The sequence below is a fragment of the Magnolia sinica genome, chromosome 9 (genome assembly GCF_029962835.1).
Source record: "Magnolia sinica isolate HGM2019 chromosome 9, MsV1, whole genome shotgun sequence".
In the NCBI taxonomy this organism is placed as follows: Eukaryota; Viridiplantae; Streptophyta; class Magnoliopsida; order Magnoliales; family Magnoliaceae; genus Magnolia; species Magnolia sinica.
In genome coordinates this window covers 28,291,368-28,361,833 of record NC_080581.1, presented here as the reverse complement: position 1 = coordinate 28,361,833, position 70,466 = coordinate 28,291,368, and the positions used below count along the sequence as shown (strand labels likewise).

General features: G+C 39.5%; 1 protein-coding gene and 1 long non-coding RNA gene across 4 annotated transcripts; one reads left to right on the top strand and one right to left on the bottom strand.

Moving 5' to 3' along the window:
* Positions 1–19,878: 19,878 nt before the first annotated feature.
* On the bottom strand, positions 19,879–46,619 carry LOC131254782 (uncharacterized). Of its 3 annotated transcripts, none has more exons than XR_009175869.1 (8): positions 46,507–46,619; positions 42,833–43,599; positions 42,274–42,374; positions 41,889–42,055; positions 40,469–40,534; positions 40,295–40,388; positions 40,034–40,064; positions 19,879–20,250 (listed from the first exon to the last, which is right to left on the bottom strand). It is a non-coding gene; the product is annotated as an uncharacterized LOC131254782 (long non-coding RNA). The 3 variants fall into 3 exon arrangements; XR_009175871.1 differs by lacking the exon at positions 19,879–20,250 and adding an exon at positions 36,511–36,810 and having other exon boundaries at positions 43,439–43,599; XR_009175870.1 differs by lacking the exon at positions 19,879–20,250 and adding an exon at positions 36,511–36,810 and having other exon boundaries at positions 43,485–43,599.
* Positions 46,620–57,282: 10,663 nt separating this feature from the next.
* LOC131254781 (uncharacterized) lies at positions 57,283–59,955 on the top strand. The gene is made up of 3 exons (XM_058255502.1): positions 57,283–57,725; positions 59,485–59,597; positions 59,679–59,955. Exons 1-3 carry the CDS (start codon positions 57,473–57,475, stop codon positions 59,775–59,777), a joined length of 465 nt encoding a protein of 154 aa, XP_058111485.1. The 5' UTR covers positions 57,283–57,472; the 3' UTR covers positions 59,778–59,955.
* Positions 59,956–70,466: the final 10,511 nt, after the last annotated feature.

Below are 70,466 nucleotides of genomic sequence, written 5' to 3'. Positions count from 1 at the left end.
AATGGCAAACTTAATAAAGAGGAGAGTAGCAATAGCTAACTCAACAAAAGGAGAGTGGCAAGGACTAACTCAATAAAGAGAAGAGTGGCAAGGACCAACTCAATAAATTTAATAAAGGCAAGGACAAGGCTTCTACCCATCGCCCACATAAATTTATAAGGGTCACTTGCAATTAACATCATAACATCTAAATGGGCCAATAATTGTTGATGATAAATTAAACATTTGCGGAGAACATCATAGTGTCATGAAAGCCTGTAAATGGCAGGATAATAATATCTTAAAGCAAGTAAACTTAAAGGATAAAACCATCACCTTAGAATTTAGATCGTTTCCTGAATGAGTTGAGTTATTTACTCCATCCATTCCAACCTTATCCAAGATCATGTAATTGTCAAGGTTAAAATCTGATCTAGAGGTGTATCTATAATATGGGTTTAGGATCGTTATATTATAGTTTTAAATATATAAACCCCGTTTCCAGGAAGCTTTGGTCATCTACTTACCCCTAGAACTGCTGGACTCAGTCCGATCCCAAACCCGAGTCGACGACTCTATGAGTCATGGTTGTAGTGCCAGAAATCGGGCAAAAGTATGCCCTGTTTCCTCTGTCTCTTCCTAACTCCTTTCCTTCTCTTTTATTCTCTCTCGTTTCTTTCTTTCCTTCCTTTTTTCTTTCTTTCTTTCTTTCTCTTCTTTTCTTTTTCTTTTCTTTTGTTTATTGAGTACGTTCTTAAACGTCAGGGAGTGAAGGAATTTATAGGATTTACAAGGCTTCTAGGATGTTCCTGCATAGATCATACACTGAACGGGTTGTGCATCGATCCTACATGCACACGGTGTAATGATTTCGTTGGACTTTCATCCTCCGCAACTCTATTTATGCACAGAGACTATGTCGCTGGTCTGTGCAGGGACTTTGAGCCACGGCCTGGTCATGGCAATCGATCTCATCCAATTGCTGGGGAAGTCCCTCTTGATGAAGGGCTATCCAATGGACATCTTTGATCTGTTTTCTTAGACGTCTGTCCCTGATTTTATGCGATCGGCCTTTGATTAAGCAGACAACTACCGTTTTAATGGCAGGTTGATTTACAGCCTCTCTTGGTTTGAATATGCCCTTTCGGACGGTCTGTAGAGGTCTTCCAAGGATCCCTGGCCCACAGGCTTTTTGGCCTAATTGCATTAATATCTTGTGAACGTGACTTTCGAAAATCTTGGGTCGAAGTTTACGGAGTTGAGGTTTGCGCGAGGGGAAAACGGCAGAATAGCAAAACCTATTCTTCCTTTGTCTTTTCAGACAGCTTGGGTAGAATCGGAACTTCTCTTCTCAGGGTTTAGATGGTCTAGATCGTAGAGACTGCCGGTGTAAAAGGGATGGAAGGGATTATGTTTAGGTTGTTTATTTTGTGCAGCATTTGTTTGGACGGGTTGGCGTACACAACACAACTCCTCTGCGTCAGAAGTCATTGGGTTCTCTGGTCCTGGGAGAGCGTCGAGTTCGATGGACGGCTTGGATCATTCAAATGGATCGAAGTGGTGGGCTACAGACATCGCAAACAGACGATATCCTCGGCGGAGAAGTTGGGAGCAGACCGATCATGGCTAGATTCGTATGCGTGGGAGTTTTTCTGTGTGCAAAACAACCTAAGGTAAGATTGTCCTTACCCTAGCTTCGAGATAGACGGTTTGGATTGACCATCCGATCAAAGGGGTGGGCCACAACACATCTTAGCGGACACCGTCTGTTCAAATAGTCGAGTAGTTGGAAAACAAGGAGAAATCCTTTTTTTCAAGGATTCACGAGTCAAACCTAGTTTGACCCATTTCTGATGTGGTGCATGGTGGGTATGCATGCATTATGTGCACCCTCATCCTCAAAGTGGGGTCCACAGTGGCGTGTGATCAAATCCACGCCATCTATTAGACCCTACTTGTCTCATTAGGACGTCTGACTAAAGATAAGGCGAATCTCAAGCTTAGGTGGGCCATATTAAGTGAAAGTTTGTTTTAACTGTGGATCTTGTTGGTATTAGGGTTGAATTTTGACATGTACAGTTAGTTTATGATACATAGGCATGGTGTAAAATTTCACATTAACCGGATCATGGGAACCATGTGATCTAAAATTCAGGAGTCTAAGTTAATGGCATTTTCATAATTATTGTTGATCTAAGAGTTTTGTGAAATCTAATGATTCTACATAGTTATAGGCATGTTTTTAAGTAATTCTTATGAAATAACTTATGTCTAAATCATTATGAATGAAGAGTTATTTTTTAATTTCATTTAAGGGATAGTTCATGTGTCAAATCACATGATGGAGGGTCTTACCCTAAAATTGACGGTCAGATGAGTTGATCTATTGAATGGAGATCATCCCCAATGGTTGGATTCATGTAAGGAATTAGATGTAATGTTAAGATAGTTAGATTGGTATCATACACACGCAAGTTTTACGTTAAATTTCATGGTAATACTCGAGAACTTTCAATACTCGGGTATTGAAAAGTTCGGGGTGTTACAATCTACCCCCCTTAAACATAATTTCACCCCCAAAATTTAGCACTTCTATTATGTAGGCCATTTTTCATGCCTCTAAGGATTCCCTACTTCCTGTGTTCGAAGTAATATGAATAGATGGTTGTATTGGGTTTGCACCCGATACATAGATCCTTTTCCTGCGCAGTGCAGAGGATTTACTGGTATCAATTCATAATCTTGTTAAATCTTGATCCTTTGCTTAATCAGGACATTGGGATCATTCGAGACTCTCTAGTACTTAGAATTTGAGTCAAACCGCATAAATTTCGTAACATGGTTCCATCAGTCCATAGTCTCGATTGTTCTAAACTTGTGGGGAATATCACGAAATCTTATATTCTCGTGAGGGATAATTCTACGTGGCCCATAAAGTTTTCACTACATACTCTAATTAAATTACTTCTATCATCCTCACTGATTCATTATGCTTAAGTTTTCAATGTATTACTCGCAAGGTAGATATATATATGTCTAGGTGTGTATATAACCGGATATGTGAATCGAGACGCTACACTCAGATCTTTGTCATCCTTGGTCATCCATTCATAGCTACATCAAATGCCATAATTAATTGTAGAAATGGAGTTATGAGTTATCTTTTGGAAATATGGCATTGGAGCTCAATATCTTTTTTTCAAAATGAGTAAAAAGTCAAAAGATGTTGAAGATATCCAGGATATTAACATAATCAACTCTTTTGTGGAAAATACAGCAAACTTGAATCGATACTCTATTCCTCTAGAAACACAGTGTGAGGAAAATGATCTCAACTTACTTGTGAACTATACTGAATTAGACAATGATGAGGAGTGGGATGACGACCATGAGTTTACAGCCCAAAATCCCCTGAAATCGATTTCAACTATGGTCTAGGTAAATGATCACAAGGTACAAGAAGTTGCCGACCATAATAATCTACTCCACCTATCTGACACGTTTGATTTACATGTGGAGAATGACTTCCTTCCAATTGAACCACATGATATTTTGAGGCATGCTCGACCCACCCCCCTGATTTAAATGATGATTTGAGTATGGAGATGGACGACTCACTTAATATAACTCTAGTATTTGAAACTAACCAGCGGAGGCCACCATTTGAATAGTCATCCCTCGATAATACAAATCCTCTACTGATTCGTATAAAGGAACTGAGTCCTCACATTACATGTAAGCCTACTGATCCTCAATTTGTCTATGCAGGGTAAGGCAAGATATATTTGGTGATGATTTACTCTCACCGGGATGAAGAGCAAGAGAGTATCCTTCCTTGTATTTTCAAAAGCGATGAAAGAGTCCTTGGGCATATCATCACAGGCCTCATTGTGGAAAATGATTCCCTCTCAACTGAATCTCTCAACTCTTTGGAAAAATGCTTGGCGCACTTTGCAGATTCAAACGATCCCATGATACAAGACATAGTGAATGCCTTGCGAGACAATACCTCGGTAGTTGATACTGACTGAGAGAATCATTATTCTAAAGGCCCTCCTTCCATGGATCCTGATTATTTACCATCAAAGGAGGATGAGCTGACAATTGAACTAAAGTTTGAAACTTTGGAATGTGTTGAGACTACACCGCACTAATAATTTCTCTTAATTTCACCAACTTGTAGTCCCTGATTCACCATATTATACTAACTTTGAAATTTTGTCTGTCACAGGTGAATCATATATACTTTGGATGCCTCAGGTGATTCCATGATAATTTTTTGCCGAGGTCCATAAATTTCTCTACAAATTCATGCTCCAGGGCATTCAAGCCTATTGCAAAAAGGGCTTTTGGATGATCTTATTGAGAAACCTAATGAGAAATTTATCAAGATACTGGCTAGATGAGGAACCTTGGTACATGATTGTGTAGCTTTCCTTTGCTTTCTCAGTTTATTGCTTTTATACTATTTAGGACTAGGAGAGTTTGCTTTTAGTTGTTTAGTCGTTGTGCTAACCCATCTTCATATTAAGATCCTTGGAAAAACTTCAATTCTGCTTCTTCAGGTACTACATCTCCATCACTTCTTTCCTTTCGTTATCTCATATGCATTGAATGCTTACATCTTTTACATTGAGGACAATGTAGATTTTAAGTTGGGGGTGTGGATTAGGTAAACTAATCAGTATTTTCTTAGTTTCTGAGCAAAAATTTTAAGAATTTTCAATTTTTCAAACTCAAAACCTATTTGGAAAGCGATAGTTTGTGTAATTAAGAATGCCTTGAGTAGGATAATAAGATGAAGATTGAATCTTGAATTGTTGGAGTTTGATCAACTGAGTAAACTATCACTGAAGTTCTTGCACTTAATTGACTAGGAGAAGTTTGAATATCATGTTGATCTAAATCACAAGACACATTCAATGAATTATGCTAGAATTTCTAATGATTAGTATGTGAATCATTGATAGATGTTGAGAATTAAGTCTGGAGAATTTTATCCACCTTAAAAGATGAAAAGAACCATTTAAAAAAAAAAACAGTGAGAGTATGTGAATCATTAATAGATGTTAAGAATTAAATCTGGAGAATTTTATCCACCTTAAAAGATAAAAAGAACCATTTAAAAAAACAGTGAGATCGACAAAACAGTCATGTATGGTGAAAAGACTGAAAATGAATGAAAAGAATATAAAGTCTAAAAAGAATGAATAAAAAGTGACCGTCGATATAAAATCAAAACTGGAAAAAGAAGGAAAAGGGGATATGTTCGGAATCAGCACTTGATTATTCAAGTAATCCTGAGGTGATAAGCATGGCTAACTTTATGAAATAATAGTACTTTTATGGAAAGTAAGTTGAAATTCACTAAGCACATTTGGAAAACTTGATATGTGAACTTATGCTCTTAATTAATTGATGAATAACCTATTTGATCGGCCACTCATTTGATTCGGCACTAGGTTTTCAAATTTTCACTATGACTTCTTTGAATTATACTCATTCATACTTATTTACACAAAATATTGTTTTTGGGAAGAGGCTTGAACATTAAGAATTTAAGATTTCTTCACGCATGTTTTACTCGAGACTTGCAAAATGCTGGTTGGGGAGTGTGTTGAGTGTCAAATATTGTATATTCTCCCCTATTTATATCTTCGTTTTAAGAACATGATAGTGCTTAATGGTATATTTTATACATGTTTGTGTTGTAAGGTGAATCTAAGAGCTTGGATTGAAAAGAATGCTAAAAGCATGAATTTAATGCTCAAGAATCACCAAGGCAAAGGATGGATCGTAGGATTCCAAGAACGAAGAACTCACATGCCAAAGATCCAAGGAAACCAAGTGAGAAATGAAGAAAATTGAAGATTTGAAGTGAAGAAAAATAATCCTAAAAATTCACATGAAATTCGACTAGCCCGAGAAAATTCGGGTGAAAGTCTAGCAATAATGTATTTTGAAACTTTCAAGAAATTCGACTAGTCAAAGGACAAGTTTGACTAGTCGAAGTGCCCTTCAATTAGCCCGAGCTCTGGTTCGACTAGTTGGAGGTTACACAGATTTTGCACAAACTGCGTAAATTTGAGGCGATTTCTGAATTTTTCCAACTCGGTGCAAAAGTTAGTGTTCCCCAACTATAAATAGGAGTTCATAGGATGCTCCAAAGCATCTTCTAGGGTTTAAGGAGTAGAGCAAAAGGGTGGAGAGCCGCCGCCAAGAGTTTTCTTCTTCTTCTTTAGTTTGTTTTTATGCTTTTCTTAAGAGATTTTTGTTTAATCATGTCTATGGTTAACTAAACCTCTTAACTATGGCTAACAGGTGAAGTTTGTAGCATGATTGTGATGTTTACTTTGCTTTATTCATGTTTATATTGAACTTCATTGATTTCTAGTTGATTTTAAGGAATATTTTGAGTTTTCTATGGTTTGTTGTTACTCAAATTACAATAGACGTTGCAATAGCTTTGAATATCTTCTTTTCTTATTTGAGATTGTGGGATTAGTAAATCCTGTTGTATGTCATAGTCTCCTGGGCATGGTTGGGTGATGAAATCCCTTTCGAATCTTCACAATTCTCTTCCATTGAGGTTGGATCAATGAGAAGTTTAGACATTTGATCATCTCTCCTTCCAATTGAATAAGATAGGACTCTGATTCCAGTTGGATCTCTTAAATCAAATAAGGTAGCATCTCGATAACTACAAGTGCATCCTTGGCACCCTAGTTCTCACCTTTAAATTCACAAGTTTCAATCTACAATATTCACAATTACTTTCAGAAACATACAAGATTAGTCCTTGTGGAATCGACCTCGATCTCACCGAGCTTATTACCGCATCGTGACCCTACACTTGGGGTTTTGAACACTTGCACTCAACTAGTTTAGATGAAACGAATGCTAGCTGATTATGGAATCAAGGAAGATACAATGACTTTTTATTGCAATAATTCAAGCACAATTAGTATCTCCAAAAATTCAATCCAACATTCTCGTACCAAACACATCGATATTCGTTACCATTATATTCGAGAATTGGTTGAAGGCAAGTCTATCATGCTTGAATACATTCATACTGAAAAGTAGCTTGCAGATAGACTGACCAAGCCACTTGATAGAACTAGATCTTCCAACTTAAAGCATGATATTAGTTTGTGCATTGTTAAATAATTATCTTGTTTCTTTTTATGCATTTTTTGTTTATGTTTATTTTGATTAAATACATAAAATGATAATAAAATAAAATATTAAAAAAATTAGTATAAAAAAATCAAAATTTTGTGATTTTTTAACTAGTCGAAGTACATACTTGGCAAGTCGAATTCTTCGACTAGTCAAGTAGATACTTAGGCCAATCGACGAACGCGCGATTTCACCTTAAAAGGGGGGGAAATCACTTTTTCTTTTCATTTCTCTTCTTCCTTGATTAGCAGGTGCCCCATTCGACTAACCCATCTTTCATTCTTGCTAGTACATGTTTTCCTTTCAATTTTCTTCTAGTATTTGGTAATCTATTGCTAGAAAATCTCTTTTGGGTATTATATTCATCAATTGAAACCCTATTTGGGGTGGGTTTTCTTCAAAATTTGATATACTCTTTCCTTTAGCATTTTCTTTGATTTTTATCTTGTGTAAACTGATATGGAGTTTTGATCCAAGAAAATGACACCTAAAAATCATGTAGCTCTTCGTTTAGATCTACTAATATTGGTGTGAGAACGCTATGGGCCCTGGAAGAGGATTCGGAGCACGTTCCGGATTTCCGCACTAAAGATATTATCATAGAAAGATCAGTCAATATAGACCACATTTCTCCTTTTGGTCTAGTTCCCATTCTTTCTGAAGTCGGTTGGGAACGTATGTTGGGATGGGGTGGAACGACTTACCGCTCCATTGTGCAAGGAATTTATGCATCAATCTCTAATGTATCCCTTGATAACTTGACATGCACAATTAAATTCGTTAAAGCGACATTCTTAATGACACCGCATGTTATTTCGCCGTTGATGGAAATTGATGTTGCAAAAAATGGCATACATATAGCCACATTAACTGAAAAAATGTCACATACTGAAAAACAAACGAGAACCCATAAGTTATGTCGCTTCAATGCAGAATGGCAGTCGGGTAATGCCCTCCCCGCAAACCAAATGTTCCACAAGTATAGAGTTTTGCATAGAATTTTCACTTTCAATATCTATCCTCGATCTGGGAATAAGACTGATCTTACTCCCTTCATAATTAGAGTCTTTCATTTTGTTGTGTCGGGTATTGTCAAGCCTGTGTCCTAGTACCCTGTCATTCCTTAAGAACTCGTGGTCCTTTCGGTCAAATTTCGGCGACCCGCGACCTGTAGATAGTATTTGCGAGTGACCTTAAGTCGCACCCTATCAACTTCGGCTTAAATCGAGACCTATGCCATTGCCACCGCGCCATCGCTACAGTTCTGATGCCGCGTCTCATGTGCCAATCTGACGCTTAGATTGTGAGATGTGGCCCGCGCTCTATCCTAGCCCTTGATCGCTAATTGCAAGACCCACCTATCCCAGTTGTTGCAATTCCCTAGAAAACCATCATTAGGATGATGTCACCCCAGGGTGACATCACCCTACCCTAGCCCCATGCCTCTTACAAAATAATAATTGCTAGCCCCCATGCCTTCTTACACCCCTCTTACAACTAATGATTGCCTAGCTAAGAGAGCTAGCAATCATTGCCTCTCTCTCTCTCTCTCTTATCTCTCTCCCTTTCCCTTTCATTTCTCATTCTTCCATTACAATGGCCATGGTCGTCCCACTCATCTCCAAATTTTCAGCCACTTCCACTCTCTAGTTCCCTGAATCCAACCCTCCAAACCCCATCTCAACTGTATGGCTGGACAGACCATGCAGGCCTGGTTGAGGGAAAAACCCAAATACCAGCTTGATCCTTTTGAAGTGGGGTGGCCCACTGACGTGTGGACCCCACCTTAATGAACATCCATATCGTCCAAGGCCAACAGGCCCATCGTGATGTATGTGTTGCACCCACATCGGGCCCACCTTGTTGCCTGTCCGTTTGGATGGGCCAACATGAAGGAAAACACAAATATCAACTTAAATCCAAAGCTGGTGGTCCCCACATGTGTGGACCCACCTTAATGTATGGTTTCATCCTCACCGTCTAGCCTACTGGACGGTGGGACCCACTTCAATGTGATGTATGTGTTTTACATCCACATTGTCTGTCATTTGCTAGACGTGGACCCACCCCACACGTGTTGCTCGTGTGAGGGTGGGGCCCACCTTAAAGTATGTGTTATACCCTCACCGTCCAGCAGAGCTGGGACAGTGGGACCACCTTGATATATATGCTTTATCCACCCCATTCGTCCATGGACCGGCATGATGTACGTGTTTTATCCAAGCCATCCATGTCGGATGTGGACCCCATTGTAATGTATACGTTGTATATCCAGCTGGTGGGGCTTACCTTAAATGTATGTATTGTATATCCAGCTATCCATCTGTCCAGACGGTGAGACCCACCTTGATGTAATGTTGTATCCACACTGTCCATTCTTAGACAGTGAGGCCCACTTGATGGATGTGTTGTACATCCACCGTCCACATGGGACGGTGGGACCCACATGATGTATGTGTTTCATATCCAGCAGGGCCCACCTGCTGGATGTGCAAGGCCCACCTATTGTATGTGTAGACCCACCATGATGTGTATATTATCCAGATCGTCCAGGGCCAGCAGGTCCACCATGATGTATTTATCTTCACCACCTAGCTGGCCCACCTATTGTGTATGTGCAGGGCCCACCTATTGTGTGCATGCCCACCTTGGTATATATACCATTTTCAGGGCCATGGGCCCCATTACTATGTAAGGCCCACCTTTCTCATGTATTTGCCAGGCCGTCCAGACCTATGAACCGTCCAAGCTGGTTGGGTGTTGCAGGACTTGCAGTCCAGCAGCAGGCCCACCTTGTTTTTTTATGAGTTCTATCCATGCTTCCATCTGGTGAGGCCCACTGCGATATTTATGGGTCACCATGAATTAATTGTTGTACCCAGAAAATGTATTTGCTGGACCCCAGTAGGCCCAGGAAGTTGGGTGGGCTGGATGTCCAACAAAGGCCCAGAAAATTCTACATTTAGTTGATTGTTTTAAAGTATTGTGGCCCATCAGATTGGGGGTGTTTTGAGTACTCTCTATGCCTGTGTTTCTATGTGATTGTGGGCCCTATTTATACCTTGCGTGGCCCACTAACCATTTCATTGTATGAAGACCTTGCTGTCCAGATTTTTAGACGTCCAGGTAGGCCCAGATGTGCTAGATGTCCAGCCTTAGTGTCTCTCCTCATGCTAGTGCTACCCATCCATTGTACTAGGCCTTATGGGCTGATTGTAAGCCCAATATAATTTATGTGATTGAATCTTTGCTGCCCATCCAACTTGCCTAGTTTTAGGCTGATTTATAAAGCCCACATTGGTCAATATTGATTACACCTTGGCTATTTAATTAGGGCATATGGGTTGCCCATGAGGCCGAACATAATGCATGAATGGATGTTCTCTTCAGCCATGATGTTTTTGGGCCATGGGCTGCGCCTCATGTAGCCCATCTTGATGTATTTAGGTTTTGGGTTGTTGTTTGACGCCCAATATGATGTGTGGAATATTGTGAATGCTATCCAATTATTTTCTAGCTATTGTGTGGCCCATGTGATGTATATGAAGCCCATGGGATGTGGCCCGATGTGATGTATATGAAGCTCATGGGATGTGGCCCAATGTGATGTATGTGAGGCCCATGGGATGTGACATAATGTGATGTATGTGAGGCCCATGGGATGTGGCCCAATGTGATGTATGCGGGGCCCTTATGATGAGGCCATTGTGATATATATGTAAGGCCTATGTGACGAGGCTCATTGTGATGTATATAAGGCCTATGTGGTGAGGCCCATTGCGATGTATTTGATTCCTATGTAGTGAGGCCCACTGTGATGTACATAAGGGCCTAGGATGATGCCCATTGTGATGTGATGAGGCCATGTGATGAGGCCCATTGAGATGTATTTGAGGCCCACTTTGATATATATATATATATATATATATATATATATATATATATATATATATATATGAGACCCTAATGTGAGGCCCAATTATGATGTTGATTCCACCATGATGCACATGATCATGTTTATGATGCCCATCCATTTTTCTAGCCAGTTTAAGGGCCATGGGTCCCATTGTGAGATAGTCTCTATAGCGGGCCGCATTCTAGGAGACAATGGTGGTTAAATGTCCACATTGCAAACTCCCTAGGGCCCATTGCTAAGCCCATTCCTCATCATAAGTTAGAATCTAAGGTGAGCCATACTTTAGGAGCAATAACGATTAAATGTCCACATTGCAAACTCCCTAGGGCCCATGGTTAAGCTCATTTCTATTTTCTCTTATTGGGCCTTCATTGAGAATAACGCTTTCTACCATACCCTATAGTACTACTCAAACCTTGGAACCCATCTTGTGGTCATGATGAGACCCATTGTGATATGTAGGGCTGTTATGATAAATAGGCCCATTGTGATATGTATGCCCATTGTGATGAGTAGGCTCATTGTGATATGTAGGCTCATTGAGATTGTGTGAGGCCCATTGTGATTGTGTGAGGCCTATCGTGATTATGTGAGGCCCGTGATTATGTGAGGCCCATCGTGATTGTATGAGGCCTATCGTGATTGTGTGAGGCCTATCATGATTGTATAAGACCCATCGTGATTATGTGAGGCCCATCGTGATTATATAAGGCCTATTATGATTATATGAGGCTCATTGCGATGTGTGAGGACTATTGTGTTGTGATGGTATGAGGCCCATTGTGATTGTATGAGGCCCGTGATTGTATGAAGCTCATTGTAATTGTATGAGGCCCATTGTACGAGGCACGTTATGATTGTATGATGCCCATTATGACTGGATGAGGCCATTGCGATGTGTGAGGCCCATTGTGATTGTGTGAGACCGATCATTATTATGTTTGATAATCATGCATGGCATACACCATGATTCATGCCCATACGCATCATTTGCATGCTTGTTATGAGGAGTGATTGACCATAACATATGCCACTAGCATGGTTGTTTTCGGGACTCCTTGAGAGACGGAGTTGCCCCACATGAGCGCGTGGTACATGCAGGATTTTCTGCATGACTGGATAGTGTGACTTATGCATCTTGTATTGTGTGACATGATTTTTATACACCCTAGTGACATTAGGGTCGTAGCATCCACAAGCATATTGTGGATGGCAGGATTGGACACCGGAAATATTGGTTCTAGCACGGGGCATCATAGATGCCCCAGGATGAAAGTTTTCAAACCCTTATGGTACCATGGAGGATACTACAACATCGAGACTGAGTGGATGTATGAGCACACGAGTGCCGAATACCCATTAGGTCGAGTCTCCCACTGTGTCATGGTCGGTTAGAAGGGGGTGTGGCCTTACCCGCCCGAGGGTAGGGGGCAATGCTAGGCTGAGTCTGAACAGCTCGTAAATGAGTCCACTACTGACGTGCCGAGTAGATATTGACGGGTAGTGAGGTCTCTTCCTCTTATATGGTTACACGTCCAGTTGGGGTGTCGATCTGGTGTAGAGTGTATTAGACCCCGGTGATTGTCTAGAGAGGAACTGTACTGATATGTGGATTCAGATGAGGACCGACATGACTTGTGATTGCATCTTGCTTATGACATTAGCTACGTAGGCCTTGCACCACATAACCTTAGTATGGCTGACAGCATTGTACTAGACCCCGGTGATGATCCCAGAGATGTTCGGTACTATTATTATGACACTCAGTCACTGTTGTACACGTGGGTGAGGGCTGATGTGGCGGGGCCTAAGGGCCTAGGCGAGCTACCAATGGTTGACAGGCTACTGTGCTGGCAGGCTACTGTGCAGGGTTTGTGTACTCACCATTCGACCCATTCATTCATTCATCCACTATCCACTCGGGCTGGTGGTGCGCAACCAAATCATTATGTGTACCTTTGCAATGGCCAGGATTTCGATTGGGGCACGCGACCAACCTGAGATCAAGAGTTTACCACATTGAGTCTAGCTATCCAAATTTAGGTATGGGACTGGTTTGGATAAAAGTCCCTTGTGATGAACCCCACAGCTTGCGATACCACGTACTATCATCCTGACTACACACCCAGCTTCATCATTCCTTTCCATTGCATATTACATTGCACCCTCGGTATATGACATTTGGGTTACTATGATTCTGCATGACATGGCCTAGATATGTTATTAGCCTATTATGTTTTTGCATTGCATAGCCTGAATAAGGCTGATGGTATTTATGGACTTGCCATTATGTTTCCGTATTATTCTGATATTGCATCCTAAACACACTTATATCACGCACACACTTACACCACCCTCTAAGCTTTCTTTAAAGCTTATGCAGGATGCGTGTGGGTGACGCTAGGACGAAGTCGAGTTGAGGCAGGAGCGTGCAACTGAGCTTCTGAAGTCTTTGATATCTTTATATTGTATTTCCCTTCATGCCTTGTACTCGAAGTTTTTTGTTATAGTAGATATGTGGTGATGTTTCTTGTTATTGTTGTGGGTTATGCTTATGGTTATGCTTATTACGAAACAAATTCATGTTGAAAATCCTCCTTGTATGACCCATGATCGGAACCTGGTATATGGGTGCCGGAATCCGAGAATGGGGTACTACAGAGGCTGTCGGCACCGGATTCGACGATTGAAATTTTTATAAGCCCGGTTTCCGAGTTTGGGGCGTAACAGGTATGTATGTTTGTCTACCATCTTTAATTTGCTACTCATTAATCAGTATTGCTTGTATCCCAAGCATAGTTCGATTCCAATTGCATATCTTATGACTTGCCTTACATTGCATTATAACGTTCAAATTCCATCGCTGAGGCACCGAAATCCGAACTCCCATTCAATAATGTCAATCTGAATAAGATGAACCTGAAACCTCTTCCTAGTCAAAATGAAGAAGAGGAGGAAGCACAACCACCTAAAGACACATCCATGGAAGACATTTTCAATGAGTTAGAAGAGTCAGATGATCTAGATGATTCCAACTACCAACCCTCCCAGGTTGATGAGCGATTTAAATCACTGGAGGACAAGGTTGAAGCATTGCATGTATCGCATGACTCTTTGGTTCAAACCCACAAGTCTTCAATGAAGTATATGAAGAAGTACTTCCATCATATCACCAGGAGTTTGAATCAACTTGACCCATCGATGCCTGCTCCTTCTTCATCTTGGTCGGATTGAGATTTACATTTAGTCATGTGATTAGCTAGATGTCCATTAGCTGGCCATTAATTTTGACTTATAGCCTACCCAATGAGTAGATTGGCCCAATTTCTTTAACAAGTTTCATGGTATGTGACTCACCCTTTGCATGTATTGAATATTTTGCAAATGCAACTCTGGTGGGAAAAAATGCAGAATGTAAAAGTTCATATACAGTTGCTGTATATGATGATTTTGCGAATGCAACTCTGCCCTCCAATCATGTGCAAGGTATGTGTTACCCTCCAAACATCTGGATGGTCTTGACTGACATACATGAATGCTAAATGCACCATTTAAGAAACAATGGATAGCATATGTACAACTATGTTATTTTGAAGGATTGCAAAAGTCACATCCTTCTTTTTTTTTAATGCAATAGTTGTGATTTTTTACATTCACTTGATTGAATCTGAAATGGTTTTTTATGTTTTAATTTTATTAGGATTTTTATTTGTTCTTGCATTAATGAATGGAATGTTGCTTTTCAGATTCTTTTCATTGAATCCGGACTGTTTTTTATATATATAAATTTGTTGAATTTATTTATTTTGGGTTAAATGAGAGAATAGCAACATTCTTCTTTTTCTTTTTCTTTTTCTTTTTGATGAGTGGACCAACCTATAAGGTAAGAGTCCAACATCATGGCCCCAACACCCATCCACCTCTTCCAACAGGTGCATCCAGCCCCATCAATTCTTTTAGATGTACAAAATATCAATTTCATTCAAATCATCAGGTGGGCCACACACAAATTCTTATTTTTTTGGGTGGCGTATAATTGGATCTTAATTTACAATGGATTGCCGACCTAATGATTCCATCAGCCTCAATTTTGAGCCATGAAATCTGCCAAGTGGGGTTTAACTGATGAGTAATTCTAATCTTAAATAAGTATTCTTAGCTTATGAGTGTAAGCTTAGGGCACTTTTAAATTATATTCCTGGGAGTCATTCTCATTCTATAGTTTGAAAAGAAGAAAGACAGTTGGGTCCGCATTAGCATTCCCCAATGCAACGGCAATCACTTTCTTTTTCTCTAATTTATTCCAATCTACTGTGATGTAAAACCCAGTCTACCTAGGTATGAAACATCATAGGGTTATAAAAATATCTTAAATATATATTTTTATGATGGATAACATGTGTTGGCTTGATTGATTTAAAGTAAACATATATAGGAAATAAATATATTTTTGCCTCTTTTTTATTTTATACATATATATATATATATATATATATATATATATATATATATAGATATGGGTGGAGGTAGCAAGAAACCAAGAACTGCGACAATTAGGAGTGGGTCAGTTCAAGTTGAAGGCTCTAAGGGAGAGGCCCCAAAGGATATGGGTGGAGGTAGTAAGAAAAGACTTGAGGAACTATGGTTTAACTGAGGATATGGTCCCTGATAGGTTGGAATGCGTCAGAGGATTTGTGTAGGTAGCCTCAGTTATTTAGGATAAGGCTTAGATGATGATGATCTAATCATAATAACATCAAAACTACAATTATAATACCAAAAACAATGAAAATGGTTGAAGTATTATCCAAGGTTCTATGTCAAATTGTAGCTACATGTCCATTGCAGTTGCTTAACTACCTGAAAAGGAATGAAACCAAACTGTGAGTTATTCTCATGGGTAATTTAAGTACCTCATTTATTGCATTTGTTTAACAAATCGTTATCTTATACACTACTATGTTTTATGTGTGATTATGCGTGTTAGATCCTGAAAATTTCCTTCCTAATTTAGCACTAGGTCTTCCCTGTCAATGACCTTTACCACTATGCTGTTTTTCATTCAAACACAGTTTTGACACCTTCGCAAGAAGTAGCTGAATTAGTAAAACATGACTTTGGGAGCATTGACATCCTTGTGCACTCTCTCGCCAATGGCCCAGAGGTACCGCAGTAACTATATTATTCATGCCCCTTCTCATGTTTATGTTTGTTGTTTTCGTCTATCTTGTAATTTCCTTTATAAGTCAGTAAACCTCTATTAGAGACATCCCGAAATGGATATCTTGCAGCGATTTCAGCATCAAGTTATTCCTATTTGTCATTGCTCAAGCATTTTGTTCCAATAATGAATCCAGGCAAGCTTCTCAGAAAATGAAAAAAAAAAAAGTCAAAAAAAGTGGGCAGCCTAATTTTTTGGCTAGCTAGGGTCATTTGCACTGTGGGACCACTTGATGAATGGCTGAGATTGGCACCATGTGCCTTGTTGGAACTTCTGGCTTGGTGTAGATGGGTTGCCTAGCCAACCTCTATATTTGTATGTATGTGCAGTCAACTTACCATATGAACATGTGGTCCATGTAATGTTGCAGGAGGTGCATCAATTTCTCTCACATACATTGCTGCCGAAAGGATCATTCCTGGGTAACTTGATTTACACACCCTGTGATTTTAGCAGCCCATGTAAACCAGAACTATTAAAGAAAGGATTCTTATTGTTGTGTTGTTTTTTTATATATTAATGCATATAGATATGGAGGGGGCATGAGTGATACCAAGGTGAGATTTTTGTAGCTGGCCGGTCTGCTACCTTCAATGCAAAATATATATTTTCCTGAAGCAAATGAGGCTATATTTATAACATTTTTTTGATCTGGCAGGTGCTTGCATTTGAAGCAGGAAGGCGCCACAAGATTCGAGTTAATACAAAATCTGCTGGAATGACTGTTATCTTCATACTTTTATTTTCTGAGACATGGTACTTGCTAGAGTATCTCTCTGTTGTGACATTTTTCACATTAACGAAAACTCTTAGGTCCATTGAGAAGCCGTGCAGCCAAGGCCATTGGATTCATCGACATGATGATTAACTACTCATCAGCCAATGCAGGATTATATCATGGTGATTTCCCGGCAACTGCTGAAACTCCATTAGCTTTTAACAGACAATTAAATTGCATTCCCCAACTAGTGAATTTTAAAAAAAAAAATTTATTACAGTGAGATGATAGGAGTTGGCCATGAATACATGGAAGAGTTCTTTGGTTGTTGCGACTCCGTTTTAGCTAAAGATGGTTTATTTGTCCTACAGGTTGCATATTGTCTATTATAATTTTTCTTAATTATGGTTTGATTTGAATTATCTGAAAAGAAAGGTGTACTTGTAGTAGTCCATTCAAATGGCCCCACTTAGCCATTTCCTCTTTATTGAATTGAGTTGTTACCAATTTTGTGAATGGGATTCTTATTAAACAATCATGTAAATTATTTTTTGAATGACTATCAAGTGTAAGATTCAAAAAAAATAAAATAAAATAAAATCCGGGGATATTTAATGAAAATTTACAGATATTTTAGCAACGGATCAAATCCGTCGCTAATTTCTCAACAAGTACCATAACAATGGATTTGTTAGGCACTCTCCTTCTATTCGCGACAGACTTTATCCGTCGCTAATATTTTTAATGACGAATAATTCAGGTGGATTTTTAGAATTTCAGGGACAGATTTTTTATTTTTTGTGACGGACCTTATCCGTCGACCCAGTAAACAGCAACGGACCAAGCAATGGACGAAGTCCGTCGTTTTTTTTACGACGGATTTGGTCCGTCGCAAATCTGCGATTTTGGCCAACCAACCGAACTGTTCACATTACATGTAAAATAAAGACGTATCAATTGATTGTTATCATAATAGTTTTGCCTGCTTTGGATGGTGAAATGGTCCAAATGAAAAATGAATAGTGTTGATGGTTAGAATACGTTTAGATTGCATATCTACACCACCGGATCTTCCCCAAACATTTCAAAATACGTAGGAAGAAATTCTAGATCCACCCGTTGCTTTGGGACGCAGCTTGTGTACCGAGTAACTCAGCACGCTAAGCGTACTGAGCAATATCTGTGGGGTCCACTATGATTTACCTAATTTTTCCACTCCGTCCATCCATTTTAACAGATAATTTGAGTGCTACATACCAAAAACGAAGTATATCCAAATCTCAAGTGGACCTCACAACGGGAAACAGTGTGAATTGAAATTCAACTGTTGAAAACTTCTCAGGGGCCATAGAAGTTTTGGATCAATCTGTTATTTGTGTTTTCCCTTCGTCCATGTCTGTGTGATATTATGAACAGGTTGGATGACAAATAAACATCACTGTGGGCCCTACCAAGGTTTCAACAGTGCAAGTCATTATTCTCAGTTTTTCCTATTCTGTGGTCCACTTGAGCTTTGGACATGCTTCGATTTTCAGCTCAACCACTAAAATGAGATGGAAAAACGGATGGACGGAGTGGATTATCCACACACATTCACAATAAACCCGAGTTTACTTAGTATGATAACTTACTGGGTAACTCAGTAGGCATCCGATTTCGTTGCTTTGGACCCAAGACTCTCTTTCTGTTTTTTTTTTTTTTTTTCTTCTTCTGTTAGCTTGTTAGTACACCCACCGTCAGTTCACACATTAGGGAATCGATACCAAGACCATTTTCCTTGTACAAGTTCAATACTTAATAAATGCCGATTTCCTGGTAACCTCACCAGCCAGGTGGCTAGTGGTCGATGCTGTGTGGAGCCCACCATGATGTATATGTTTTATTCACGCTGTCCAACCATTTTGAAAGATAATTTTAGGGTTTGATCTAAAAAATGAGGTAGATCTAAATCTCAAATAGACCACACCATGGGAAAATAGTAGTGATTGAATGTCCACCATTAAAACCTCCTAGGGCACTGTAATGTTTATTTGACATATAACCTGTTAATTAGGTCATACAGACTTGGATGAAGGGAAAATATATATATCAGCTTGATCCAAAACTTTTCTGGCCTCCAGAAATTGTTGAATGGTGGGCGTTCAATCAACACTGTGCAGTCTATTTGAGATTTGGATCAACCTAATTTTCGAGCTCATACCATACATCATGGTGGGGCCCACAGAGCAAAGACCACTAGCTAGTAGCCAATCCCTTTCCCACGTGAGATCCACTTTGATGCATGTGTTTTATATCAATGCCATCAATCAATTTTACCAGCTCATTTCACGGCATGAGTCGAAAGGTGGGCCCTGCCACAGGAAACAGTGGGAGTCATGGCAGCAACCATTGAAACCTTCCTATGCCCGCCGTGGACATGGACGAAGGGAAACACAAATATCAGCTCGATCTAAAACTGTTGTGGCTGCCAAAAAGTTTTTAATGGTGGGGTGTTCAATATCCTTCATTTCCTGTGGTGTGGTCCACTTGAGCTTTGGATCTGCTTCAATTTTGAGTTCATGTCCTAAAATGAGCTGGAAAAATGGATAAATGGCATTGATGCAGAATACATACATCACAGTAGACCCCACAGCTCCCCCTCTGGTGAATAGGCAAGGATCACACCAATTCAAACCATAAGCTAGGAACAAGCCCCAAAGATCACAAGCAGTATCCGGTGGACTAAACACCTACCATACATCATAAGCAACATTGCATCACCAAAACTAGCCTTCAGGTCACCCATCACCGCACGGAGTTTCAATCCAATTACTGGTCAAAATAGCTGATAATGGACGGCAATGAGCAAGCCTACTCAAAATATTGATTTTTCCTAGCCCAGGCTTAGTCCATTGCCAGCTTTAATCATTCCATACATTCAACGTCAATATCTACATCTTACTAATAAAAATATTCAATTACATTTTTCTTTTCATTAAAAAATTTCAATAAAATATTTGGCTACAGATTGTAGAATTGGATGGACATGCCAATATCTTTGCAGTGAGACTGATGCAACCACTTAATAATTAAAACCAAAACAAAGAAACCGATGTCCTGTTTAAATCAACCACACATCCAAGAAGACAAGCTTCCTTCATCTTAGATCAGACTGTAGAGATGGTGCCAGAATCATAGCCCGAATCCAGTTGCGCGTAGTGAGCATGCCCTCAATCTAGTTGCCCGGTCTTCATCCTATATGGAAAGAAGTCAAGTCTGCAAAAAAGAACAGAAAAAAAAAAAAAAGAAAAAAAAGAAAATACAATGCCTTATCTTCTCCTTACCCACTGAAAAGTAAGTCTATGGACAGAACCAATGCCCCATCTCCTTCCGTTTGAAAAGTATGCCCTCATTTCCACCCAATGAATGAAACAATTGATGCCATAAAAAAACGTTTTCTCCGCTTAGGAAGGTAAAATGGTCCAAATAAAAGTTTGATGGGATGGTCCCAACCATTTGATTAGCATGGGAAATTGAAGTTCGATGGGTGGAACTTTCTAATAAATATTGGCCGTTAAAACATGTTAAATCGAATATTTGCACCGTCATATTGTCGAATTAAAATGGTTAAAAAGTAAGATTTGAAAAATGTAGAAAAATAAAATAAAATCATTTTTTACCTTTGTTATTCCACTTTCCTTAATTATGTTTAGTTTTGTCATATGTTAGAAAGTTATTAAGAAAACTAAGCATTTATATAAAAACTTCTCACTAATCCTCTATATTTGAAAACAAGAGTATGCCATGTGAGCAACCTCATGCAACTGCGGGAGCCACGGTCGGGATCATAGCATGGTGCAGTGTGGTGTATCTTTAATCGGCACTTTTGTTTTCCTGCTTTGGATGGTGAAATGGTTCAAACCAAACTTTGATAGGACTGTGAAATGGTCCAAATCAAACATGTATAGCATTGATGGTTAGAATACGTTAGATTGAATATCTACACCACTAGATCAACCCCACATCTCAAAATACCCTTAGAGAGGTAGGAAGAACTTCTAGATCCACCTGTTGCTTTGGATCCCAAGAATCTTACAAGTTTAATACGTAATAAACACAGATTCCTTGGTAACGCGGACACCAAGAAGACTAGTGTGTTTTATATCAATGCCATCAATCAATTTTGCCAGCTTATTTCAGGGTATGACCCAAAAAAGAAGCAATCCAAAACTCAAGTGGACCACACCATGTGAAACAATGGGATTTATGACACCAATCATTGAAACCTTCCTATGACCCGTCGTGATGCTTATGCTTATATGCATCCAACCTGTTCACACCATCACATAGACCTAGACGAAGGGAAACACAAATATCAGCTTGAACTAAAACTTTCTTGGCTGCCAAGAAGTTTTTAATGGTGGAGTGTTAAATCTCCATCATTTCCTGTGGTGTGGTCGACTTGAGCTTTGGATCTGCTTCAATTTTGGGCTCATGCCCTAAAATGAGCTAGCAAAATGGATGAATGGCATTGATGCAACATCACAGGGGACTCCACAGCGCTGCCTCCCGCCAATAGGCTTCTGATGACAAAGATCACACCAATTCAAAGCATAAAAGCTAGGAATGAGCCCCAAACATCACAAGCAATATCTGGTGGATTGAACACCTAGTGGAGTTTCAATCAAACTAGTGGTCAAAATAGATGATAATGGACGGCAATGAGCAAACCTACTCAAAATGTTGATTTTTCCTAGTCCCCGCTTGGTCCATTGCCAGCTTTAATCATTCCATTGAGTCAATATCAATACCTACATCTTACTAATAAAAATATTCAATTACTTTTTTCTTTTCATTAAAAATTTTCAATAAATTGTTTGGAGATAGATTGTAGAATTGGATGGACATGTCAATATCTTTGCAGTTGTAGAATTGGATGGACATGTCAATATCTTTGCAGCGAGACTGATGCAACTACTTACTAAAAGCGGGAATAAGAAAAACCGATGGCCTATTTAAATTAACCACACATTCAAGAGGATAAGCTTCCTACATCCTAGATCTGATGACAGTAGAGATGGTACCAAACAATCATAGCCTGAATCGCATGGTGAGCATGCCCTAAATCTAGTTGCCCAACTTCATCCTATATGGAATGAAGTTGAGTCTAATAAAAAAAAAAAAAAAAAAAAACAATGCCCTGTCTTGATGTAAGATGTAGCATAGATACATTGGTTGACCAAAAGAATGTGAATTGTAACTTGGCCCATTGGAGAAGAATTTTCTAATTGGATCGATCACTGTCTTCGTCCCATGTGAAAAGACATTCGAGTCTACTGAGAAAACTGATGCACTGTCTCACCATACACTGGTCTTCATCTAACATACAAGGAAGTAAAGTCTAGCTACAGAAGTCATGGCTTATCTTCTCTCCTACCACTGAAAGAGTAAGTCTATGGACAAAAGCCATGCCGTTTCGACAACTTTGCAAAGCAAGTTTTGCTACGGAGAAACCATACCCTATCTCCACCCATGGTTTTAAACTTCTCAGTGCCAATCGCCTCGGCCCTGAGGATCCGATATAGCAATCTGTTCACATTACATGTAAAATAAAGATGTATCAATTGATTGTTATGAAAATAGTTTTCCCCGCTTCGGATGGTGAAATGGTTCAAACCAAACTTTATCAAACATGAATAGTGTTGATGGTTAGACTATGTTAGATTGAATATCTACACCACCGGATCTTCCCCAACCATTTCAAAATACCCTTAGGTAAGTAGGAAAAACTTCGGGATCCACCCGTTGCTTTGGACCCAAGACTCTTAGGGGGGCGGATTGCGTCCTACCTCCGCCTGTCTCAGCAGCTTTGAGTGGCCACCGTGGTGTATGGCTCTTATCCACACCGTCCATCCATTTTTTTTGTATAATTTTAGAATATAAAACAAAAAATAAGGCAGATCCAAGGTTCAAGTGGACTACACAATGGGGATTAAACTCTTACCGTTGAAAGCTTCTTGAGGGCCACGGAAGTTTTGGATGGAGTTGATATTTGTGTTTTCTCTTCATCCACATCTAGGTAACTTTATGAATAAGTTGGATGGCAAATAAACATCACGGTGGACCGTAGAAAAGTTTCAACGGTGAGAATCATTATCACCACTGCTTCCTCTAGAGTGGTCCACTTGAGCCTTGGATCTGCCTAATTGTTTGTCTTATCCCCTAAAATGATACGAAAAAATGGATGGACGATGTGGATAAGACCCGTACATCACGGTCGCCACTCAAATTTTATCCCCATTGCAGCTGGAGACAATCCGCGTCCGACCTCGTAGAAGTTCAATACATAATAAATGTAGATTTCCTAGTAACCCCACCATGTGAGAGTAGGGCTGTTTACGAGTCGAGCTAGCTCGAAAAACTCGCTCGACTCGGCTCGAGTCAGCTCAGATTGGCCCAACTTGAATGGCCGTTTCGGGCTGAGTCAAGCTAATTATTTGAAGCTCGAGTTGAGTTCAAGCCGAGTTCGACCAGAGAGCATTTCAACTCAACTCGACTCGAAGCTCGAACTCGAGCTCGACTCGGCTCAATTAATAAATATATTAAATAATATATATATATATATATATATATATATATATATATATATATATATGGGAAAAGGTACTATGCACTCGACCTCATGATAAGCTCCCGTGAGGTCGAGCTATGTGGGCCTCACCATGATGCGTGTCGACCATCAACACCGTGCATTTGATGGGTCCCCTCTAAATTATGGGATATCCCAAAAATCAGCTGTATACGGAACTCAAGTGGGCCATACCATCTAAAATCATGTGAAGACATGCCAAAAACATATAAAAGCACTTAGTGGGGCCCACCTGAGTTTTGAATGCTGCTGAAACTTGGTCTGAACCCTCATCCAAGTGGGACACACATAATGGATGGGCTGGATTTGCAAACCACATCTTGGTGGGCCTAAAAAATGATTATGAATGTTTTAATGGTGCACGGCCCCTCCCCACTTCTGTATGTGGTGTGGCCCACACAAGTCACCGATTGACTTGATTTTTGAGACCTAGGCCCATGATGGAATGGTGCATTTGACTGATGGGGTAGATGTTCGAAACGCATCACGGTGGGGCCCACACAACTCGACCTCATAGGACGGTGCGCTCGACCTCACGATTAGCTCCCATGAGGTCGAGCTGTGTGGGCCCCACCATGATGCATGTCGACCATCAACACCGTGCATTTGATGGGTACCCTCTAAATTATGGGATATCCCAAAAATCAGCCTTATACGGAACTCAGGTGGGCCATACCATCTAAAATCATGTGAAACACCGTTAAAACATATAAAAGCACTTGGTGGGGCCCACTTGAGTTTTGAATGCTGCTGAAACTTGGTCTGAACCCTCATGCAAGTGGGACACACATAATGGATGGTCTGGATTTTCAAACCACATCTCTGTGGGCCCAAAAAACATATTATGAATGTTTTAATGGTGCACGGCCCCTCCCCACTTCTGCATGTGGTGTGGCCCACAAAAGTCACGGATTGACTTGATTTTTGAGACCTAGGCCCACAATGGAATGGTGCATCTGACTGATGGGTTAGATGTTCGAAACACATCACGGTGGGGCCCACCACAAGGGACGGACTCGTGAGGTCGAGCGCATGGTACCTTTTCCCTAATATATATATATATATATATATATATATATATATATATATATATATATATATATATATATATATATATATATATATATATATAAGTTTTAAGTTTTAACTTTAAAAATTTTTTAAAAAAAAAAAAAAAAAAACCTTAGAGTCTGTACCGGACCGCACGCACCCCCTTTCCTTTTTCCTTTCTTCTCTTTCTCTACCCACTGCCAGTCACACACCCGCCCGGACCACCACCACCAGTTTTCATTTCAGCTCCACAATAGTATGATTTCAATCTCTTGAGATCTACTACTTGGGCGAGAAACTGTTTCTTTTGTAGTACTTGGATTTCTGTTGGTGGAAGAAGATCAAGAATAGATCGGTTCTTATAGGTTTCCTCATCCGATTCGAAGCTTTGTTTAATTTTTTCATTAGGTTTTGCTTTGATTCTCCTAAGATTTTTGAATTTTTCATCAATGGAGGAGGATCAAGAATAGAATCCATCACTCTCTCACCCAAAAAGCTCGACTCGAGGTAAACTCGACTCGACTTGAACCACTAGCTCAACTCAACAGCTTTGGCAAACAAGTCAAGCTTCAATGTTGAGCTCGAGGCCGAGCTCAAGCTCGAGCTCGAACTCAAGTATAGCATGGACAAGCCGAGCTGAGCTTGTCCTACCTCGGCTCGACTCGGCTCGATGCCCACCTCTATGTGAGAGCTGGACAAGTGTTTGGCTAGTGACACTGCCACCAGCCATGTGGAAGGTAGTGGGTGCTATGTGGAGCCCACCATGATGTATGTGTTTTATCCACGCCGTCCAACCATTTTGAAAGATAATTTTAGGGTTTGATCTCAAAAATAAGTTAGATCTAAATCTCAGGTAGACCACACCATGGGAAAACAGTAGTGATTGAATGTACACCATTAAAACCTCCTAGGGCTCACTGTAATGGTTGTTTGACATCTAACCTAGTAATTATGTAATAAAGACTTGTATGAAGGGAAAAAATTATATATCAGTTTGATCCAAAACTTTTGTGGCCCCCACAATATTTTTAACGGTAGGCGTTCAATCAACACTTTGCGGTCGATTTGAGATTTGGATCAACTTCATTTTTGGGCTCATACCATAAAATGATCTGAATGAATGAGTGGACGGCAAGGATGAAACACATACATCATGGTGGGGCCCATAGAGCACCGACTACTAGCCATTGGCTAGTGGCAGGGGGAGTAGCCCATCCCTTTCCAACGTGAGAGCCACCGTGGTGATGCATGTGTTTTATATCAATGCCATCAATCAATTTTTCCAGCTCATTTCAGGGCATGAGCCAAAAAAGAAGCAATCCAAGTGGACCATACCACAGGAAACATTGGGAATTATGACAGCCACCGTTGAAACCTTCCTATGACCTGCCGTGATGCTTGTGCTAATTTGCCATCCAACCTGTTCACACCGGCACATAGACCTGGACAAGCGAAACACAAATATCAGCTTGATCTAAAACTTTTGTGGCTACCAAGAAGTTTGTGTTCAATCTCCATCATCTCCTGTAGTGTGGTCCACTTGAGCATTGGATCTGCTTGAATTTTGGACTCATGCCTTAAAATGAACTGAAAAAATGGATGAATGGCATTAATGCAAAATACATACATCACGGTGGACCCCACTGCGCTGCCTATGCCTATGAAAACAAGGATCACACCAATTCAAAGCATAAGCCAGGAACGAGCCCCAAAGAAAACAAGTAGTCTCTGGTCGACTAAACACCTACAATGCAACATAAGCAATATTGCATCACCAAAACTAGCCTTCAGGTCACCCATCACCGCATGGAGTTTCAATCAAATTAGTGGTCAAAATAGCTGATAATGATGGCAATGAGCAAACCTAATCAAAATGTTGATTTTTCCTAAGCCAGGCTTGGTCCATTGCCAGCTTTAATCATTCCGTAGATTCAACATCAATATCTACATATTACTAATGAAAATGTTCAATTACATTTTTCTTTTCATTAAATTGTTTGGCTACAGATTGTAGAATTGGATGGAAATGTCCATATCTTTACAGTGAGACTGATGCAACCACCTAATAAAGGCCAAAACAAAGAAACCCATGTCCCGTTTAAATCAACCACACATTCAAGAAGACAAGCTTTTCATTCATCTTAATTAGATATGACGGTGGAGATGGTGCCAGACAATCATAGCCCGAATCCAGTTGCACATGGTGAGCATGCCCTCATGCTAGTCTTCATCATATATGGAAAGTAAGTCAAGTCTATAAAAAAGGAAAAAAAAAAAAAAAAAAAACTCAGGTGGACCACCCCACACACGAAACAGTGGGAATATGACACCAACCATTGAAACCTTCCTATGACCGTCCTGATGCTTATGCATATTTGCCATCCAACCTGTCCATACCGTCACATAGACCTGGACGAAGGGAAACACAAATATCAGCTTGATCTAAAACTTTTGTGGCTGCCAAGAAGTTTTTAATGGTGGAGTGTTCAATCTCCATCATTTCCTGTGGTGTGGTCCACTTGAGCTTTGGATCTGCTTAAATTTTGGGCTCCTGCCCTAAAATGAGCTGGCAAAATGGATGAATGACATTGATGCGAAATACATACATCACGGTGGACTCCACAGCACTGCATCGGGCAATAGGCTTCTGACAACAAAGATCACACCAATTCAAAGCATAAAAAGCTAGGAACGAGTCCCAAATATCACAAGCAATATCTGGTGGATTAAACACCTAGTGGAGTTTCAATCCAACTAGTGGTCAAAATAGATGATAACGGACGGCAATGAGCAAACCTACTCAAAATGTTGATTTTTCCTAGTCCCGGCTTGGTCCATTACCAGCTTTAATCATTCCATTGAGTCAACATCAATACCTATATCTTACTAATAAAAATATTCAATTACATGTTTCTTTTCATTAAAAATTTTCTATAAATTGTTTGGGGATAGATTGTAGAATTGGATGGACATGTCAATGTCTTTGCAGCGAGACTGATGCAACCACTTACTAAAAGCTGAAATAAGAAAACCGATGGCCTATGTAAATCAACCACACATTCGGGAGGATAAGCTTCCTTCATCCTAGATCTGACAGTAGAGATGGTGCCAAACAATCCTAGCCTGAATCCAGTTGCGCATGGTGAGCATGCCCTAAATCTAGTTGCCCAACTTCATCTGGAATTAAGTCAAGTCTAAAAAAAAAAAAAAAAAAACCATTCCCTATCTTCTCCTTACCCACTGAAAAGTAAGTCTATGGACAGAATCAATGCCCTATCTTGATTTACGATGTTGCATAGATATATTCCTAGCATGGTTGGACTAAAAGAAGGTGAACTGTTAATTATGCCCGCTCATTCATTCAGCATTCAGATTGCGCGATGGAAGAGCGCATACTCTGCTTCACAAAGGATATCAGATGCGGAGAGATTGGCCCCTTTCTTAATCTATTGGGTGGTGTGGAAAGCCCATAATGCTGCGAGGTTTGACAGCAAAACGGCCTCCTTTCTCACCCTGTTTGCTAAGGTGGATTGGTGGCTGAGGTATGTTTCTGATCGAAATGGAGTAAGGTCGGCCCAAAAGCCGACCTCGTCAGCCGTGTGCAGGAATTCGGGTTCGGTCTCTACATCTTAGATTCATGCTCAAACGAATGTTATGCGCTGGATCAAGCCTCGCTGCGAATGGGTCAAGATTAATGTCGAAGGTTCATGTAGGGGTAACCTAGGGCTCTCAGGCGGTGGGGGGATTTGCAGAAACGATAAAGGTGAGTTTATGTTTGCTTTCTCCGCTCCGTATGGGCAAGGTACAAACACGTGTTCGGAGATTCGGGCCATTCTAGACAGCCTATCCCTCTGGCTTCAACGGGGCTCTATAAGGTAGAGATTGAATCCGACTCGCAACTTATAGTGGACATTCTGAATGACAACTCATGTCCGGGATGGAAGTGGAGCTAATGGCTCAAGAGGATCCAAAATCTCAGGATGTTGGGCCAATCACGCATTGCTCACATCTTCAGGGAGGCCAATTTCTCAGCCGACGCTCTGGCCTGGATTGGGAGCAATACCCAACGAGCCTGTCTCTTCTCATCTGTTGCAAAGCTGCCGCAACATGTTAGGGGTCTGCTCTTCTTGGATAGGGTGGGTTTGGGGGCGATTAGAGGTCGTGATGGCAAGGCTTAACCATTTGTAATTAGAGTTTTGCGTTTTGTGTTTTCTATTTTTTGTGATCACGATAGGCTTGCTCGGTTCTTTTTTCTAGGCATGCCCAAATGTAACCCGGCTCATTTTGTGAATGAATAGAAACGTCTTTCTTAAAAAAAAAAGAAAAAAAAGTGAAATGTAAATTGGCCATAAATTTTGATCCATGTATCATTACGAGATGCACAACCAATCAATCATTATTGAATTGGGCCATTTGAGGTGAACTGACCCACAACGTGGGTCGCGTCTGTTCATTTCGCTAAAAACGCGCACTTTCAACTCAAAAATGAAATTTAAAGGAAAAAAAAATTGCTATTTTTAGTATTTTCGATTTTTTAATATTTTTTTAAAGAGTTTTATTTATTTATTATTATTTTAAGAAATAACTTGTAATCATGCTAGGACTTTTCTAGTAAAATTTTATTTGGAATTTTTATTTTTAGAAATTAGGATTTAGAAGAGTTTTACTAGAATTAGAATTTTTATTAAAGTTAGAATTTTGCTATTTTTGGTAATTACGAATTTCGGTTTTTTTTTTTCTTTATTAATGGTGTAAGAGGGACACATACATATCAGACAATAATCAATCAATTTATTTTCAGAATTATTTCTCCCCTTGTGGATTCGAGGCATCTCTGTGTGGAGTCCAAAGAAACTCATTGGATTCGGAGTAGTTATCCTTGAGAAAGATGGTGCTCGACCTCATCACATCTATACCTGCATCTGTTAGTATCATACTAGGCTTTCTCCTTGGATCTATGACTTATAACGACGGGTTAGGCAATACTCCCATGGACGATGCTCAAGGGAATTTACCTTTAACAACGACGACTTTCAAAGCGGCGCAGCGAGAAAATCGGCAAGTCATGCAAGGGTTGTGGGCTGCCATTGATCACATGACGGAGGCCTTACGGCAACTCCATATTCGTGGTGATGATCCACCCTGGGTAGGTGCTGAAATTCATAATCATGTTGATCATAGGGTGATACCAACAGTGAACCACATTACATGAAACAGACCAAAAATGAAGTATATCCCAATCTCAAGTGGACCACATTACATGAAACAGTTTTGATTGAACGTCGACCATTAAAAACTTTTTGGGGGCCATAAAATTTTTGGATGAAGCTGATCTTTGTTTTTTCCCTTCATCTGGGTCCGTATGACCTAATCAATAGATTGGATGTCAAATAAACAGTACGGTAGGTCTTAGGGGGATTTTAATGATGGATATCCAATCACTACTGTTTTCCTATGGTGTGGTCCACCTGAGATTATATCCCTCTCATTTTTTGGATAAAGCCTTAAAATGATTTGTAAAACTGGATGAACGGTATGGATGAAACGCATACATCATGGTGGGGCCCACAGCACCGACCACCACCCACCAGGCTGGTGGCAGGCGGAGTAGCCAATCCGTTTTCCTTAGGCACAGCCCAGGAAATCCGTTTCTGAAAACAGATTAGCTGGTGTACACCACATACTTGGTTGGTGTGCTTACGTCACCAGGTTTTGTGGGTCCCTTCATGAGGTATGTGTAATATCCCAACCGTCCTTCTATTTGGTGAGCCCGTCCTAAGGCTTGAACCGAAAAAATAAGACAAATCCAAATATAAAGTGGGTCACACCGCAGAAAGCAGTAGGGGATTGAACATTTACCATTGAAACCTTTTTTGGGGTCACAAAAGTTTTGTATCAACATGATATTTGTTTTTCCTCTTCATCTAGGTCCATGTGATCTAATGATCAGATTGGATGGAAAATAAACATTATTGTGGGCCCTATTAATATTTTAATGATACCAATCATTGTCCCACTGCTATTTGTGGGGTGGTTCACTTATACTTTGGATATGATTTATTTCTGGGAATTTGTTCTAAAATGATCTCCCAAAATGGATGAACGACCGGTACAACTAGGCGCACTGTAACTTGTAGTCTCGGAGAGCACTGGAGTATGTCTTCTCTACGATAATCCCATTTCTTTCTTAATAGCTATCCCAAGCAGAGGTTGCATTTGGATTTCGTTAGTATACAAATCTCCATCTGGACCGTCCATTAGATTCCACCCTCTCTTTGTAAGTTTCCTTGGAAATTTCATTTTGATTGGATGAACCAAGCCATCTCATTAGTGAAATGCATATATAGATCATAGGTCCAATGATGAATGGATAGGATCATTAGACTGATGTGATTTTTTCATATAAATAGGAGAAGCATGGAATGGAGCTAATGGAGGGTCTAGATAGGTTATGTGCATAGGAAGGTGTTTTCCATGCACTTAGCGCGCTGGATCTATTTTCTCCATTTGTTTATTCCCAATGTTTTCTTTGGTGTGGTCTACTGGAACTTTGTTTATGATTTAATGTTGGGTTCAACCCCTAAAATGAGCTGTAAAACGGATGGATTGTGTGGATAAAGCACATACATTCATGGTGGGCCTAAAGAGTTTCTTGTGATGTGGCCGACTTTGATGTATTTATTTTGTATACATTCATGGTGGGCCTGACAGTTATCAGGTGGACTATCCCATAGTAAACAATAGTAATTGTATGATAGGGAAAATAAAAAATAAAAAATCATGTGGTGTGGTCCACCTGAATTTTGTATATGCTTCATTATGTTCGATCCGATCCGTCCTTCATTATGGAGTTATATGCAATTTGTTTCGCTGTATTTGTATATAGCATTGATCGGGAGCAAAATGTCGTCTAGATCAGAAAAAAGAGGAGCAAGGGATATTGGGTGGAAACATGGACGACTTGTGGAGGGGAATAAATATGGAGTCATATGCAATTATTGTGGCCAAGTGATACAAAGTAGGGGTGTGTCTAGGCTAAAGGAACATTTGACAGGGGGATACGAGAATATGAAAGACTACCCAAGTGTAATAAGGTCAGTGAGAGAGAAGATGAGAAGAGTGTTGACTGAAGCGAAGTCACACAAGCTGCAACAGAAAGATTGGGAGAGGGATCTAAGGAAGGAGCTACGAGGCGCTGGACGGGGCCTAGTGCTATCGACGAGCAAGATGATGACGACGAGGAGAGGATCGCATATCCCAATGACTGCATTACTGCTCGAAATAGGAGGGAGTTTAGATAAGTGATTCGTGAGTCTCGGGCTTCAGAGTAGGAGGGGGAGCGGGAGGGGGAGCAAAAAAGACAGTTTGATGAGAGTAGGCCATCGTTTGGGACGTCCCAACATGAGGCTGGTGGGAGTAGCAGATGATTTGAGGGAGGCAACGGGCATGACCTACAACGCACGCAAAGTGCTCGTGTCACAGATGCCCCTATTGCAGGCGTTAATCAGAAGAGATTAAAAAATATGCGGAACAAGGAGCTCAGGGAGAAAGTGGGGGGGCGCTATATCTAGGTGGTTCATCTCGAGCCATGTACCAGCAAATGCAGCAGCTAGTCCTCATTTCAAAAATATGATTGAGGAGGTGCAGCATGCCGGGCCCGACGTGAAGCTTCCCACGCCACAGGAGATTCTTGGCATCTACCTCAATCGGGAGTACGAGGAGATGAAGGCTTGGGTACATGGACTCAAGCCGAACTAGAAGCAGTATGGGGTGACAACCATGTGTGATGGGTGGACAGGACCCATGAAATTGTCTATTATTAATTTCATGGTATACTGTAAAGGGTAGCCTGTTTTCCTCAAATCCATTAATGCATCAACCAAAATAAAGGATCACGAATACATATATGATCTCTTAAAAGGAGTGATTAGAGATGTTAGGTCTCAAACTGTTGTCCAAGTTGTGACGGACAATGACAGTGCATTCGTTAAGGCGAGGAAGAAATTAATGAGGAAGTACAATCTCTATTGGACCCCGTGTGCGGCACACTGCATTGATTTAATGCTCGAGGGGATAAGCCAGATGGATTCTATTAGGAGGACCATCCAGGATGCGAGGAGAGTGACAAACTTTATATACAATCACTCATGGTTGTTGGTTACAATGCGTGAGTATTGTGAAGGGGACATCGTTAGACCAAGCGCGACACGGTTCGCTACGAACTTCATTGCACTCGACTACTTATACAGGCACTGCGTGAGTCTCAGAAATTTGTTCAAATCTGAGAGATACTTCGAGTGGAATCAGAGGAGGACTGAGGGTGCAAAGAACATTTTGAAGATGGTGCTTTCCGATTCCTTCTGGGATAGAGTTCACAATGTCGTTTCTATCCTGCATCCGATCTATAAGGTCCGACGAGCTGTAGATAATGAGATGTGGCTTTCAATGGGGTCAATATATGAGCTTATGAGAATTATGATAGAGGGGATAATGACTACAATCCCCGGTTCGTACCAGTGGGTGATCAATATCATCGATTATCGATGGACCGGGACTCTCGAGCATCCACTCCACCAATCTAGTAAATTTATTACGTTTACCTATCTTTTTTATCACTTGCATTTGCACTTTAAGCATCACTTCTGTTCGCATGTTAATACAATTAAGTAACTAATATTTGAGTTTCAGCATACTACCTAAATCCCGAATTTCATTATAAACATCGGCTCCATGAGAATAACTATTTGACGATGGCCGTCTACGATGTGTTCGAACGATTGTTCCCAGAATCGACAGCGCAAACAGATTTTGATAATCAGGTAATGCAATAAAATTTCTTCCTTATAGCCTCTAAAAATATGGGTAATTAAAAATAATGACTTGTGAATCCGTGTTTACAGTTATTGCAGTTTAAGGATGTTAGGGATACGTTCTCATCTGCACTAGTAAAAGCATCGACTGAAACAATGATGTCGTGTGAGTATGGTAACATAATTAGGTAATTGCATTTTTCGTTTAAACTTTAAACTAAAATAAGCTCATCATGGATATATAGGTGAGTGGTGGGCGATGTACGGAGTCGACACGCTGGCACTGTTGTTATTGACAGTCCGTGTTCTCGCACAGACTGTATTCTCTTCACCGTGTGAGAGGAATTGGAGCACATGGTCACTCATACACATCAGTAAGAAGAACAAGCTGGTATATGAGAAGTTACAGAAGCTCATTTACTGCTACTACAATATGAAGTTAAAGAGGCAGTTGCGGGTAGACCGATACATTGAGGTAAATCTGGACCCACTGGACCTGTTGTCTATAGGTACCATTGCATAGATAAGTGATGATGATGAGGACCCATTTTATAAGTGGGTTAAATCAGCCTATTTAGATGATGCGAAGGGAGGCCCTGCTCCACAGGTAGTCGAAGGAGCAGCGTCTTTAGGTATCAATGTCAATCAGGTACTAAGCCAACAGAAGGCGGATACGGACTCCTTTGATCCTTTGGTGAGGAGTTCGGCACGTTCCAATGAGGGTGAGGAAGCATCTTCATGGCCCCCTCCTCATCATCAAGTCGTAGTGAGTGATGATGATGATGAGACTCAACCCCCACTCGACACTGGTCCTGGGGATGACAACGATGACAGTGATGAGGGAGGGGATGACGACACTGACACTAGTATAAGTGGTGCTAGTGGGATGGGGATAACAGTGGTGGGGGGTACACGACGGCTCAAAGCTAACGATCCGTTGGCCAGTTCACTGAGAGCAGAGCTTTGACCATGCCACTCAGGACAATGACTATGGATCTCGTCCACCATCCAGGATGAGAGCATCAGAGCCCACATATATATTCGAACGTCATTTGAAAAAGAAAGACGGACGCGTCGTAGCTGATGCTCGCACACGCATCTTGTCATTTATGGACATAAGTTCATATTAGGGGAGCTCCACCTCTGTCCCACCTTATGCTCATAGGGGATATTACGAGTATGGTCATGACAGCTCTGACATTCAATCATGCTCATCTACCCATGGGTATAAGCAATCGAAATATAATTTTTTAACAGGAGGATATTCGGGGTACTTGTGTGACTGACAGCAATACTATCAAGGAGTCGGGGTTGGATTTGATCCGTTCCCTCCGCACCCTAGCAAATGCCGTCGATGTATGCCACGCAATACCCATGTCTAAGCGTACTCGTATAGTTTTGAGAGGATGACTATTAAAGATACATAAGAGAGTTCCTCAATTGGTACGAGCAGAGGATAACCTGAGAATAGTACTGCCAACATGTTGGGCAACAGTACTACTCTCAACTGCCACGGGATCCGGATAATGATTACGAGTCAACTCATCACTCCATGTGGGGATGAAATATGGCCAGAAATGTGTATTTTTTTTAATTCGTTTACTTTTGCATCTCTTAATTGTTGTAAGCTTGCATTTGTATTATATAAACTCATTTTGGTTACTATTCGAGTAATTTCTTACGACAACGCATGCTTTTTGATCCCCATTAAATGGAAACTTATTATTTAATGCATTTTTTTTGTAATTTTTTCATTCCTAAATATGTAAATATGTGTATTTAGGCATGTCCTGAAGTTTCACTAAAAAATTCCACCATTTTCTCTATGTTTCTCCCTTTTTCCCTGCATTTCCGATTATCGGCGATATTGTCGGCGATAACGATATTATACCTTTATCTATGGCCAGCGAAGCTTGTAGCGATACCGACAACTCGAACACTGTGTGTGGTGTGGTCCACTTGAGTCGTAGACTTTCATAGGCTAGTCTAACATAGGGAAAAAAGCAAACCTCCAGTTATTTGTTACTCGTTCAGGTTGCATGATAAGTTGGATACACAAGCCCTCAGAATTATACACGTGGCATATATTAACTTAAATAAAACTTAATAGATTTTCTTCCACTGTCGCAATATCAGATTTCTTTTTCGTAACAATCCCATCCTCTTATTCGTGGACTTGGACGCTTGTTTGTGGAACACTGTTGGATAGTTTTCGTTTTTCTAATGTCCAGTAAATTTCCACCAATCCAATGGTCAGGTCATCAGATAAGCTTGATTTCTAATTCATGATACATTTACACTGGTTACCATAATTTGGACCATTTAATTTTAATAGTAGTATGCTATATTTAAAATAATGTATAGGTAACTTCTAAGTGCCTACGTACCATGCATCATAGAGTATCAAAAGAGGCCGATTTCCCTAGAGCCAGTCCACCATAATTAGGGGTGTCAATGGGCCAGGATTGATCCTGAAAAATCAGAATTTTCAATAAGGCTGGCCCGACGGCTCCGCTGAAATAGTTTTAAATATGGGCCGCCTTTCAAGGCCTCCCTTGTTTCGTAGGTAATCATAGAATACAAACTGTTGGTGATCAAACCCGGAACTGTGAACTCGTTTTTGGTTCCAGGAGTGACCTACCCAGGCCTGGCTCGTTGACAGCCCTAACCATAATGTATACTCTATATCTTTTCCATTCCTCTGTTTCTCCATGTCATTTTAGGGCATGGGTCCAAAAATATAGCAGCTTAAACACTCAAATAGACCATAACATAGGAAAGAGTAGGTATTGGAGGGCCACCATTAAAAATCTTGAGGAGAACAGGAGTTTTGGATCAATCTGATTTGTTTTTGTTTTTTTTTTTTCTTTTTTTCTTTTCTTTTCACCCTTCATCCAATTCGTAGCGACCTCATGAACGGGTTAGATGCAGATAAACATCACGGCAAGCCGTAGAAAGGTTTCAACCATGAGCATCATCCGTCTCATTGTTCTACAGTACGGATTATACCATAAATTTGAACGAATAAACATATATGGACAGCATAGATATAACTCATTCATCAACATGGGCCCCACAAATAGGTTGGCCCCACCATGAGGATCGCATTATGTAAAAATTAGTCCCATTTGCTCATCACATGGGCAAGAGAAAGTAGATAATTTCAGCCATTAGTAAATAGTCCCATTTGCTCATCACATGGCCCACACTTTGATGTAGCCTGTCCGTCGTGTGGGCCCCACCTTTGACAGGGACAGTTTGCCTCCCTTAATAAGGGCAGTGAGAGAAAGGCTGCTTTGATATGCACTGTGGCCAAATCAGAAAAAGTAGGAAAGTAAATGTCAAAAAAAATTATAAAAGGAATTTTTTTTTTTTGTTAAAATAAGTAACTTTTAGCATTAAGTTACTTTTATGATAGTGCTTACCAAATTAACTAGTGTTAAAAGGTAACTCAATGATTTAAAATAAGTTAAAAAGTAATTTATTTAGTTGTATCCAAACAGGCCCATAATAGCCGGATTATTAAGCCATGGGACCCACATCCTTTGCAAAAATCTCATTATTAACCCAACCCAACTCCTTTGGACCCTACATGCACAAGGCCAAATTGTCCATGGAACCAAACTGACCAAACCGTACAGGTAGTGTCAAGTGCGTCACATGTACATATAGTGCTTTGACCCAAAAATCAAATAGGTCCACCCATTAAATGGTTAGGGCACATGCATCAATGGAGATAGGCATAGATCTTTCATAGGCATATATTCCCTGAGGCTGTCAACAGGCTGTTGTTGAGATTGGGTCCTTTCAAGTCTTATATCTTATTATTTAATACTCTATAAAGTTTTAATAATAAAGTTATATGTATTTAGGGCCAACTCTCACTGGCTAGATTACTATGCCATTGGCCTCACCAACATCTCATTAGATTTAAATACGTTTATACCTTTTCAGAATATAACATGTTTATTGGGCAGACCATAGTTTAACTTTATTCAATTAAGAATATAATTAAAATTGGGTGAGCCCATGGTGATGTTTATGTGAAATTCACCCCAACTAACAAGTTAGCCAACCCATGTGAGGCCCAAGGTGAAAAAAATCAGCCTCATCCACGGTTCAGGAGAACAACACAATTAGAAATAGTGTAGAGGCAACACTTACCCTCTATTTTTTTTTCCCTTATGTGGTTTAGCTAAATTTTGGATGGACCTGAATTTTAGATGTTGAGTCTAGATTTTGATGTTGCATCTAATGGTTGGAATGGATTTATATAACCATCACGGCGGGCCTTGAAAAAATAATTAAGGATTCACATCTGTCTATTATTAGTTTGTTTGGTGTGGGATTAATTCACAGTCAGCTTGTTTTTCTTCCCTTTAGCCTAAGGTGGGATTATATATCTAATGGTCGTTAGCCTAAGGTGGGATTATATATCTAATGGTCAGTAGAAGGTGGGATTATATATCTACTGGTCGTTAGCCTAAGGTGGGATTATATATCTAATGGTCAGTAGAAGGTGGGATTATTTATGTAATGGTCTGAGTGCATGGCCAGTAGAAGGTGGGATTATATATCTAATGGTCAGAGTGCATCCCACATACACACTATGGTAAACCCCATCAAAAATTAAGAGTGGGCGTCTTATAAAATTCCATTCTTTTATATATGGAATTTTACAAAATACCACCTCACTAATGTATTTTTTACGTTTTATACCGTTTTCAAAAAGGTTTTTAATAAGCAACCTTATTAATGTAACAAAGTATCACCGGAGTACCTTTTCTTAACAGAAGCTGGGTCTGTCATGCCCAAAAATCAGAACCATATGTGATTCAAATGGCTCACATAAGGGGAAACAATTTCAAGGGTGAGTATTGTCATGTACCCTGTTAGTCTACTTGAATCATAGATAGGGCCGAGTTTTGAGCCCTGGACCTAAAATGGGATGGCAGACCTGATGGTGGGGGTGGATTTCGCGGCTAACCCAAGCCGCCCAGCCAACCCAACTTCCCTTGTCAAATATAATGGTTATTGAAAGCCTTTGAGAAATGGATGCTACCCAGCCAGGCTCTAGCTACGAATGGGCAGATGGGGGGCATTGTGATGTATATGTGTATCCATGCCGTCCATTCCTTTTCTTAGATCATTTTAAGATGAGCCCAAAAATGAGGCAGATCCAACACTCGACTAGACCACACCACAGATAGCTCTTGCATTTAATGCTTTGTGCATTCAATGCAACCCAATCTTACCATTTAGTGTGGCCCGTTTGAGCTTTTGGGCTCAATCCTTAAAATGATAGAGAAAAGGGACGGCATGGGTAAGAAGTCACACCAAGTTTCAGCCGTACACAAAACTCAGGTGGGCCCCACACAAGTGATTTTAAATGTTTTAGGCATGATTTCTCGCAATTTCAGATAGTGTGACCCACTTGAGTTCCGGATACGGTTTATTTTTATGATATATCATAACCTAGAGGGGACCCACCAAATGCATGCTGTGGATGTCCAACATAGATCACGGTGGGTCCACAAAGCTCAGCCTAATGGGAAACTCCCATGAGGTTGACCTCATAGCTTTCAAACACTAATTAGACGGGCAGGCTTATAGGATAATGTACAGTCCAAATCAGCCCGCTTGAAAAAAACAAAAGGGCTTGAATTTTAATCTTAAGCTAGGCCCATAGCAGCTAAAATCCCAATGGGTAGAGTTGCAAATAGGATGGGTTGGGTCGGGTTGGGTTGGGTTTGGTCGGGTAGGGTTTAGGAGATCCTCATACCCAACCATTTAAGAATCTACTTCAAGTTTTGGACCTAGACTTGATCCATTAAAATTCAAAGCTAGTTTAGATGAGCTAGCAATCAAAAGCAGCCAACCCATTAATTTAAAAAGGTTGATATTGGCCCCTTATACAAATCTGACCCGTTTGTCACTCGTTGCATTAAGGTCAGTAAGGATGTCAATGGGTACCCGAAGCCATGGGTAACCGATCAACTCCACCTACAAACCTGACCCAATTTTAACGAGTTCAGGTTCAATAAATTGGACTCAAGAAATCAGGTTGAGTTGAGTGTAGACAATGAATTTATCCATACTTTTCTTTATTTTCTTTTGGTTTTTGGGTCGAGCCAAGCTGAATAATCTGGCACAACCCATTAATAACCATAGTGGGCAGGTAGGGTTCCACACAAGCCCAACCTATTTATTTAAACGAACATGTTTCTAGCTCGAACCTGATCCACTGCCCAAATAGTTTGGCCTGAACTACCACGAAAGCAAGTTGGGTCAGTTAACCTGCAAACCAGCCCGACCAAGGCCTGAGGCTAACCCATTTTATATTAAGTCTAGGCCCGTTGGTGGGTCTATATTAGGCCTAAGCCCAACCCATTTAGGTCGAGACTCTAACCCACATGCCAATCTGGCATGTTTGTTGCCTAATGTAAGGTACAATTCCCGTAAGGAAAATAAATATAAAACAAAGTTCAAAAGTGAAATGGTTTCCTTATCTTCATTAATTATTTCATACCTCGTTAGTTCCATGCTCTTTAGTAGTGCCACTGGAAAAAAAGAAAAGAAAATGAAAGAAAAGTTAAAAAACAACAGGAAATTGCGCTATTAACTAATTGCTTTGACAAACAGTTCATGACTTGAAAGTGGCTATGTTGTATCAAACCAGCATTCATTTTCAGGTAAAAATACTAAAATAAAGAATGCAAGGGAAAAAATGCGTGCAAAGCTGAATCTGGCCACAGGCAGCCACATGTACGTCTATAAAGAGTATGCATACCTTCTAATCACGGGCCAGTCTAACATAGGCTTTCCCATATCCAATAGAGAAGTTGAGCATTTTTGCCTTTTTTTCTATTGGAAGCAAAGGCATCCTGAAATAAACTGCAAAAAACTAGATTATAATTTCTCTACCTGTTAGGATACAGTGGGCTCCAGATTGCAACTATCTTACTTGAAGTTGGACTAAAGAGACCTATAACTAGAGTTGGGCCAGGTGGGTCCTCCCTCCCTCTCTAACCTGTCCATATTCATCCACAATGAGAGACTTTCCCGGTGTAGCTATAAATGCCTGCCGGGAGCATTAACAATCTTGTAACATTTTGAACAGAAATAAAGGCATTAAATATTCAGCATGGAGAACAGTCAGAAACAAATCTTTTGAGGTAAGAAAGAAACTCTGGCAAATTAATAAACTTCTGATATATATTATATCTTTCCCCTCTATTTTCACATTTCTTGTTTTCCATTTTATGATGACTTCATGAAGAATTGGAAGGCTAATGGTTACCATCTTTCCTACATATATTATAACAATACATGGAGGATATAAGTGAGGAGATTCTACATAAAAAGAAAATGTGACCAACAAGATGTACATATTACGGCCTGTTTACATGTTGGCCGCTCCTTGAATTGGATTTGATTAGTCCAATCTTTTCCAGATTGGGTGGGGGAAGGAAACAAATTGGAAAAGATAGAACATCTTAATGTCTTTTTTGCTTCACATAGGACTTTTGGTTAAACCAAATTACCATTTCGTTCTTCTCAGAATCCTTTTGGATGAAATTCCAGAAAGGTCGAGAGAATCACTGCTGCATGCCCCTTAGACAACTATCAAGTTATCTTCTTTTTCTTTTTCCGAGAAGACGACTATATTCATTACATCAGAAGCGGGGAATGGAATTCCCAAAATACAGAAGGGACTTGAAGCTCCAGATTAGTCAAGCTGAAGGCAATACAAACAGAAGCCCCAGCAGCCACAGTAAACAAAATGTTTAGCCCTGCAGCCAACTTACTGTGTCAACTAATGTGTAACATGCATCTTCAACTCTATCAGCAATGGTATCAATGCCAATGTATACCAGGAAACACAGCTTGTCTAACTTATCAGTGTCATAACAGCATAGCATATCTCTAATCAATATTATCATATCAAACTTCAAATTTCAGTTAACTTTTACACAGTAGCAGTGTTAAAATTCGCCCACCTGAATCACGTATGGCCCTTATCATTTTTGGGCCCTATGCCTATAATTTAGTGTGGCATCTAACGATTGGAGTCGGTATCATATAATGATGGTGGGCCTGGTAAAAATCAAGGGTAGACATCTCTCTTCCAATTTGAACACGGGAGAAAAGAGGTCACCCTTGATTTTTGAGGGTCCACCTTGATGTGTATTTGGAATCCACTTCGACCATGAGATGTGTAATCTCACTTTAGGCCTAGGACCAAAATATCTAGCTAACCCATGATTCATCTAGGGCCACAAAAGGAAAAAGTTGAGAGGCTCATTTTTTGGGTCCAAGATCTAAGATTGGCAAGCAGAAGTTGGAGCAGGAGTTTGAAGTGTGATTTGAAGTGGAAGAATTACCTAGATATAATGATTATGCAGCTAAGTTCTTTAACTCTTTTTTGCCTTTGGGATTTGATCTTTTGATTCTATTCACACTGATTCATTGGTACCATGATTCTTCATATTAAAACTGTAAATTTTTGTCTCTTATTTGCAACTGGTACACATGCCATGCTGACTTGCATCTGATTCACAGTAAAACAACTTGGTGAGTGAAACAAAAACGTCATGGATCAGACTTCGAACTACACAAGAAAGTTAGAGAAAAAATGTGAACCTCAATACATCGAGTGCAGTGTTGTGTTGTTTCACTGATAAGTAATAATTTACAATTACTTTGAGCCATTTGGTATAATGCTATAAACCTATAAACTAACAAGGTCAAATCTGCATGGACATTTACCATTGTTGTAGGCATTTCCAGGGACTGCTACCCCATTAGAAAGATGTTGGTCACATCTTTGAAAAACAATCCACTCTATCAAATAAGAAAAGGAAAAAACACTGAAAAAAAAAAAAAGAGGAGGTTGTTAGTGGCTATTCAAAATGAGATACAATTTAGAGAGCTAAATGATGGTCCAAGCTCATGGTAGAAATTTGAATTAAATCAGGGCTAAGCCTGTTATTGGGTCTATATCATAGGCCCAAGCACAAGCCATTCAGGTCAGGACTGGAACCACAGGCCTATGATAAATCAGCATGTGGGCTCACATTTTGTAGACATCCCATCCAAGTATTAGGTGGGCCCCACCATGTAGATGGCTCAGCCCTGACATCAGAGCTGGACAAATCAGCATGCAAACAAATGCATGTGCTAAAACCATGGACAGCCTAGAAAAAAATTGCCGAGCTTGTTTGAACCATCCACCGTTTTCATCTATGTCGCCTAACTGATGAGTTAACCAGCCATTCAGGTCAGGATTGGAACCACAGGCCTATGATAAATCAGCATGTGGGCTCACATTTTGTAGACATCCCATCCAAGTATTAGGTGGGCCCCATCATGTAGATGGCTCAGCCCTGACATCAGAGCTGGACAAATCAGCATGTAAACAAATGCATGTGTTAAAACCATGGACAGCCTAGAAAAGAATTGCTGAGCTTGTTTAAACCATCCACCGTTTTCATCTATGTGGCCTAACTGATGAGTTAACCATCCTCACAGTTATGTACATGGTAGAGCACACCTGATACATGGCTCAGATGTCCTGCACATTTTCCAGGTTAGCACGTATCCACTTGCGGAAGTGCATGTGGAGCCAGCAAACATCCCCGACACATGGCTCAGATGTCCTGCACGTGTAAGGTTAGCACATATCTGCTTGTAGAAGTGCAAGCGGATCTAGCAAACCTCTTTAAAATCCATGCGCTCTGCATTCCTTTGGCATCTTTAGCATGAGAGAGGTGAATTCTACAGGTGTTATTACTGTTGTTGGAATTGCCGGTAAGTAATAGTGGTATAGAGATATAGATATAACAACGATTGGGAGATGAACTCCTGCTAAATAATCATTGCTATACAGACATGTTTATTTTGGGGAGGACGAACTAGAGAAAAGAAAAAAAACCCTGCTGATTTTTCATGCTCGAGTCTCGGCACATGTTGTCCGCAACTTGAGAACTCCGAATACCGCAGAATGATCTTCGCTGCAGCTTCTTGTTGGTAGTTGTGAAGAGCTGGCCCATGTTTACCTCACAGGTGGCACAGTTGATGATTGCCCATGTGTATCTGGAGAAACAGTTCATCAGCATTTTCTTTCAATCTAGAAGAAGCCTATTGAGAAAATTACTGAAAACTCCCCATTTGGGGCAACCATTCTAAGCTATCTGATTCTAAAACAGCTACAACCAGAATAGCTGCAAGAGGCAAACATGATAAATTGCTGGGTCTGGAGGAGAATCCAGTATGGACAACATGTATGATCAGACTTAACAGGAGGTGTGACCTAACACTAACTCGGGCACCTGAACCCAATTTCTTAACGAGTCCAATAAATGCGACCCGCACCATTAAAATCGGGTCGGATCCAACAAGTACCCAGATCCACGGGTCCGGGTACTCATTGATTGTCCTCTGGTTTTTTGACAGTGTGTAAGTAGCGTATTGCTTCTGCTAATCGAGCACTACGTGAGTCTAACTTTCACGAGATCCACCCCATCGCTCAGGTATGTTGCTCATGTTTACCCAGGAATCCAAAAATCATAATGGTTCTATAGTTAAATCTACCCAACAAGACCGACTAGAATTGAGTGGGTCAATCAATGTGACCTAACGCTAACTAAAGCACTCGAACCCGATTTCTTAATGGGTTCAATAAATGGGACCCAGACTATTAAAATCGGGTTAGGTCCAACATATCTTCTTGAGTCACTTTTCTTTCCCACTACCTACCAGATTAACTCTCTACAGACCATATCAAGTGCTTATCTACACCAACAAAGTCCATGTGAAGATCCTTCCACCTCTCCCTATATCTCTCCATCAACTAAAAATGAAAATAGGCTCAATAATTGACCTTGTTGACATAAATTCAAAAATAAAAATAAAAAAAATTTAAAAAAAAAAATAAAAAAAATCTGATACATTCATCTCCCACCTTACCTTTGTTTGATCACTCTCTCCTAGAGCTTCATAGTATCACTCATAGGTTTAATATCATGCTAGTTGTGGCTTAATGCAACTCTGCATATCTCCTTTACTCTTATAAATAGGAACCATTGTAATTTTTCTTCATTCATCTCTAGCAATTTTTATATTATAATACTGCTGAACAAATTTTTCAACTAAAATAAGCTAGTATCTCTCATGAACTCCAAATCTATACCAATATACCATCTGGTCCTAGGGCCTTTCCAATCTTTGTCTTTCTCAAAGCTTCTTTTATTTCAAATATCCCAATGATACAAAAGTATCTATGGTATCCGACGTCATTTGTGTTAATGACTTTTATCCTATGCTCTTATAAGAGTCGATCATTTAACAAGTTCTAGAAATAGCTTCTCCATCTCTCATTAATCTCACCATCCTTTCACTAATACCCTTTAGTCATTACTCTTAATACATCTAACCCTTCCTCTCATTTTTTCGAGTTCGCATACATCTTTCTCAATTTCTTTATCCCCAATCTATTATAAAGATCATCAAATGCTTTAAGTAGCAAACAAACATACAAATCAATTTCTCATCCCTAGGATTCTTCTAAATTGGAAGCTTCGCACCAGCTTCCTACCCAATCTTGAAAAACAACTACGAAACGAAGCATTCTTGTCCATGACCAGCATAAAGACATTGTGGAATTAGGGCAACAATGTGCAATCCCCAAATCAAATATTTGTCCAACGGTGCACCATAACTCCAATGCCCACTTTATATCTGATGTCCTCTTAACCCAGCCAGCATCAGAGGATTTATCAAAGATGGCAGAGGTGTAACTATGCTGGAGTTCTTTGGCCCAATAGGAACTTGTGACCCCAACTTCACTAAGGCAGGTGTCAAACCAGCAATTGATCACTTTTTTTTTTTTGAAGATGCAATTGATCACAATTTTATTTCATCGTTGGTTAAAGGAGACTCAAGGAACAATCCATTGGATGATTGATGGTAGACCTCGTTGGAGATTATCGGACTGAGGAAGCGGTTGAGGTACGCTCATCATTCTCAGTCTCATTTCTATTGCTAGTACATTCAGCTAACTTTGAGGCTGATAGGCTAGCCAAGGAGGTTTTATGTGTGCTTGGTACCGTCATTTAGGACAGGTGTAATGACTTCTAGTTTGTCTTTTTTATGTTTTGCATTAGCAGTATCTATATTGATTACTCCCAATGGATGTTGGGTTGCATATTCTGTTTTTGTTTTTTTGTTTCATAATAAAGTTTCCATTCATTTATTTTATGTTATTTTTATTTTATTTTATTTTTTTTAAAAAGATATTTTGGAAGTTGTGGAAGACATTTAGTTGTAGGCAAGTTTGACTACTAAAAGTTAAATTTCTTAAATCTTGGTGCAAGATCCTCTTAATTTTCTGAAATCCTGGTGCCGGATCCTCTGACTTCTTGTCGCTCCGACTTGGAATCAAGCTTCAGACTCGCGCTCCAGCTTCCTAGCTTTCTATACTTGTTAAAATTTTGAAACAGATGCTTCCTCGTAATGTGTAGATGAGCTGGTAGAAACTGTAGTGTGCGTGAGTGATCTAGGGTTCAATCCCTGGTAATGTTACCTTTCAAATAAATAAATAACAGATGCTTCCCTGTGCTTTCACTAGAATCTAGTGTCGCCTAGCTTCACACTACGTCCAACTATATTCTGTAATGAAATTGATTTTTTTGAAATTCCAGGCATGGTATTAGGATTGTCTTAGAATCATAAAGTTGGATATTGATTTGTTTCAAATGTAAAGAAATATAGGTCTAAGGGAGTGACAAATTTGAGGTTTTTTTTAGCCATCCGATAATTTTTAGGTTTCTCCTAGCCCTAACTGTGTTCTTCCGTTGATCTATCAGATCTCATGTTCTTTCTCTAAAATCTCTACTGCCCTAATCATCCTTGGTGAGATGCAAAACTACTAATTACCCCAATTAAAGACATATATAATCAGAAGGGGCCACTGTCAAAGAAACATCTATATAACATACGTACTGGTGTAGACAATTCATCAAGTAGTGGTCCTCAAAATTCCCAACAGAAGGACAAAAACAGCATCCCAACATCATGAACCTCTTGAAGCATTGATCCTTGTAATTTAGGAAAATTACTGAGATTTCACAGGCTAGAGCGGTACTTCTTCTACACCTCCAGCTTGATAGAGGGCGGCAATGGGTCATTCTCATAGGGGAACCCACTCGAGTACAAAGATGTGCCCGAATCACTCCCATACATCGCCTCCACCTTCCCCATAAACTCCTCTGAAATCTTCCAAAACCGCCTCTCAATCAACAAGCTGCCCGTTGGGCCCACCATCCCCAACCACCTCCTCTTCGCAACACCTCTTCTCCTTGACGACCTTAACGTACCCACCAAAACACTTGACCACATTCAAGAGGTAGCAGAGGCGAAGATCCTTGCCCTTGAAGACGACAACAGCAACCCACTTCTCGAGCTTGCAGCTACAATGGTTCTCAAGGAAGCAGGTATACTATAACTCGAAGGTAGCCAGCTCGCAGGCGGATGGGTGGAACTGGAGACAGGAATAGCCTGGGATTTGGTGGGGAAGGTTGAGGAGGAGATGTCGAGGGTGAAGGGTGGGCCCAGCTCTTGAGGGGAAACATGCGACAGATGCCGTGGCATTTGGCCTCAGGTTGGATCTTGGAGATGTAGGAGACCGGGTCCTGGAATTCGTATTCGAAAGGCTAGTAGACGGGCTTGGGGGAGAGCTAGGGTTTGGGATGAGGTGCTGGAGCAGTGCCTTAGGACGCCTTTCTCTGCCGCCCGAGGACGGCCTTTTCCAATTGCAGAGAGAGAGAGGGTTCTTGGGCAAGCCGAGAGGGAGAGAGAGACAGAGAGGACCGAGGATATTCTCGAGACAGGGCAGGACGGTTAAGAAAAGACCGTTGCGTGAGAGAGAGAGAGAGAGGAGAGAGAGAGAGATACTTGAACTGGAGCCGGTGTTTGCTTAGAGAGAGAGAGAGACTTGAGCCGATGTTTGCTTTCAAATATAAGCAAGCGAAAATGACCACTGTAGACGCCACCTTTTACCAGTGGTCTTTTATGGAACATATGAAACTTAACTTCCCAACTTAGACCCTGCACGTACGGACAGGGCATTTGAGGATGAAAATACAAGTGGATTTCAAAGAGACCTATAGCTACGAATTATAACCGCAGCCATAGGTACCATAAACCGCTCCAACAGCCTCTATATATATATATATATATATATATATATATATATTTATATTTATATTCACACACACACTCATGACTTGTTTTGTTTGGTGCCCCCCACTCCTCTTGTTTCAATTGCCTCGCGAGTTCGATGTGATGGCTTCCCCCTCCACTATTCATTGAAGATAATTATAAGAAGAAAAAGGTATCTTCTGACTAGGCAGAATGATTAAAAGAGTACATAACTAGGCTGGCTTTTGCAATGACTCGGCCTACATTTGAAAAGATGTAAATGACATACATAACTAGGCCGGGTTTTGCAATGACTCGGCCTACATTGTAATTTTCAAGTTGATTTTCTTTGATTAATTTTGATGTATGAGCATGTATTATGGTCTAGATTCATGTTAATAAAAGGAAAGGGTTCCTCATCATTATTTATTATGTCAAGCAGGGTGCATATCTTTGTCAAAGCTACTTGTTTTCAATGGACAAGTTAGGTCCTATCTCTTACATGTTTGTAGTGTAGTTATCTTGATGACATTTCAACCACAGTTAGCTGCTCTGTTCATATTTCCATGGTATTGGTTCAAGTTTCATGATTCACTAGCAGTGGCCTGAACCTATCAAATTAGATTATGCTCAGTTAGTTCGCTTTTGGATTGTTTGGTTCATTAATTTGGCACTATTGGTTCTATTTGCATTTAATCACTTTTGTTTTGATTTTTATTAGTTATACTTTGTTACAATGGTGAGCCTCTACGAGCACATCCAACCATTGAAATAGGGTCCAAGTGGCTCCCATAGCCTACATGATTGACATATCTGGCCATTTGATCTATCCAGGGGACGATTAGCAGGTTTGATCGCTTTCTTGGGCCTGATCTCTATCTCTCTCATCGCTTTCTTAGGTCTATATTTGCAAACACGAAACCTTAATAAGAGTTACGAGGTTTTCTTACTTTAAGAAGTTGAAAGCTTTATATCCTAGAACTAAGCATTGTTACTTACCATTTATTTAAAATTTAATTCATAGGATGAGAGGATCAATTATGAGGAATTTTATTCAATGATAAGGATTGGACTACAGCAACCAACATAAATTCCCTAGCTTCTACGGCAGTGATTTTGCAATGCAGTGACCGGATGCTATTGGGAAGGTCTTATCATTCAACACAAACCTCACAATTGCTGGAATGGGCTTGAGTCTTATAGTTAAAATGTAGGGGATTCAAGCATGTTAGCTCTTAGTTTGTACAAGAATTATGGTTCCTGCCATCAAGCATTTGTTGAAGAGTTAAGAATTGTGTTCATGTGGGGTCCATGGTCCAACAGTCTAAAATTTGAAATAATGAGCCTTGGCGGGGGAAGTTGGAAATTGAGTGGGGCAAACATGAAATTCGACAGGAGAAATTGGAAATTGAGCGGGGCAAACATGAAATTCAGTGGGGCAAACTAGAAATTGAGCGGGCCAAACTAGAAATTGAATGGGGCGAACTTGAAATTGAGCGAGAGAAACATGGAATTTAGCAGGGCAAACTGAAATTTGAGCAGGGCAAACATGAAATTGAGCGCGGCAAACTGGAAATTGACCGGGGTAAACATGAAATTGAGCGGGGCAAACATGAAATTCAGCGAGGGAAACTGGAAATTGAGCGGGGCAAACATGAAATTCAGCAGAGGAAACTGGAAATTGAGCAGGGCAAACATGAAATTCAGTGAGGGAAACTGGAAATTGAGCAGGGCAAACATGAAATTCAATGGGGAAACTAGAAATTGAGCGGGGAAAACATGAAATTGAATGGGGGAAACTGGAAATTAAGCAAGCCAAACTAGAAATTGAACGGCACGAACTTGAAATTGAGTGAGATAAATATGGAATTCAGCGGGGAAAACTGAAAGTCGAGCGGGGCAAACATGAAATTGAGCGGGGCAACATGAAATTGAGCGGGGGAAATTGAAAATTAAGCAAGCCAAACTAGAAATTGAACGGGGAGAAACATGGAATTCAGCGGGGCAAATTGAAATTTGAGCAGGGCAAGCATGAAATTGAGCGGGGCAAACATGAAATTCAGCAGGAAAAACTGAAAATTGAGCAGGAAAAACATGAAATTAAGCGGGGCAAACTAGAAATTGAGCGAGGCAAACATGAAATTCAGTCGGGGGAAACGGGAAATTGAGCAAGGCAAATATGAAATTAAGCGGGCAAACATGAAATTGAGCAGGGGAAACTAGAAATTGAGCGGGCCAAACTAGAAATTGAATGGAACGAACTTGAAATTGAGCAAGAGAAACATGGAATTCTGCGAGGCAAACTAGAAATTCAGCGGGGCAAACTAAAATTTAAGCGGGGCAAACAAGAAATTGAGCGGGTCAAACTTGAAATTAAACGTGGCAAATAGGAAATTGAGCGGGGTAAACATGAAATTGAGCGGGGCAAACTAAAAATTGAGCAAGGCAAAGTAGAATCCTCGGATGAGTAGGAGAGGAAGTGTTCAAGTTCCGAATTCTATTGCCTAACGGCGTCATCGCAGACTTAATATTATATGGACTAGGGGAGAACATGTTCATCGGTGAATTTATTGGTGCCGTAAGAGTAAAGTTTGAGAGATTTGCAAAAATAATACTTGGAATTAAGCAGAAGATAATGTGGGATGAAGATGTTTATCTTGAATATCAATGAGCGAGGCAAATTATCAAAATGAGCGAGGCAAACTAGAAAATGAGCTGGGCAAATTGAAAATTGAGCGGGGCAAACTTGAAATTGAGCAGGGCAAACAGGAAATTGAGTGGGGCAAACTTGAAATTGAGCGAGGGAAACTGGAAATTGAGCGGGGCAAATTGAAATTCAACGGGGCAAACTTGAAATTGAGCGGGGCAAACATGAAATTGAGCAGGGCAAACAGGAAATTGAGGGCGACAAACTTGAAATTGAGCGGGGCAAACATGAAATTGAGCAGGGCAAACATGAAATTTGAGCGGGGCAAACTTGAAATTCAGCGGGGTAAACAGAAATTTGAGCAGGACAAATATGAAATTCAGCGGGGAAAACTGAAAATTGAGCGGGGCAAAATAGAATCCTCGGATGAGTGAGAGAGGAAGTGTTCAAGTTCCGAATTCTATTGCCCAACAGCACCATCGCAGACTTAATGTTGTATGGACCTGGGGAGAACATGTTCGTCGGTGAATTTATTAGTACCGTGAGAGTAAAGTTTGAGAGATTTGTAAAAAGAACACCTGGAATTAAGCGGAAGATAATGTGGGATAGAGACGTTTATCTTGAATATCAATGAGCGAGGCAAACTATCAAAATGAGTAAGGCAAACTAGAAAATGAGCCAGGCGACCTATAAATTGAGCGGGACAACCTATAAATTGAGCGAGGCAAACTGAAAAAATGAGCAACGCAACTTAGAAATTGAGCGAGGCAAACTTGAAATTGAGCAAGGCAAACTAGAAATTGAGCGGGAAAAACTGGAAATTGAGTTAGGGAAACTAGAAATTGAGCGAGGAAGATTGAAATTTGAGCAAGGCAGCCTAGAATTTGAGTGAGGCAAACTGGAAATTGAGAGGGGGAAACTGAAAATTGAGCGGGGCAAACTGGAAATTGAGCGAGGAAACCTATAAAGTGAGTGGGGCAAACTGGAAATTAAGCAAGGCAAACTTAACATTGAGCGAGGGAAACTGAAATTTGAGCAAGGCAACCTAGAAATTGAGCGAGAAAACATGAAATTCAGTGATGCAAACTTGAAATTTAGCGATGTTAACATGAAATTTAGCGAGGGTAACATAGATTTCATTGAACTTGAAATGAAATTGAACGAGCCTAACACATAATTGAACAAGCTTCACATGAAATTCAACGAGTACTTCGGTGAAGTTGACCGAGCAATTAATGAAAATGACAAGGCGGTTCATAGATTTTCCGTAACATCACATGAATGTGTGGATATTCTCGATCATATCTTTATCATTTGTCTGTCAAATTCATGAATTACTTAGAGAATTCAACCAATCATGAACTGGGAATGTCAGCGACAACTCGAGCATATTATTGAAAAGTAGGTCAAATAGACCAAGAACTCTGAAAATTTGAAATCAATTTGATTAGTATGCTTTTATCTTACTAAGTTAACTGATTTGGGCCCACCTTAAATGTATGTGGACTATCCACGACATTCATCAATTTTTCCATATATATTAAGGGTTTGAGCCCAAAATTGTAGCATATCCAAATATCAGGTAGATCATACAAAAGGAAACAGTGATTTAATTGTAGAAATCTTGCTACGAAAGCGGATTGTGTAGTGAGTAACTCACTACGCTTAGCGTACTGAGTAAATCCCATGAGGTCCACCATCATTTATGTATTTTATCCGCTTCATCCATCCATTTTAACAAATAATTTTATGGCTTGAGCCTAAAAATGAAGCATATCCAATGTTCAAATGGACCACACGACATGAAAATTTTGAATTGAACTTCTACTGTTGAAAAATTTTTAGGGGCCACAGAAGTTTTGGATCAAGCTTATATTTGTGTTTTTTATTCATCCATGTCTGTATGATCTTATGAATAGGTTTGATAACAAACAAACATCACTGTTGGGCCTAGTATGGTTTCAACAGTGGAAATCATTATCCCCACAGTTTCCTGTGGTATGATCCACTTGATCTTTTGATATGCTTCAATTTTAGGCTCAACCCCTTAAATTAGATGGAAAAACGCATGGACGGTGTGGATAGACTGCATACATTCAAAGTGAGCCCAACTGAGTTTATTCAGTATGATAGGAGCGTACTGAGACTCAGTACACAATTCGATTTCACTTGCTATGCTCCACAATGATGTTTTATTTGTAATCCATCATGTTCATCGGATGATGTATACATAGATGAACCAAAAGCCCAGATGCAAGCTTCATCCAACAGGCAATATATTAAAATATACCTGTGGTGCGTGCTTTCTTCAGTGGACTGGCCATTTTCAGAAGATGAGAAAATGCTGATGTATGGAGAGGATGCAATCCAATGGGAGAATGGTGCGATCCAATGGAGGGATTTTTGTACCGGAGAAAAGGGTTTTTTGTCTTTCGTAGTGGAAATGGATTGAGGAAAGGGAGTGAAAGCAACTATAGTGAAAAGGAGAGGTATTTTGGTCCTCAACTTTGCTGGCCATAAGTGCAGAGTCCAAGTTGGGAAGTTAAGTTTGGGATGCTCCATAAAAGCCGCTGGGTAAAAGGTGGCATCTACAGTGGTCATTTTCTCAGCAAGAGAAAACCACTTATATGATACACAGGCGGAGAATGAAGCTTGATACGTAGGGGCTCATAATTGTTGATGTGGTATATATTGACTCAAATAAATCTGACTAGATTTTTCATCCCACTGTTTCCAAGCCAAAATCCAAACATCAGTTTGTTTAGACGCTTGCTTGTACGAATAGGGTTGATAGTTTTCATTTTAGACCATCCAATAAATTCCCACCAGTCCAATAGCCAGATGGTTAAAATCTCGGGAATTTTTTGTGTGATTTTCTACACTCCTTAGAATTATATATTTTAGAAAATATTTACTTAAAATTAATTCATCTCAACCACCAGATTCTTCACCATATATATTAGGCCAAGTGACCAAAAATCAAACCATACTATTGGAAAACTATTTACAATGCTAACCTTCCTAATTGCTTACCCAAGTCTTGCTTATCTAAATCATGATTGGGCCTGATTTTTTATGAACCATGATATATTATGGTGGGGCAGTGGTTTTCTTATGATAGACCTATAAAAATAAAGAGTAGATGTCTCTTTCCAAACTATTCTTTTGGTGTGGCCCACTTGAATCACATTTAACATGATCTGTTATACTATGCATAATGTTGCATTACACATTTAACCATCCAAGTGGATCTCACATAGGCATCGTGGTAGCCCCGTCAGAAATCAAAGGTGAGTCTCCCTTAAAAAGACTAATATACAAACCAAAATCGATAGCTGTTGGGAGTAGTACACCTCAAGGGTCCCATCGTGATGTTTATGCGAAATGCACTCCCACCATTAAATGGGTAATCTCACTTTGGGCCTTAAGCCAAAAATCATACTAGCCCGTGATTCAAGTGGGCCACAACAGAGGAAATGGTTGGGAGAGCCATCCACCCAAGATTCTTACGGGGTCCATTATGATAATTATATGAAATCCATTCCAACCATTAGATACCACACCAAAATTTCTAAGCGTGTTGCTAAAATTAGATAAATTCATGATTCACATGGGTCATACTGAAGGAAAAGGTTTGCAAGATGAGTGTGGGGTGATGAAAGTGAGCATTATGTGATGTGGTAGAGCATATCAATTTGTGAGCTGGCCACGCCTAATCCCGCAAGCCTGGCTGCAGACTCTTGACGCCTGATATGTAAGTATTTGATCTCATTGGTTGAAAATCCTAAACTCTTATTATTGGATATTTATTTGTTGAAATGGGACCATGGATGCCTTTTCAATTTTATCGTGTCCAATAAATGCCCAACTTCCGATGGTCAGATAATTTAGCAAGCTTAATTTTTCTAATTCATATTTAAGTTGGGCCATAAGTTGGAGGGTTTAAATTGAACTACTTGTATTGCAAGTATGCAATATATAAATCCTCTATGTATCATCTATCATACAATCTACCTGAGTATAGAGACGTCCTCTAGCTTGAAGTCTTTGTTGGACCACCCAACTGCTGCCCTTATTCTTGGAATTGCTACAATAGTGACCCCTCCCATATCTACCTTGGTGATGGAAAAGCTTTGTACGCCCCACCATAATGTATTTGTTTTATCCATGCCGTCCGTCCATTTTTAAAGTCCATTTTAAGTCATGAGCCCAAAAATGAACATATGCAATCCTCAAGTGGAACACACTATAAGAAACAGTGGTGATTGAGCACTCACCATTAAAAACTTCTTAAGTCCCACTGTGATGTTTATTTTCCATCCAACTCGTCAATTAGATCACACAGACCAAGATAAAGGTAATATATATATATATATATATATATATAAAAGCTTGAACAAAAACTTTTGTGGCTCCCAAGAAGTTTTTAATGGTGGGCATTCGATTGCCATTATTCCTTACGGTGTGGTCCACCTGAGATTTAGATCTGCCTCATTTTTGGGCTCATGTCATAAAATGAGCTAGAAAAAAAAGGGTGGATGGAGTGGATAAAACACATATCATGGTGGGGCCTATAGAGCTTTTCCATCACCAGTACCAAGGTGCGTACTAGAGGGGTCACTGTCGAATTCTAGTCCTTGATTCTGATTTCAAGGAAAGTGGGGCCCACCCATTAACTAATTCATGGGTGGGTCCCCTCTTGGTCTACAAATAAGAAATGTTCTAAAGGTACAACAAATGGTTACCATCTCTCTGCTCATAGGGCACTGACCATCAAATTCATGATTGTATCTAGACCTTTCTTCGCCAGAGTAATGACCTTTGGAGGTGGAGACGGGAGATACTATATAAAAATTTCATAATCCGGGGATAGCGATTAACCTTACTACCTAAAATTCCCTTTCTTTTTCTCATGTGGTATAATACAGGCTGGGCTGGCCCATTGGCCTTTTGTGCCTGGCTCCTTTCTTGGTAGACTTGGGTCGTGCTGTCAAGCCCAGGCCAGGCTTGATTTTAAAATGCAGGCTCATTTTCTAATTGGGAAGGGCATGGACGTACAACCAATGTGACCAACCAGCCTTTGACTACTGAAAGAAGAAATCCTATAACACAAAAGAAATTTATGTCCTCCTTACGAATTGGGTGGGCCCCACCATGTTGTTTATGTTAAATACACCCAGAAAATGTATTATCATATTTTAGGTCTAAGAACCAAAAATCAGATTCGTCCATTGTTAAGGTAAACTGCACATTAGAGAAATAGTATACAAGGCAATTTTCACACTGCAAATTGTTTCTCTTGGTGTGGCCCACCTAAATTACATATGAGCCTGAATTTGACTATAAGGTTTAAGTTTTGGTGTGGCATCTAACAACTAGAGTGGATTTTATATAATCATCATGGTGGGCCCTATAAAACTCAAGGGTGGACGTCTCTCCCAACTCTTTCCATGTGTGCCCCACCTTAATTACAAGACGGCCTAGCTTTTTTTCTCTATGGGTAATGTGAGATTACACATCAAATGGTTCTCGCATATGCATCATAGTAGGCCCATAAAAAGTCAAGGAGCATGACTTGGCTGTGACCCTAAACTATCAATATAGGTATAACCCTAACCATAGCGCCCACATAGACGTATTTAATGCATATATGTGCCATCCATTGATTTGGCAGCTTATTTTAGGGCATGTTCCCAAAAATCAAGCAAATATAATTTTTAAGTGGACCACAGGAGGTTACTGACCATTAAAAACCTTTGTTGGCCACAAAATTTTTAGATTAGATTGGACTTTATCAATAGTTTGGATGGTCAACAAATATTATGGTCATCACTAGGAAGTTTTTAATTGTGGTCGTTCAATGACCACTGTTTCCGATGTAGTCCATTTGATATTTGTAACTACTTTATTTTTAACTTCATTTTTAGGACCATGCCCTAAAATAAGTTGGCAAAAATGATGGACAACATGGATATACAATGCATACATGAAGTGGGCCTTACAGTCCACCCGCATAGCTGGTTCTAGAGTTGCAGCCAAGCTGCGCTCAAAGTGAATGTTGGGTCAGTAAAATTCCCTTTTGAATGTTGAACCAATGGTGAGCAATTTTTACATGAAACTCATCCCTCTCCACTCATCAAGTGGCTACACTTTTATTTTGTTATTTATCAATGGCTATACATTGTTTTCAATTGTGTGGGTCACTTGATGAGTAGATAGAATGATGCTCACATTAGGTGATCCTCATGGTAGGGCCAAGCTATCAGGAGGATTGGATTTCACAAGCACTAACACTGGTAGTAAATTTAACAGGTAGTAAGTTGTCCACTCGGATGACCTTAAATTGTGGTCCAACAAGTTAGACTTGAGACATTCTCTTTTCTAATATTTTAGCATAAACCGTTGTAAGACTAATGCCCACCCCTGATTTCTCAGGTGACGAGCTCAGGCTGGCAAAAAATAAAAGAGTTTAGGCTAGATTATTTGGCTTGTCACAAGCTAGGCTAGGCTAGGTTCAGGTTTACATTAAATAATGAGGGATGGGCTTTAGTAGAGCTTGGCCTGAGCTCATTGATACCCCCAGGTATATCTAATTAAGGAAAAAAGATATCACGCAATTGTATTGCTTGAGATTTCTTTGGCCATGGGAGCTAGGGTTGACCATGTGGGGTGGCTCCACTGTGATGATGCTTATGTGAATCGACCCTAGTAGGTGCTCAACCCACACTACACCAAAATTGTTTATTAGGTACAGCTAGTTCTTTAGTTCAGAAACGGTATTAAGCCGTTTCTAATTGTACACGGTTCTAAACCGTTTCTGAGTGCAACGACCGTACTCTCTTTCCACGTGCGGCTCTTTTGCTTTCCCCTTTCTTTTGCTTTCCCCTTTTCTTTAATCTCTCGTCTTGCATGTATATATATATATATCTCCCTCTCTCTCTCTCTCTTCAAATCTCCAATCTTCTCACCTTAAGATTGACTGCACGTCTTGTCCCTCATTTCTCACTCTCTTTAGTTGCGGCAAAGGTTTCCAGATCTCTTTTATCTTCTCACCTTAAGAAAAGGTGAAAGGGAGGAAAAGAGAGCTCGTTCTGGACGTAGATCTTGCATCGATGGACCAATATGTGGGAAAAAGCTAGGGTTTTCTCAGTTGCTGCTATATCTCTGCGCATTAGGGTTTTCTTTCAATCAGCCGAGGAAATGGCGACTGCGAACCCTTTCGATCTGTTGGGAGATGACGATAATGACGATCTGTCAGTAGAAAGCAGCACCGAAGAAAGCCCTAGCTCCAATGCAAGCTGCTTCTCAGAATTTTCTGGATTTTCTGGAGGCGATGTGATGAATAATGTGGCAGCTCCTTCCATTGAAGATCCAGGTCAGTTCCCAACCGTAGGTGCTATGTGAGATCATCTCCTCTCTCTCTCTCTCTCTTGTATTTTTCTTCTTGTTCGGGTTCTTTGTTTGGAAGAGTAGTTAGTGAGTGGCAGGATCCACAGGAATAACGAGGCTTCCTGTATTAAAAAGATCTTTAAATATTTTAAATGTAAATTTAAGAGACTGGAGAGTTTGGGAATTGGTTGTGATAAGATTTTAGGTCGTTTATCTGGAAGGAATACGTATGATGGAGCAAAATGCTTGGATCATTGTTGTGTGTGTTTAAAATTTATTTTAAAATCAAATGGGGCATGGTTAAAAAACAAAGAAAACAGAGAGCAGAAAGAAAATCTGAGGCAGAGAGAGGAGAAGAGAATAAGAAAAGAGGATTGAAGGAGGATCTCTTTCCATTCCAATCTCATCCGTTGATCTTTGATCGCGGTGGCGAATTCAAATACCGAAGTGGAGACGCAGAACGGCCGCTTCCAGGTCTTTCTATCGTCGGTGATCTCGAGCCTTGGTGCCATCGTGTTTCGGCAGAATCAGGAAGGAGAAGAGATGGCATCAAGGCCAATAGTTCCTCAACAACCAAGAGGTGGACTAGCTGCTCTGGGCGTAAAGCAGAAGCCTGTTGCAGGTGAAGGGAATAACAGGAAGGCGCTGGGAGATATCGGAAATTTGGTTAATGTCCGAGGAGGAGTGGAAGGGATATACCACGATAACACAAGATTAGTTTCACATTGCAATTACCAATCTTTCAAGTTGGATTGCAGCTGCAATTTGAGGGCTTCTTGTCAGTATGAATACTAGGGATATACCACTAATTTGTCTCCTTACCTCTCGATAAATTCCTGAATTGGTTCGACTACTGCATCAAGCCATAGCTTAATGGCCTCAACTCAGACTGTCAGCGATTTTTGTTTTGCTGGACTAAGGTATTAAGATCCAAAAGAAAAGCCAATTTCTGTACATCTCAAAACCAAGTGCGCAGAAATCCCCTGTTTTCTTAATGTACTTCTGGCGGCTTGCTACCCACCTTGAAAAAAGAAAAAAAAACTGATTTCAGGACAGTAAATATGCAAAAAAAAAAAAAAAGAAAGAAAAAAAAAAAAAGAAAAAGAAAAAGAAAAAGAAAAAGAAAACATGCAAGTGGCTAGATATTTGGATGAATCCACCATCCATTAATAGTGACACATCATCATCATCTCCACCTGCCTGTTAACACTAGTGTTTTGCTCCGCATTCTAGCTGCATTAACATAAAGTCCTTCAGTTAGTTGTGGAATAGTTTCCACTTATTGGGTTGACTTTTTATTCGGAACACTTCTCAACATTAATGTATTTTGGCAGTTTAGCCTGGTGTAAAGTTCAATAGAACAGTTACGGTGTGAATCACTCTGATAATAAGTAAACTTGGTAAATATGGAATTCCTATTATTGCCTTATGAATTCCCTGAGTTTGGCACTTTGGCTTGATTCTTTGATCTGGCTTGAATTATTCTGATTCTTTGCTTCCTCAATAGAAGTGCTTCTGAGGAGATTGTTGTTAGGAAAATTTTCTTTTTTAGTTAGAGATTGCTTGGAGACGAGATCTGCCTCCCTTTTTGCCTGTTTTTCATAGCTGCGGCTGCCTTGTATTCTTTTGTTGCCTTGATCTCTTGGCAGTGGTTTAATAAAAAATTCTTGTCATCTCTCTCTCAAAAAAAAAAGAAGAAGAAGAAGAAGAAAAGATGTACGTAGTAAGCTCTATTCTGTTGGCAGCAATTATCTCGTTAAAACAGGCAGTAGAAGGTCTTGACAACCTTGACCAGTCTGCAGAAATCTTGATCCGTTTTCTCTGTGCTGTTCCTGGATGGGGTGAGAAAAATGTTCAGGTACTTCATCCTTCCATTTTGTCCTTTATTTTTAATATTTTATGTATAGCAGTGCAGTCAAATTCCTGTGAATGAATACAGGTTCAACAACAGGTTGTAGAGATCATTACTCATATAGCTTCTACAGTCCAAAAGTTCCCAAAAAGATGTGTGGTGCTCTGCATTCTAGGTGGGTATTAGGTTATAGTTGTAAATGGTTTTTCTTTTTTTCTTTTTTTAAAATTCTATAGAAGTTTTAAATGTGTTAGATATGTTTGATATGTCTGTTATTCTCTGCAAGTTAACTAATGTTATCAGCTATTACTTCTGGAAAAACTGAAAGAAGTTAAAATTTCAAGAGATGCCTGGTTTAGGTTCAGTTTTCTTAGAAAAGTCACCGCTAACCTGTTACTTATGAGTCAATACGAGTGATACTAGTTGTTGATGAGTTCTTTCAGAGTTTTCTTTTGGTCTCCTGATCCTAGTTGATTTGGTCAGTTGTGAGCGATGCCTACGAGTTTTGAGCTTTAATTTGGAGCAGTTATTGACGTTGCATTTCTAGGACTCACCATATAGGTTAATCTAGTACCAGAATGTAAAATTTTATATTACAGAGGTGGCTTTTTCTAAATTTTCTTTTTTCTTTTCTTTTTCCTTTTTTGAAAATTCAAGTTTAATGCTACTTGCACAAAATGGGCGGCGGGCTGCCGCTAGCACATCAACTGTTTTCCACATTAAAGGTGGGTATTCACACCAAGACTAGGAATTGAAAGTCTTGCCAATATCTTCAAATTCTATTTAAAAATGGGGGCCTAATTTTTTGAGGCCCTAAGAGAGCATTAATGGATGCACATGATGTATGGATTTGATGTCCTACATCCATCAAAGCAGGCTCCATACTCAATTTAGAAGGTTCTTAATTGTGTATGTCTCATCCCAACCATGCCAATATGGCAAACGTTTGAGGCATTTGGCTATTAACCAGTTGGGGCATCTATATGACATATGCCCGGTCCAATTATTGAGTGATGTTGAATTTTCCTACTAATCATCCATTTTTCACCTACAAGTGTGACTCGCCTTATGGGGTAATTAGTCTGATGGGGCAAATATAGACCGAATTATTGGTGAGGATTACCCAATGGGGCGAATATAGACCGAATTATTAAATGGATGTGGGGGTGGTTAGGATCCATTTGCACTCCTAAAGTAGCAAGCTTAGGTTAGTCCTGGCCCACCAATCATCAATAGCCTGACAATTGTTAAATGAACAAGTCAGAGCTTGGCCAGGGAGATAAAGGTCAAAATGGGGGGAAGTCCTCATTGAAAACTTTGGTGAGCCTTCCCTGGATGCAGATTGAGTTGTGCGCCACCCTCTCCAGCTACATACCGTTGCTAATAAAATCTCGCCACTCAATGAGCTTTTTCAAGGTGCATATAGGTTCTTTTTAAGAAGTTTTTTAATAAGCTACATTGATTTAATTAATTATCATTTGGCAACTTCCGTTAAGAGATTTTTCAATGGAAGCTGGGGTTCAGCCATGTGAGCAACGAGTTGGCAGCTTGGGTGGGCCCCACCATAATGTTTATATGAAATACACCCTGTCCATTAGGTGCATCACCTCATATTATGTCCATTGCCCACAACTCTAATGCATCTATGATTCAAGTGGACCACATGATTGGAAACAGGGTACAAGCAATGCTCACCCTCAAAATTGTTTCCCTTGGTGGGGCCCATTTGGATCATGTATAGGCCTATTTTTGGGCCCTAAGCCTAAAGATTGGTTTGAAATCTAACGGTTGGAGTAAATTTCTTATAATCATCACAATGGGACCCATAAAAATCTAGGGTGGATGTATCTCTTTTCTTTTGGCATGGCCACCTGAGTAATGGATTAACCTATTATTATTTTTTTTTTTTTTTAATTGAGCCTAACATGGGAATACACACTTAGTGCTAGTGTCCCACCTATCTAATGGATTAACCTGATTTTTTGGCATCGAAACTAACCTAGGATTACACCTAACGGGCAGAGTGGATTTCACATGTATATACACTATGGTGGCCCCTTAAAAATCAATGGTGAGCTATCATCTCTCAACTATTCTTAAATTTCCACTATTAAAAAAAGAAGAAGAAAAAGATGCCACCCTTGATTTTATGAGGCCTACCTTGAGACCACTCGACATGTAATCCAATGTTAGGTTCAAGGACAAAAAATCAGTTTTGATTCAGGTAGGCCACACCAAAGAAAACAGTTGAGAGAGATATGTCTACTACCCTTGGATGGTCAGGATTGACATGTGCGTGGGCCGTTTGTGTGGAGGATAAGTTGTAAATATGTCTTATTTTAGCTATGCATCTATACACATGTCAACAAACATGTGTGTTCGGCGGGACTTTTGGTGATTGTGCCTTTGGCCTAAATAATCATGTCAATCCACCACTCATTCATCATGTGTACTGCCCAACTTCACCCTAGGACCTAAATATCAAGTCGTTCCAAAGCACAAGTAGGCCATACCATAGGGAAGTCGGGCCCATCATTAATTTTATGGGGCTTACAGCAGCAGTTAGATGACATCCAATCCATTTCATCTAATGCACCTCATTTACTGGGATGTATCATCACCCTAAATATCATGCTTTTTCATAACTTAGGTGGGCAACACAATGTTAATATAGTGAATATAGGGGTTTTAGGGATGACTTCACACCGTTCCCTATGCTGTGGCCCACCTAATTGTTGGGCTGGACTTACTTTTGTGGCTAGGAAATGTGTGTTAAACCTAATAGATGAGGTCGCTCTTATGCACATGAAGCCATTGCTTGTGGGCACTACACATGAATTTTGGGTCCAATTAAAATTGAGCTATTAAAAGCCCGGTTCAACTCGATCCTGTCCCATTACCACCCCTTTGGAAGTACAACCTTAAATATTGATACATTTGAGGGGCAGCTAGATGGTGGATCATTTCCCATCACCACCCAACTAATGTGATTTTATGGGAGCAGTTCATAATGGAAGGGTCCACTAGCTTAATCAACCTTCCATTAAGGTTGTCCCACATTTATAGTGATCATGTGCCAATCAACCTTCCATTAAGGTCGTCTAACCTTTGAAAATTTTGGCATATACTCTATCCACAGTGTCCAACCGAATCAAAGGTCTTGATTATCGATGATGGTGCAATGCGTACTGTGAGAGGGAACAATATAGAACTTTTAATGCAGCAAAATACATATCAGTATGGGTGTCGACTTGTTGGGTTTGGGTATGGTCTTATAGCACCCATTCTCGGGCTAACTAGTTCAGGGACTTGTCAGGTTGTGTCCCTACGGCCCAAGTCTAATTCGTGAAGACCCAAACTCGGATCCAATCAGGTTACACATGGGGTCTTTGGATCTAGGTTTTGAGTTGAGTTTGGGTGAGCCAGATGCATGAATTTGATCTCACGCACATCTCACTTTAACACGTGTATGGTGTGTAAATAAGCTCTCGTATATATGTGTGGAATAGGAAATCTCATTTCTTTTAACCCCGAGTAATCAATATATATATATATATATATATATTAAACACATGTAACTTTGCAGTTAAAATTAATTGGATCCCACCAGACTGACTAGCCAAACTAATAAGATCCATCTCATGAAACTGACCTGAACCTACTAGACCTGATTTTAACAGGGTCCAAAAGGCAAAAAACAAGCCAAACCTGCTTCTTGATGGGTTCAAAAAATGGGACCTGACCTGTTACAATTATGCCAGATGTACAGGAAACTAAGAGTCCAAGTACCCACTGTTTGGGGATTGAAAAGGTGAAGAAGGGCACATATGCCATTGTGGCACATGTTTGGGATACGCGGATCATTTACAAGGTGTGGCACCTATGTGACATGCCCTGTGAAAAAATCCATGCTAGCACACTCATAAGGTAGGCCATGCATGCATTTCTAACGGTGATTTTTCTTTCCAATCATCCATATATTCTCACCTACCTCGGTGACCCGGCCACCTGTTGAGGTGATCGGTCTGGTTTATAAAGCAGGGCATCTTCACGGATGGCCCCTTCTGACTATTGGTTAGATTTCTGCCATGTGTTATGATGTAATACATATACTTCAATTTTACTTCATCTCTCTTGGCACGGATTATTATGTCATGTGATCTTTATGGAGAGCCCTACCAATTTAATAATGTTTTACCTGAGTGACATGTTGGCAGGAAAAATTAGACCGGAATAGTCTACACTTACCATACACGAGCTTTTGGGATCCACCGTGTTGTATATATAAAACACACTCTATCCATCAAGTGAAAACCATTATTTAGATTGTGCATGCACAAGTTAAACTTGATTAATAATTCATATGATCCCCTATCAACGGGAGTAGTGTAAATTGTCCTAGCAACACTAAGTTGGCATGGTGTGGCCCACCTAGGCATTGTATCAGATTGATTTTTGTATCGTCTCCTCATCCTTGTGATTTAGACCTGAATTAACTAGTTTGATGAAAGATAAAGACCATGGTAGCTCAACAACCAACCTTTTTGGCATCCCATCCCAATTATTCTACATGGTGTAGCATGTTTGAGTTATGGATATAGGTGATTTGTAGAAAAAGAAAAAAGAAAAACTCATTATGATTGGAAGCTGTGGCCTACCATGATGTTTGTGACAAATTCACCCCGTCATCCATTTTGTCTAATGATGTTAGGGCGGGCCCTAAAAAATGAGGCAAATTCAAAACTCAAGTGGACCCAACAATAGGAAAACAAAATTGGTTAGGGAAATGCCTATGGTTGAAAGCTCCTTAAGTCCACCGTAATGTTTAAATGCCATCCATACCGTTCATTAGGTCATTGCTAATCGATAGGTTGGATGTCAAATAAACATTACGGTGGACCCGATGAGGTTGTTAATAGAGGACATTCAATCTTTATTGTTGTGTGGTCCACTTGACATTTAGATCTACCTCAATTTTGGAATTAAGCATTTAAATGATCTGAAAAAATGAATGGACGGTGTGGATAAAACACATGCCACAAAGTTAAAATGCAGTGGGCTGTGGTCGAAATTAAAATGCAGGACCACTTTTCAACTGGGCCTCGCTTAGACCATGTACAGCCCAACTGAAATGTGGCCCAACTCATCTATGACTACTGGAAGGCAATCCTGTAATAAAAAGAAACTTATGTCAGGATGGAAAAGGTGTGCCTATTAGAAGGCAATCTTGCAATAAAAAAGAAAAGAAAAGAAAAGAAAAAAAAAAAATTTGTGGGGTTTGGGTCTACATTGAACGATGAGGGCTAGCTTAACACTGCCAAAATCGTGAATTTACGACGGATTTAATTCGTCGCTAATGGAAAATGTTTGGTCCGTCGTAACCTAGCGACGGACTAAATCCGTTACAAATTTTGATTTTGCGTATTGGTCTGCTGCAAATTCCCGCCCAAAATAGCAATTCCAACGTTTTTAGTTGCTTTTGGGATGGATCATGGTCCGTCGTAAAGGGACTTTTGCCTCGAGCATTTATTTTTTTAAGAAAATGGTGGAAAGTTATGTTTTTTTTTTCTATTCTAAGAATTGTTTTTTAATACAAATTCAATGGTTTAATTGTACATACTTGTTTCTAATATTAATTTTTAACAATTGATTGGATGCAAAAAAAATAATAATAATGAAATTTGTTTTTATATTAAATGAGTGGAAATTTTTAATTTTAAAAATTTTAAAACTAATATTTAAATGATTTGTAATATGACATGAAAAAAAATATTGAGAAGTCAAAAAAACAATTAACAATGTTTGAGGAAAAAAAAAATGAGATTTTGAAAAAATAAAAATCGTGACTTGATAAAAATCTATTTTGTGGGGAAAAAAAAAAGAATATTGAATAAAATTGATAATTTTGAAAAAAAAGAATTTAATTTCGAGAAAAAATAATATCCTGAAAAAGAAAATTAAAAAGATTCTAAAAAATGTGAAAATTTTGACGATGTTAAAAAATGAAAATATTTTGAAAAAGAAAATGAGTGTTTGTATTTTGAAAAATTAAAAAAAAAAATTTAAAAGTTCAAAATAAAATAAAATTGACAATTAGAAAAAAAAAAATGCTTTTGTTTTTTCAAAAAAAATGGAGAAGTTAGAAAGAATTGAAAATTTTAAAATTAAACAATATTAAAGAATCGATACTTTAACAAAAAAATAAACATTTTGAAACAAAAAATAAAGAAGTTGAAAAAAATTTTGATTTTAAAAAATAATTGAAAATGTTAAAATTTTGAAATTAAAACAAAAAGTTATTTATAAAAACATTGAGATTTTATATATATATATATATATATATATATATATATATATATATATATATATATATATATATATATATATATATATATATATATATATATATAATTTTAAAAATGAAAATTGAAAAGTTGAAAACAAAATGATGCTTTCGAAGAAAAAAAAATTGGCATTTTGGAATTTTCGAGAAAAATAAAATAAAATTTGAGAAATTTTTTGAAATTTTGAAAATAACAATTCAGAATTTGTATTTTAATTTTTTTTGAAATATATTATAATAAAATTGATATTTTGTTAAAAGTTTTCAAAGAAAAATTAAGCGTAAAAAATATACATTTAGAAAAAAAAAATGTTATTTTTAAATGTAAATTGAAATTTATCTGTGAAAAAAAAAATTTGTAGCCTCATCGGGGCGAGTAATTAGTCAAATTGAGGGTATAGAACGGTAAAATAGAGTGAATGGATCAAACATATAAAATGGGCTAAATATTCTGGTCAAAATTGTGACCTAACTTATTGACCTCACGAGACCCTAAGAATTAATGTTAGTAAGTTTTGTGGGCCCCATCTTAATGTGTCGAACATCAACATCGTGCATTTGATGTGTTCCCTTTAGGTTATGAGATATCCCCGAAAATCATCCGTATACCAAACTCAGGTGGGCCATACTATCTAAAACCATATGAAGACATCCAAAAAAACATAAAAGCACTTGGTGGGGCCCACATTAGTTTTGGATGCAGTTGAAACTTGGTCTAACCCCTCATCCAAGTGGGACACACATAATGAGTGGGTTGGATATGTGAATCACATTTAAGAAGGCCCAATATATGATTATGAATGTTTTAAAGAAACCCCTCTCCTCAACATTTAGGTGAGTTACTCATTACACCTAATTGAGTAAACTCTATGGGGGTCCATCGTTATTTATTTATTTTATCCATTCCATTCATCCATGTTAACGGATAATTTGAGGTCTAAAGAACAAAAAGGAAGCATATCCAAAGCTCAAGTGGGCCACACCACGGGAAATAATGTGATTGAATCTCTACCATTAAAAAATTCTTGGAGGCCATACAAGTTTTGGATCAAGTTGATGTTTGTGTTTTCTCTTCATTCATATTTTTTCTGATATTATGAACAGGTTGGATGACAAATAAACATTACCGTGGGCCCAAGGAAGGTATCAACGGTGGAAATCATTATTCCACACTACTTTGTGTGGCATGGTCTACTTGAGCTTTGGATTTAACCCACACCATTCATCCATTTTTCGAGATCATTTTAGAGAATTATCCAAAAAACGAATCATATCCAAAGATTAAATGGACCACACCACAAATACCAGCAGGGGTGATGATTTTCACTATTAAAAAATTTGTAGGGCTCGTAGGGCCCACCATAACGTTTATTTTTTATCCAATCTGTCCATAAGGTCACAAAGACCTAGATGAAGAGGAAAAACAAATTTCTTATTATGTGACCCCTAAAAGGGTTTCAATGGTAGATCTTTATTCCCCCACTGCTTTTGATCATGTGGTCCACTTGATAGTTAGATTTGTCTTATTTTTTTTTGTCTCAAGCCTTACAAGGAGCTCGCCGTATGGATGGACAGTTTGGATATAACACATAACTCGTGATGGGACCCACAGAACTTGCTGACGTCACCTAGCGTATTTCCATCCGCCGGACGCGGATTAGCTATTGACAGGTTGAGTACGGAGACTTGCTACTGAAGTGACGTCACTGAGTTCTGTGGGCCCAACCCTGATGTATGTTTTGTATCCACACCGTCCATCCACTTGGAGAGATCATATTAGGAGATGATCCAAAGAATGAGTCAATCAAAATCTTGAGTGGACCCCACCGCAGTAAACGGTGGGGAGAGTGACGACCACCATAAAAAGTTCTAAGGTCCACAAAAGTTCCTGATCAAGCTGATATTTGTGTTTTCCCTTCTTCCATGTCTTCGCTAACACATGAACAGGTTGGATCTCAAAAAAACATCACGATGGACCTTTGGAAGGTTTCAACGGTAGCCATCACTCTCCCCACTTTTTTCTGTGGTGGGGTCCACTCCAGCCTTGGATCTGCATCATTCTTTGGTTAATACCCTAAAATGATCTCTAAAAATGTATGAACGGTATGGATACAAAACATACATCATGGTGGGGACCACATAACTTGGTGCTTACTTCAGTAGCGAGTCTCGCTACTCACCTGTAAGTAGCTCATCCGCGTCCGATATGAAGAGTGATTAGGGTGCCCGCCTTAACCGGTCCCTCTCCCTCCATCTCTCCTTCCCTCTCTGCGCCTTTCCCTCTCTGTCTACGCCTCTCCCTCTCTCTCTCCGCTCGATCTCTTTTTCTCGCCAGGTATCTCTCTCTCTCTCTCTCTCTCTCTCTCTCTCTCTCCTTATCTATTCATATCAATTTGGGCTTTTTTTTATAGCTTTTTTAATCCTTATAGTAACATTGTGCAGTGATTTGTGTATTGGAAATTTTTGAGTTTCGAATCCCTAATTAGGGATTTGTAGTGTCGATTCCCTAATTGTGGATTATAGATTAAAAAACTGAAAATCCCTAATTAGGGATTCAAAATTCAACTCTTAATTAGAAATTTTTTAAGGGGTTATATTGGGCATTTAACTAATCCATGTCAAGATTGAACAGCCCATGCATTAATAAAGCAAATACACAAATAGAAGCATGTATACGAGAAGCATGATCTGTGCTTGAGAGGCTGTAAAACTTCAAGCAGAGGAAATCCTTCAACTGTGGAAACCATTCCCTTTCTTAACTTGAGAATCTGAGGGGTTTGACAACCTCTCAAGCATTCCCATCAGGTTTTGCTCTAACTTAGAACCTATTTATATGATTCAACAGACGAAAGGCTACTCTACTGTAAATCTTCCGACATATTAAGTGCCTCACATATGCTGCATAGTCTACTGTAAATCTTCCGACATATTTAAGCATGACACATGCACATGTGCTAAGTTTTTAATATATACATGAGCTAAATGTAGCACATAATCCTTCCTTTGCCTGCTTGAGAAACAACATGAAAATAATTAATCTAAGATTACATGAGTCTGATAGCCGAGGTTAACCATGTAGGGTTATTCGAGGTTAAATTTTTGCTACTACCAAATAGCTCAATATATCCAGCCAAGTATGACCGCATAGGATAATGTTCGGACTCAAGACATTAGAAAAATGAACTGTATATAGAAAAAATCAACAACAACAGTAATAACGATCTTATAATTCATGTGGATGTGTATTTTAGTTCTATTTATTTACATTGATTGTAGGTAATTATGATAAGAGGTTAGTTAATCCCATGCGTACAGCCAAGCACATCTATGTGCAAAGACGTATGGCAAATTGATAGCATGTATTAGACATCCAGGCCTTCCATCATGTGATCCCCACCAAGTAGGTGCCCTAGCCCAAAAGCCATGCCAGTCTATACATCAGGGTGTTTTAGCCTTCTGTTTTTTTTTACAATGTGGCCCACCCAAGTGGACCAGATTGATTATTTGGCCAGAAGATAAAATAGCATCCCCCACTTCCTGGAAAGCTTGAATATTACATATGTGCCATGTTAGCATGTGTGCTTGCTTGTGGATCCATAGGGCTCCACACGCATGTTGCCTTCGTCACAAAAATACAAAACAGGATATATTGTATATAGAGGTTCCCTATTCCACATGCATGTAGACCCCTCATGTCAATGCCATTGCATGTTCCAATATGAAAAATGCATGTGATACACACACACTAATTGAATACATTGAATTCATCAACACTACAAGCCACCATGAGCCTTACATGGGATTGAACTCCTGAACGCATCAAAAAGCTGTTAGATTTCAAGTAAAGTTGCACTAGGAGGTTTTGGGGATTAGCTATATATTAGTATAGGCTATCCAAATTATGTTGTGAAAGGATTTTTTTTCTTTACATGTTGAACACCCTTTTAACAAAAGATAAGCATAATTGAGCATACAAACTTGTCTTGATTGGGATAAAATAACTTTGATAGTGGATTTTCTGTTAGAATTTCAGCAATCTTTTCATACTTCCAAGCTCTCATCTGAACCTTGGATGGCATTTTTTTCACTTTATTTGATTCCAACAAACTTATAATTATAGGCCAAGAGAATTTGGAGGCCTCTATTTAGAGCTATCTTAAGGGCCTGTGTGGTTACCCAAACCTTGGATATGTTTTCTTTATTTATTATTATTATTTTTTTTTACTACAAATCATTTATTCATAAACATAATAATTAGTAGAGTTGATATGGTTTGATGTTAATTTCAAACTTCTTGGTAATATCTTCATGTATGAAAAACTTAAAATTGTATGTTCTTGGTTTGTGCTTTGGAGCATTGTACTCAATATAATTGAGAATGAAAAAATTTGTAACTTTTTCCTTTACTAGGTGGCTAGTTGGCAACTCTGATATTTGAGTTGGTGGGTTCAAGAAAAATAACTTCCTGCAGTTTTTTTCCCCTTGTAGTGTGGATGTATTTTCATCAGGACTACTTGGCAGTAAGAGTGAGG

Bases quoted from the DNA above. Each gene is read 5' to 3' on its own strand.
- LOC131254781 (XM_058255502.1), top strand. From the start codon at position 57,473: ATGTGGGAAAAAGCTAGGGTTTTCTCAGTTGCTGCTATATCTCTGCGC. The intron at 57,726-59,484 runs GTCAGTTCCCAA...TTCTGTTGGCAG, and splicing joins TCCTTCCATTGAAGATCCAG to CAATTATCTCGTTAAAACAG. The intron at 59,598-59,678 runs GTACTTCATCCT...GAATGAATACAG, and splicing joins GGGGTGAGAAAAATGTTCAG to GTTCAACAACAGGTTGTAGA.